General features: G+C 42.2%; 1 protein-coding gene across 1 annotated transcript; it reads left to right on the top strand.

The window, feature by feature from the left end:
- Positions 1-15,409: 15,409 nt before the first annotated feature.
- LOC104957397 (protein FAM172A-like) lies at positions 15,410-65,300 on the top strand. Its single transcript, XM_010785025.1, has 4 exons — positions 15,410-15,430; positions 15,977-16,093; positions 22,693-22,777; positions 62,945-65,300. Exons 1-4 carry the CDS (start codon positions 15,410-15,412, stop codon positions 63,103-63,105), a joined length of 384 nt encoding a protein of 127 aa, XP_010783327.1. The 3' UTR covers positions 63,106-65,300.
- Positions 65,301-72,089: the final 6,789 nt, after the last annotated feature.

The raw sequence follows: 72,089 nt of genomic DNA, 5'->3' as shown, positions 1-72,089 counted from the left end.
CCACTCATACCTGAATTGCGGCAATATTGAATAGCCCTCCTTCCTTCCTGTTTATTCTCACCCTCTGCTTCAACCCTGCTTGAATCAGAATGCTTTAGAGAAAACTCTCGTCTCACCATGCTGTCTTTCACTTTGTTTCTTTCCCCCTCCTCTTGCCTGTTTCCACTCTTTTACCAACACTGTCTGCCTTTTAGCTGCTCGGACAATCTTCCCTCCCTCCAGCTACCCGCTTGGTCAGCGAGGATGCTGTCTTGATTTGCTCAGGCTTTCCTTACTCTACCATATTTTATTCAAAAATCAATGGTAATAATATAATAACATATAATAATAATATAATATTTTAAACATAATCTATATGCATCTGGTACAGTATGCTTATATAAGATGTGCACAATAGAGATTGAATAATTTGTTTGCATATTCTTAAATATACAGAGGCAGTAATGAAAGGAAACTGACCCTTTTCAGACTTTCACCAATTTAACTCAGAACTGTCTTTCTATTTACCAAATCAGCGATCATTACATGAAGGCTTATGTGTTTGCGTTTTATTTGTGAATATGGGCCATTGCGTATTTATCCAGCATGGCGTCTGTGGCGGCGCTAGGCTCAGACTCCCATGATGCACCTCCTCTCTTTGTCTGCGGTGTGAGAGCAGCGTGCGGCTTTGTCTGCCTCTCTCGTTCCTCTCGGCTCGTTGCCTCAGAGGCAAGGTCTCGCTCCTTTCCCTCTCCTCTACTTCACAGCGCTCTCACTCTTTCTTTCACTCTTTAAAACCCATTGTCGTTCGCTGATGTCTTTACCCTTCTTTCTTAATTCGGAACGAAACTCCACTTCACTCATTCTTCCTTTGCCACTTGCCCTTATGTTCTAAAATATGATCGCCCCTCCCTGATTATTTGGTCGAACCCGCACCCCTCTGAGTCTCTTTGGTCAACGTCCTTCTCTCTTGCCACTTATGTGTAAACTTACCTTTTCTCAGTTTCTGGCTTTTTCTCTCGTGCAGTCGTACGGGGTCTTACACCTGTTCTTTGTTCTTCCTCTTAGCTTCCGATAAACAACACACTTTTTCCCCTTCCCTCTCTTAACCTCAACTTCCCATCAGCTTTCTTCATTTTATGATGTCTTACTCCGTTCCTTGACTTGAGACTGACTTCCCTTCTGTGTCTAATTCACATTCTTTCTTAAATTCTGCTTTTTTTTTAATAACGTCTCTGTTCAAGACCCAATTTTCTCCATTTTGTTCTCCTTCTCACAGTCTCCATTCAATGTTGGTCACTGAGGTGCTGTTTATTTATTTTTTGTAAATCTGCTGAACAGTAATCTTAATCTGAATTTTTAATACATTACAATTTAAATATGAAATTATTTATAAGAATGCTGCAGATTCAAGAGGCTTACAATCCTTTAACAAGTATCCTCATTTGGTCTCTTTTATTAAGAAGCTGTCACATGTTGTCCTTTTTTCCTAATATCATCTTGCTCTAACTTGCCCTTTATTCCTGATCTCTCGTATTCGATGTTCCCACTGTGGTAAATCCATGATTTCACCTGCTGTGTCTGGGTGTGTCAGCCGGTTACGACCTAGGTCACCTTCACCAGAGAGGGAATAGGAGCGGCTGACGTGAGGTTTGAATGTGGGGAAGATGACATGTTGACAGCTCAAATGAATCGCTCGTCACATGTCATTTTTTATCCTTCCCTCCGCTTGTTAATTCTTCTATAAGAATACATACAATATACAAAATGAATCTTAAGGACATACGGGGCTGCAATCATCAATGCAACAATTCAATTCAACACTTTCAGTTCAGCTTCTCTGTGTTTTTCTACACTGTGAATGGTCTCATTCTTCGGTGGATGTAGGAAGAATAAGTCTTAGGAATTGAAAGGAAAGTGTCGCTCCTGAATAGCTGTGAGGAACAGCGAGGCGGATCCTGGTGCAAATGTCAGTGAACTCAGTGACTTCAGGGTTGAAGTTTAAATCCTCTGCTTCTGTCTCCCTTTCCCATTTTTCCTAAAACTCTGGATCTCCATCCATGCCCGCCTCCTTCACTCTCTGCTCTCTGGTTTTCAATGCTTTTTAAAGTTCATTGAATGCAGTGGTGGGATTCCAAACACTTATCACCACGGTCACAGCATTCTTTTAGTGTGTGTTATAAAGAATTTCTCAGTGTCAATGCATCACCTGTAGACTGAGCCGTTTATTTCCTGCACATATCTCCAGTGTTAAAATGGAAAAACATAGCTGAGGAAAAACAGGCAATTCCACAGTCACTTCCCATTTCCTGCACTTTAGGCTTGAAATACCCCATATTGGCCATTCAGCTGATCTATACCCAACGATATAGCCTCCGATACTTATGGAAAGCTGAATTTGAATCCTTTATGGCAATTTCTTTCCATGGGTGTGTTTTAGTTATGTACCTGCAGTAAAACCTATTTAATTTTTTTAGCCTGGAAAGCTGACAGTGAAAAGAGATGAACTGTTTTATGTGCCATTTTAAGGCTTTATGTGCTGTGAAATACGATGGGGGTTATGAAAGAGCAGAAGGGAGGGAGAGAGAGGAAGGGAGAAGGAGAGCGAGCAAGAGACTCCTGGTGTGGAGCAGCCTTTGATGTGCTAGCTGGCTTGGAGCTGAATGTGGAACTCACTGAAGGGAAGGCCTTGTTTCATGGTGGGAATACGAAGCTGTCCGAGTAAAAGAAACAAAGAAAACACATATGAACAAATACTTTTTTTTGATGCGTTCATGTTTGTGTATACATTTCTATCTTTAAGCATGAGTGTGCATTTTACTCCAACGGCAAGTTTGTGGTTCATGTTAAGATCTTTTAGCAGGCCGCATTGGGTGGCTCGGTAATTCGCTGTGTGTGTGTGTGTGTGTGTGTGTATGTGGGTGTGTGAGCATCTAACAGGCCTCATGGGTCAACCTGTCACCACAAGGATAGCTAAGCAGTTGGTTGGCCAGCGGGAAATCAATGTGAAAGGTGATGAGGCTATTGTGTGTGTGTGTGTGTGTGTGTGTGTGTGTGTGTGTGTGTGTGTGTGTGTGTGTGTGTGTGTGTGTGTGTCTCATATATATTCTCCCTTCCTATTAGATGGCTTCACACCCGACGATTCCTCTGGACTCCACTGACATCGGCTTTCATGCATGGCCTGCCTGCCTCTCTCCCTCTCCGCCTCTCACTTTCTCGCTCTCTCGGCCTCGAACATTAGAAACATCTTGGTCGTGTCAAGACATCTTTTAGCCCCCCCCCCACCCTCACTCCACCACCAGCCAGCTCACATGTACAATACACCCCCTACTCCCATACCCGCCCCTTAACTTCCATCCCTTCTTCCTCCCATGCTCCCTTCACCCCTCTCCTTCCTTGCCCCAGTGTCTCCCCTCTACCACCTTGCTCACCCACTCCCACCCTGTGCCTTCCACATGTGATGCCACTTCTCCAATGAACCCAGCTTCTTAACCCCCACCCCTACCTCTCTCTCTTTTTTCTGGACCCCCTCCTGTATCTGTTTTTGTGGCTATGCCTGGGTAGTTGATTTGGTCTGATTTCTCTTTGATGAAAACACTAGGGGGCACTGCCTGTCCTTTGTTACCCCTTACTTTCCCTTAGCAGGCATTGAAGTGTGTATTTTTGTGTGCATGTGTTCTGAGTGTGTTGGTCTTCCCGTGCATGTGCTCCTGTTTGTTTGTATTTTGTTAAAAAGCAGTCCCTTGTCTGTAATGGATGACACAGATCTGCATGCAGATAGACAGGCAGGCAGCAGGTCTCTGGTGGTTCTTACCCTCCTGTCCCCACTTCCACTCCCTGTTTCTGTACGGTGAACCCAGGGGTGTAGGTTAATGAAAAGGGCTCGGACCACAGAGAGGAGCGACAGTCATCTCCCAGACACCTCTGCTCACCTCCAGCCCTCTGAGACCCTTTCTCCATGACAGGCCTCCTCTCCCTTCCTCTCTCCCCACGCTGGCCCTCCTTCCCCTGGGTCACACTGCGTTGTCTGGCTGCCCGTTGCCCGCAAAACACAGTTCACCCAGCGTGGCATAGACAAAGGAAGATAAACTAAGAGAGAGCTTGTTGCATTTCTTGAGTGGCTGAGAGTTTCTGTGTCGTATAAAAGGATAGGGATAGAGACAGGGGACATTTGATCCAGACACCTGAATGGAAAGGGGGAGACAGAGAGGATGCAGACCTTTTGTCTTTACTCTACTGGCTGACCACCTTCATGTTGTCACGTCAGAGCTATTTTATGTGCATCTTTTCTATAAACAAAATCTATACGATACAATTAGTGGTCATTCTCACTTCCCTCATGTATCCTTAAGTTTGCTAATTAACCTGATTATTTCTGAAGGAAACTTTGAAATATTGATTTGTTTTTTGGTGGTAAGCAGACAGCTGATGAGGGGTGTTTGATAGCGCTAATTGGCAGCTCCCGTCCATGCAGTGTGTGGTTGGTGGTGGGTTGGGGCTGGGCGAAGTGAAGCGCTGCTATTGTTTAGAGGTGTCAAATCCAACACAGAACAAAGAGGATGGGAGAAATGTGCTGTGCTCGCCTATCAGTGTGCTGAAAGCAGCTAAAGTACACACACGCACGCACACAAATATGTACTATATATATATGTATGAATGCACATGTGTTCGTCCATCTACACACATACACACGCACATCAGCACATTACCTGGAGTCACACCCCGCCAGCGTTAACTCACACTGACATGCACACACTCATACACACAGAAACACCCACCAGCGCACTCATGCACACTCATAGACAAACAGCCTGAAAATGACAAGATAATCACCACATTCAAACTTACCTTCAGCTCTGGGTAAATGCCTTTCTCTGAGATAAACTAATAAATATACTGTTTTCTTTTCAAATGTTCTCCACTGAAGGCCCTAATTACCATACGCTGACAAAGACCTGACAGAGGTGTTAGTTAAAAAGGTAATTTGACTACAAGTAGGAGTTTGGGTTGGGAAAAGGGTCAGTGTGCTTTACCCCCCCCAACACCCCCCCATCCGCCTCTCTCTTTAATGGTTTATTCACGCTTTTCGAGGACTTTTTGCATGATTGACTGACAAGGTCTTTTTCCGAAATAGCATCTTCAGTAATGAGAAATAATTGACTCCCTAATCAAAAAAAGGGTTCATGGAATCCACAAACCCAACTGTAATCTTCTGTGGCATTTCCAGCAGAATTGACAGTCCTCATAGCTTCAGGCTCTATACCACTTTGATTTAATTGCTTTTTTTTTTTTTTTACCAGATTAATAATATACTTTATACTGAATGTTGTGTGTGTGTCCTGTATGTGCTTGTGTGTTTGTGTGTGATATTTCCTCAACCTCCTCTCAGGCTTTGTTTTTAATCAATAATATCACTTGAAAAGCACTTCAGCTGTGTAATTTTTTTTTGTAGACTTTTTACATTGAATTCATTAAGGGATTCGCTTTGGTAATTTCATTATTTACTCAAAAGTATATTGATGTGGTTGTTGTACACATTATTTTTAATAAACTACAGAATGAAATGTTGCAAAGAATAACAAAAGTACATTATTACTTGAGGGTGCCGTCATGTTTTATTATTATTTGATAAAATATATTGTCTACTTTAAAAACGGCTTGACAAAGATAATAATAATAATAATGATTATTTCTTATTATAACAATTATTATTATTATTAGTTAACTAGCATTACAGTTAGTCATTCTATTTACCTATTTTAATATCAGTGTGCCGTGCTTAATTAATCCAAACATTATTTTATAACTTTTCGATTTTTTTTATCCTGGAATAAAAACCCAAAGTTTCTTGAAATAGTTTAAAGATATGAAATAAGATCTTTTTTTATCCAAAGCTATAAAGAAAAATGTGTTTTTAACTTTTTTTTGTGGTGTATAAAAACAATCTGAACTGGAACTGTTTTATTTCCGTCTGTTAAAATGGCTAATTAATTTGATTTTTTTTCTTATATCCTACATAAGTATTTTTCTAATAATGTTGTCGTATGTCCTGAATAATTTAGACAATATAATAATTTAAGTAAGTGTGCCTTGAGAACGGAAAAGTTTTTACAAGATGGGAAAAATTAACTTGTAGCTTCCTCCAGCCTGTCCGATATGTAATATGGCCTCAGCCGCTTCTCCCTCTAATTTGGTTCTGACTCATCCTTTCTCTCGTTAAAAAGCTGTTTTAAATCATGGCTAGTGGCAATGAGAAGTTAATTTCAGATTGTTATATTTCCATTAATTTCAGTTGGCCTTCTATAGTTTCCCCTCCCTCAGACTCTCCTTTCTTTCAGTACAGGGGGATCGCAGGGCCTGTTTTCTTTTTTTTCTTCTCCTTGTTCCTGGGACTCTTTCTTCTCTCTTGCCCCACAGCACAGGAGACGAGCAAATATGAAGGAGTAGAGTTGATAGCTGAAAAGAGGAACGCTCTTTTTCACTTTCATTAGCACTGTCTTTTACCCCTCCTCCCCTTTCTTTTTTTCCCCCAATTTTCTTTTCTATGTCCATGAGCGGCTTCTTAACCAGAGATGGGTGGAGTGGCCCTGGAAGTTTAAACAAAACACCTCCCCTGAGAATCCAACTCCTTCAGCCCTAAAGGGACACACCCACACAACAAAAACACACACACACTCGCACACACCTGATTTGCCAGTACTGTGCAGAGTAGCAGGCGCCTCCAGATTTGTTGTTTTCGTTTAATTTTCCTTCTCTTCTCCTCCCTCATTCACAGCTAAGGTGAAAAAAAGTCCACTGAGATTTTTGGTAGATTCTGCTATTAGCAGGCTCCACCTTTTCAAAACACTTACAGTAGCTGGACTTCATGTGTTGATTTGTGCAGCCCGAAAGTTAATTGTCAGCAACAGTGATGTACTTAAAAAAACAACAACTAATGGGCATGTCTTGATAATAACAAGAAAAGTGAAAAAAGTCACACAATAGTTCAAATTTAGCTCTACTTCACCTCCTCACAAATTTAGAAGAACCGAGTGAAAATTCCACATCATAGCTTGTTGAAATGTTCTCACTGCACCCCAATTTAGAAATGTTGGCTTGGATACCAACTGTGCGCTCAGTTAGTACAAGGAATCAGTGTGTATCAGCCCCTAAGGCTGTGTGTGTCTTTGTGTGTGCGTCTCAGAAATGGACAGCAGTACCCGATGGATATTTAACACATTAGCTTTGGCAGAGCTGAGAGTGGTGTGAAAACACACTGATTTCCTAAGTGGCAATCATATCAGCCTCGCCTTTAGAGAGGCAGCAGAGAGCAAACATCTGTGTGTGTGTGTGTGTGTGTGTGTGTGTGTGTGTGTGTGTGTGTGTGTGTGTGTGTGTGTGTGTGTGTGTGTGTGTGTGTGTGTGTTTTTATTATTTGTGGGTATGAAACACAAGAATAAACTGAGCTTTTATTATTGCTTTACTTTGGCTATAACTCATAATATTTTTTTAACTTTTATTTAGTTCAATATGTTCTCTTTCGTCTTGTGTTTTTTGATAACAATTTATTTTCACGTTTGACTTTATTGTACTACAGTTTTATTTGATGTTTTAAATTGTTCCAACTCTCTTTCTACCTGTGTCTTTTCTTTCTGCATCGCCCTCTTCCTCTCCTAGCTCAGGGTTTCATTGTTTGCGGCATCAGCCTGCTCTGCATGTGTGTGTCTCTCTTCGCCTGTCAGGAGTAAGCTGTCTCCTCCCTGCTAGGGTTCAGGAACCACTTGGTTCTCCCCGCTGTCAGTATCACCCTGAGCTACGACACAAAGGTCTCAGCCTCCTCCTCCACCCACCCTAGTTAGGCCCACTCGCTCACTCCCTCCCTCCGTCAGTCCCGTTCTCCCTTGCCCTATCCATCCTCGTCTCCAGCCGAGAGTCACCCATCCGAAACTATGTTAAAACAGGGTCATCCCCCTGCGTGCACTTAAAGGCTGTCCCTTTAACCTGCTCTGAAATACTTACGGCTATTATTATAGCTTATAAATCATTAAGAAAGTTTAATTATACGAACATTTCATGGTGGAAATGTGCAAGCTGACACATGGGAAGGGGAATTTAATGGGCCAGCAAGTCCCAGCACCGTGAGGGAAAATATTGAGGTTAGGTTTCTATTTTACAGCATTGCCGGAGGGTTGGGAGACAGGAAGAAAGATAGGAGCACTTTCAGAGTGAGAGAAAAGGCAAAAGGAGAGGATGAGGCCTAGCCTGTATCCAATGCGCACAAGTAACTTTCTCTCTACACTCTGTAGACCAAAGCTGTTAATATGGCCAGTTGATTTGGGAATGATGAAGACATTGCCCAGCGTACCTTGTGCTGGTTTTCTTAACTAAGATGTATTCTAATTAACACAAGACTTTAATTAGTCGCCATGCCGTAATTTCACTTCGTTAAGGAATGCTGCCTAATTAGAAATTAACATTTGGAGAATTTCTGTAATTGCTATCGCCAAACATTAGATTAACATCCCTAACTGCTAATGTTACAAAACTTCTGGTGTCCACTTTCTTAATTGTGTCAATATCATTTCAATGTGAACATTATAGGGGTATTAATACGGCTTGAGCAACTTAAGCAACAGTTACCAGTCTTTTCAGTGTAACAGAAATGTAAATTGATCAAACTGTTGGGAGTTAATATCATTAACACATTCTGCAGATGCTAATTAGAAATTAATTGAATTCTGTTGTGATAACTGTAAAATATAAAATGTTGTTTTACATATGAGCATCTGCTTTCACTATTTGGTCTTTGGATCTGAATGAAATGTCTTGACAGAGTTCTGTCATGTGCAAACCAATAGGAATAGGGACTATTTTATTATGACACATCACCAGCGGGAAGTAACAATTGATGTGTTCTGACCCTGTGTATAATTGTGGAGAGAGATTTGTTTAGCTACATAGATAACTTTGAATAAATAAAGAGCATTTTTTAAATAAAAATGTTGATTCATGATTGCACATTGTCGCATGCCCAAACCAAAACCCTCTCTCAGAAAAACACTCACTCAATTTTGTCTTGAGTTAACTAAATCCATTGTGTAGCTTTGCACAAGGCAGGTATTGTTTTTGAGCAGTCCCTTACCCACAACCCTGTTTGTCCCTCCCTCCCTCCCTCCCTGCCCTCTCTTTCTCCTCCATTCTCCCTTCCCGTCTTCCTCTTGTTTTCCATGCGGGCACAAGCGGGGCGCAGCACCCGCAGCCGGCAGGTTTCCTGGCACGCCGCTCCTCATCCTCTGCCTTTTGTTTCCACTAGTGGACAACCATTCTCCACTTCTGCTGTGTCAGTAAATATTTATTGGCCTTCCTTTTCCTCACCGCCCCCACTTGTTGGTGTGTATCTGTCTGCTGTATATATATATGTGTGTGTGTGTGTGTGTGTGTGTGTGTGTGTGTGTGTGTGTGTGTGTGTGTGGATATACACACAGAATTCTCTGCAACACTTACAGAGACATACACCACCTCCCACAAGCCTGCGTCCTGTGCTGTCACTCACACAATTCGGCAATGCCCCCTCCTCACCCTTTCAAAATCTCACCCTGTCTCTCCGCCCATCATCCTCCCTTTCTTTCTCACTGTCTCATCTTCCCTCCATCGTGCATGTGGCAAACAGTCGTGACAGGAAAGAGGAAAGAGAGGAGGAAGTTATTGCAGTTTTCTCCTGCTCTTTCCCTCTCGCTCTACACCCTCACCGTGACCAGAGTTCATGAGCTGGAGAGTCAGAGGGGGAAAAACCCTGTAAATGCATGTGACCTCAGTGAGCAGAACCTCGCTACACTCCCACAACACTGATAGATGCACACACACAAACACACTCCCTCTTGCTCCCTAAGGCCCTGTGGCCTCGTGCTAGAGAGGGCTTCCTTCCTGCGGTTAAGACAAAGGAAGCTGGGGACCGACAGGGGACCTGGGACCGCTGCTTCAAAGCCACAGGAAGCGCTGGTGTTGTCTCTTCCTGTGGAGGGTGTCGGAGCGTGGGGGGGCAGCTGCCTGTGTTTTCACAGCCAGGGACGAACAAGGATGAGTGTGTTTTGTGTGTGTGTCCGTGTGTCACAGGCAGTGTAGGTAGAGTGGCTGAACACGATGCACTCCCACTCCTTTCCCCCCTCTCTGACCTGAGATCAATTGCCAGCAACATACAGCCATACACAGACAATGTAGAATCAGAGAGACAGCACACTAGGATCATCAACTCAACCACTGTTTATCCATAAGTCTATTGTCCTCATTGATTTATGATGGAAGAAAATCACTGCCAGAGCATCAGCCAGCCTCTATGTTTGTTTTTTCCAACCCTTGCCACTGCTGACTCTACACATGCTCCCAATGTGTACATGTCTGTGTGTGTTTGTGCTCCTGTTCCAATGTTGGCGTGTAGGGATTTATGGGGGTGTATGTGTTAGTGTGTCCGCGCCATGTGTTCTCCAACCTTCCGGTGTGCACCCGCATACATGTTTGTTTGTTTTTTCTGTGTTCGCCCTGGCTTCTACGATGCTGTCCTCTTACTCTCTGGCAGCAACAGGACAGTTAATCAATCAAATATTTAAGCAGTGCTTCAGTGCTCTGTGGGTAGTCCTAGATTATCTGTGGCCGTTGGCAGTGCATGGCGCAGCCACATTATAAGCCTCGTCTCTGACTGGCATCGTCGCGGGGCGCTTCTCGCTCTCTGTCTCCTCCTTCCCCTTGGCCTCTGCTCAGTCTTCGCTCACTCCCAGTAACGCTGAAAATGTTTTCCTCTGTTTCAATCTCACTCATTTTTTGTCATTCTCTCTGTAGCCCTTGCTTTTCCTTTTCTTGTTTGCTGTTCTCTATTTGCACTTTCTCTCTTTGTATAATTGTGGCTTTTCACATTGACTATCTGACTGTAAGCAAGGCCCCTTAAAGAGCTCTCATCTTTTATGTCTGTTTCTCTCGCTCTGTATTCTTTCTAGGGATAAGTCTGCCTCTCTCCCCACGGGGATCTCCATTGTGGATTACCATTCAGTTTTCTCCCAATTATCTAGTGGCTTTCGCTGCCTTTGACACATAATTATCTAAGGCCTAAATAATTGTTTTTATTATTGCCGGTGTTTAGATGTAGCATCAGCGGAGCAGTCCCGACCAAGGGAGCGTCACAGGGAGAGGAGAGAAATTAGGTATTTATCTCGACCGGAGATTAGCTTAGCATGCTGTTAAATGATGTCTCGTTGCTGATTCCAACTCCTCGTCCAGATAAATAAACATGATTAATATGTCCCCCTTCCCTCCTTCATGCGCACACCCCACATGTACGTACACAGACACTAACCAATCACATATCACATACATGATAAATACGATTATGCACAACAAAAACTCTAGCAATTAGCTGGCTTTGTGGCAGGAATCAGCTTAAAGGGCTAAACACTGTACTTTGCTGAGGGCCATGTGAGAGGTCAGGGGTTAGAGAAAAGTCTCTGTGCATGTGTTTGAGTGGGTCCAAATGCGTGGGGGATGGCTATGCCATAGAGCCTGTGAAAAGCTGGATTAAGTAGAAATGTGCCAACGAGGGGGTCAGAAAGCTGTGATGTTTGAAGGTCCCTATAGCAACCAGACCCTATGCAGAGAAGTCAGAAGAGAAAATAGTGTATGAGGAAGAATCAGAGATGAGGGCGGGGGGGAAAGTGAGAGGGATTTCAAAGTTCATCCAGAGTTTGAATGTAAATTGGGTGGGTGTGAACTCAAGGCTGCGTCATCAGTTGTGACTCAGCTTTGTTATCGTGGTTCAGGGGAATGTGAACGTGATGTGTATTGCGATCAAACTACATTTAAATCACAGTTTGAGATAGTGTTTCGAAAAAGCGTGTCAAAAATAGGATGAGAAATGTATTTTAGACCTTTTGTAGCGCACTAAATCATGAAGCGAAAAAGGCATTGATAGTTTAACTGAATCAGAATGAGTCAGCAATGATGCAAAACATAATGAAGTACATCAGACAAGTGATTCAACATTTCATCAAGGTGCTCTATTAAGTAAGGAAACCTATCTTCTACCTTAGGACTCTGGTTTGGACCCTGATGGGACGCACCGTTTCCACTTAAGCTTCTGCTTATGTCTTAAGTACAGTGAAAGCCCACTCGTGTCAGTTATGCTGTTGTGTAGCCGACCCTGTGGTCTGATCTCCCCTTGAAGAGGGTCAAGGGAAAAGAGTATTTTCCTCTTGGGGAGCATTCATAAATATCCTTGTTGTGCTCATCTTGCCTGTCTATCGCTCACCTGCTTTTTCTCTATTCTCCCTTCATTGTACAGTACTGTTCAAATCCATTCAAATGTCCCTTCTTACAAACCTTTTTCTTGAAATGAAAAAAATGGTATACGCAAGCCTCCTTGTCCAACCCCCACCTGAACTTTACTCTGCACATCCAGCTGCTTTAGCGTTAAAGGGAAGGCCAGCGGAGAGGCGGCAAATGTCTCAACATCTGTGTGCTGGTTTTAGCTCAACAAGTATTTCCACATGTTTCTCTTCACATCTCCCTGTCCAATACAAGACTGATCACAACAGCTGGCCTGTTTCCTTGTTAAAGCTACGGTCTGCGGTTACATAGTGGATTAGCACATTAACATTTTGGATAAAGATAGCTAACACTAATTCAAAGGATAACATGGTGTAAAAATAATAACAGGATGAGTCATATGATGAGACTGCTGACCACTTGGGAGCATAGGGCCAACTGGTTTGTTAGTCAGCCATGAGAATCAACCACCCTGCAGAGGACACAGACATGCTTAGATTTAGCTTTCAACGTGCAGCTTACCACAGTTGTCATTGTGGCTTGTAAAACATGGGAACCAGTGGTGTCAAAATCATTGTGGTCTTAGGCCACACTGCATAGAGCACTCTTTCCTAAAGTCATTATTTGTCAACCTTATTACCCCAACTGTTACCACAGGCTAACATATGTGTGTAAGCATTGCGGCAACAAGAGCTGTCAGAACAAGTGATTGATATAGCCAGTGCGGGGAGGAGGAGTTCTTTGGTCTTTAATCTTCAGTTAGAGGCATCATCATGAAAACACACTCTGTTTGGTGAGAGTTGCTGATTTATATTCCCCCCTCATTTCAGCAAATATACAACACTGTGAGAGTATCTTTAAATGGCAAATCAAAGAGAAAGGTGGTTTAGAAGTGCAAAGGAAAACTAGTTTTAGCTTTAAAATACATCCACAAATGCTGGATCCAATCAATTTGAGTGCAGCAGTTTTAGGATTTTTAAAGGTCTTGATATCCCATTTTGAAAAAACTCCACCATTTCTCCAGTCACTTGTATGCTTGATGTTAAATTAAGATAATATTATTGCACTGTCCAAACATATCCAACTCCACACAACCCAGCTTCTCTCCGTTCTTACTAGCTGTGCGTCTTTCTTTGTACACACTTTAATGTTTGTATAACCGCTGTCCGTCATTCACTTGTGTCTCCTCCAACTTCCGCCTCTGGTGAGCATTGCTCTCATATCTGCTTACATCCATTCTTACTATTTTGTGCAACCAGACATTCACGAACATGACACACACGCACGCAAACAAAGGCTCCTACATTCTTTAGACATTTTATATGTTTTACAGGTTTGCAGAGGTTTAAATGCTTAGAGTTCCTAGCGGGTTTTCAATTCTACAAGATGCTAGTGGTGAGCAAAAAGTGACCCACTGTGAATTTGGACAACAGAATTTTGGATTACTGGAACTACAACACTCTTATACACACACAGTTCACCTTGGCATAAGTGAACAGATTTATTATAGCTCAGTTAGACTCTTGATATTCAGTGAACCGTACACATAAAAACTAGATCTTCCTTCAAAAGTAAAACTAAATCCGACTCAGATGTTTTAAAGGGCATAAAATAGTAGCAAGTAGAGACCTATTTATTATTTCCTCTTGGAAAGTTGAAATGTTCAGTTTTTCTGCTGAGACTTTGGCAATGTTTTTGACTGGTTTGAATTCATGTGCTTAGCTTTTTCCATGGGCAGTCAGTCCACTGTCTCCTGTTTCCTGGCCTCTGCAAGTAGCCCCTATACTCAGGGACTAGCTCGTTTGGCTAGCGCCAGAAAACAGGACCTTGACTGACACCTCCAGTTTTAAAAGGTTGACTTTGCTAGCCCCACGGGCCCAGTTCTGCCAGAGGAAAGCTTTTCAACCAAGCGTGGATGAGGAGTGAGTACTGTGTGTGTGTGTGTGTGTGTGTGTGTGTGTGTGTGTGTGTGTGTGTGTGTGTGTGTGTGTGTGTGTGTGTGTGTGTGTGTGTGTGTGTGTGTGTGTGTGTGTGTGTGTGTGTGTGTGTGTGTGTGTGTGTGTGTGTGTGTGTGTGTGTGTGTGTGTGTGTGTGTGTGTGTGTGTGTGTGTGTGTGTGTGTGTGTGTGTGTGTGTGTGTGTGTGTGTGTGTGTGTGTGTGTGTGTGTGTGTGTGTGTGTGTGTGTGTGTGTGTGTGTGTGTGTGTGTGTGTGTGTGTGTGTGTGTGTGTGTGTGTGTGTGTGTGGTTGTATGATTTTGTGTGAGCAAGCATATGTGTCTGTGAATACATGTGTGGCGTCTGTCTTCTTTTGTTGTCGATCTCTACAGTTTTCCACTTTTTTATGCTTGTCTCTGTCTGCTCTATCCTCCAGCCCAGTAAAGCAGTCTCGTGGAAGCCTTATCAGCTGTATGATGTATGAGTCCTTAGTACCCTAATAGATTCAATTTATCTCTATACACTCCCACTTTAATTTGTCTGGGCAAGGGAGGATATATTCAAATGCCCACCATCATTGTGATGTACAGCCAATGTACATCCAATCTAGCTGGCTGTAGATGGCCATTGTCTGTGAATGTGTGTTTGACTGGTAATGTCTCCAGCCATGGCCCATTGTGAGTATCAAACTTCGATTTATAATAGCAACAGCTTAAACCCTCTATGCCTTCCAAAAACCTTAGCTTTGTACACTAGCCTCAACCCTATTTTGTTTTATTACACTTGGGCTTTGAGGCCAATATGTATCCTATTCTTACATGAAGGCACCCATTTAGCCCTGATATTCCTATCACTTTCTTAGCTTTAACATTATCTTTATCTCCCACTGACTTGCTTGTTTTATTTTCAGGCACTGAACCATAAGCACAATGTTAAGCCCAACAGCAGTCCAGTCGTCCAGAACAAACACACATTTGTCCTTCCTTTAAATGGCATTGAAAGTGATATGTATGGCTTTTGTGCCATGTGTAGATGACCAGGGAATCACCAAACTCAGTCCACAGATTATGCCCGTACCCAGTCCACTAGTATATTTCCCAGCTGCAATAAATGTAAACGATTGTTAACCTATTGTTGCAAGTCCTGTCCTCTTTTCTACCTGTTTTATCTTAAAGCAAAGCCGAGTGAAACTGCTCGTTCCCAAGGCATGCGTACAGTGCTCCTTGGGGTGAGACCAGCGGTGGGGGAAGTCTATTGTAGTGCGGTAACAAGTCCTTTGCGTGACATTTTCCTTGGCGTTGACATTCAGAGGGGAATAGGGAAGACGGGCCTGCAGAAGCCACATTCTCTGTGACATGTGAAGGGAAAGGGTATTAAGAATGGGGACAGAGGTATCTGAACGTGCACGGGGAAGGACATTTGCACAGAACGTGACAAGGACACTATGGCGGAGCAGCTCTTTCATATTTCACTTCATAACATTATGCTATACACCAGGTTGTATCTGTACTCCCTGTCCACTGGGCCAGTGCTATCTTAGTCCAGGGAGTAGGCTGACAGTGTATGTTCGACAGGGAATGTTATTAGGTGAGTATCTACTGACACAATAGGTGCGGCATATATTACTATTATAGAGGTTATCATACCTCTTAAAGTATACAGTTTCTTTGTTGTTCAAATGTTGTCTGAAACAAAACATGTCCTCCTGAACAGTGACTGTCATAAACATTCTGCAAAGATGACTAACACATTTTAAATGTGGTTTTTGTGGCAGATGAATCAGAGGGAAACCGAGTTGAAGGAAAAGGTGTGTGCTGTGGCTCTGACTGACTCGGCTCACAATATCTGGCTGCAGGAGACCAGCAAAGGCACGCAGGACTGGATGCAGCAGGTGAAATGACCACACGTGCAAATACACAAACACAGACTGAAGGCAAACAAAGACACTGCAAACTGTATAGGGATCTATTCCTGAGCTCCCATCTCATCATGTAAATTCACCCAACGGTGAGCGGAGGTCTCTTGGATATTGCTCCTCTCTGATTTCTCCCTGCACCAACCCACTGACCTTCACAAGTACCCCTGACCAACAGCTAGCTTTAGAAGTCATAGAGACCCATTGTTTGCATGTTTTCCCTCGCTGGCTATATATTTATTTTTTAAAACAAGACCCCACTTTTTCTCCCTGGGTGCATGTCAATGAATAACTAAGACGGTCATCTCTCGCTGGTGCGTGTGTATGCGGCCGGGCATGCATATGTGCATGCATGCATGTGTTTATATGTGCTATGTGTGGGTAAGCGTGTGAGATAGAATGCACGTGCACATGTGCATTTGTGTTAGCTTCATTTTAGCACTTGCCCTTTCTGGTGTGACCTCTGCGCCATATGCAGCACCTGGGCTCACTCAGTATGCACATACAGATGAGGACCATCCAAGACCAGAGCTGCTTGAGAGCCAGAGATGCAAATGTCATACACACACACACACACACACACACACACACACACACACACACACACACACACACACACACACACACACACACACACACACACACACTTTATTTGTATAACATCCTCTTTTATATCCCTTGCCTTTTGTTTTTGCTATTTCTGTCATCTCCCATTTCGAAGGACTGTGTGGTTTGTGCGTTGACTGTGTGTGACTTGTTGGTGAATGTGTATGTACTGTAGGATAGTTGGGGATTCAAGGTTGCACTGGCCCCCTTCTCCTTGTCTGGCATTTCCTATTTTTGATTCATCTAAGGGATGTTCGGGACACTGCATAATTGGAACGTTAAGTGATTTTCTATTTGTGATGATTACCCAGAACAATAAATCTGCAATAACCTTCTTTGTCCAGTCGGAGTTAGGGGACAGGAAATGATTCACTCTCTCTTGTATTCATTAACCCACAGCAATTGTTGGCTGACTTAGAGGAGCTCACCTAATTAAAGGGAATTTTGATACCACAAAAACTTGTATACTACATTCTATAGATTTCTTCTGCTTTCAGATTTGGTTTTGTTTGTCCTCTTTTCCCTAAATTCTTAATAATCAGGCTAAACAATACGTTTTAAGGCTCACTTTTCTAAAAGTGCACTCATTACTGTTTGCTAATTCCAAAACAATGTTCATACTCTATGTATTTCTCTTAGGGACCATTAAACTCATTATGTAAATCATTACATAAATTGTATTTAACAACAACACAAAAGTGTGTTTTATCTTATGAACTTGTAACTTGAACTTAATTATCAAAAAGACAACGTGTGATTCATTTTCCTCTTTCAATCTAGAAAGATAGATAGTAAAAAAAGATACTACTGAATAACATTTTCAGTCAAAAATAGTCTAATTATAGTCTAATCATGCTAATTATAAAACAAGACTGAGACAACTATCAATGGTAAATACTGTAGAGCTGTTTAAGGGGAAAATAACTCAAATAAGGCAGTCAATTAAATGTCATCGAGTCCCTGGCTTTTGGGCATGGAACATGCTCCGGGCCAGCTTTAGGATTGAGTTAAATCCATTAATGTGTCACTAGTCATTTACATTAGAAACCAATGCTTTGTATGTGCAGTGGTTCCACCAAAAGGTCATAGTCCCTCTGTGATCCACCCAATATGCAAATGATCTCCGGCTTTCTATCATTGGCTCTGTTTCTGATGTCTAGCTTGGAATGACTACAAGTGCATGCAGTTGTTAGTGCACAGAAAAATCCTAATAATTCTCATTTTTTACATCTTTATATACATCTATATGAATGACCCAAACACAGCTGGATCTTGAGCGTAAACAACACTCGGATTGCTCACTAGAGCACAAGAATACACAGCACACACAGGAAGGGCAGAAGGTGGTGCATATCACAGAGGGGAGCTAGCAGTGAACCCTGCATAATGCCCTGGGTGGTGTATAAATGTGGGTGCCTGTACGAGTGGGGGCATGTGAGGTCGGGGCACCCCAGCAGTGCCTTGCTCTGTTCTCCTCGGACAGAGATAATTCCCTCCCTCCAGGGTTCACGAGGTCACTGGATGGTGGGATAGAGCATCGAGAAGAGGAAAGTAAAAGAGAGGAGATGGGATTTGGAGATCCGCTCCTGCTGGGCCAGGTGATGTAGGCCAAATGGGTCAGACGAGGGGCAACTGACGTCACCGCCGGGAGACAAAACACAGAGTGAAGGTGAGAGAAAGAAAATAAGGCAGGGGTATATAAGGAGAAGAAGAAAGACTCCATGCATTGAGGGAGACAGAAAGAAATAAAGTATGAGAAGCGTTCAATTATTTAGTTCCCGTTGACTGCCGCAGAGAAACCACAGGTTAGAGCTGTGGAAAAGAAAAACAAAAAGACAGGTAGGATATGAATGGAGTGAATACAGATGGAGGAAAGAGATGAAGAGATGTATGTGGAGATAGATGAGTAGCATAGTGAGGAGAAGTAAGTGAGAGAGAGAAATGCGAATGATGGTGTACAGCTGGCAGCCTGTCACAGTCTCCAAGGTGTCTCCTGTCACTGTGCTGGCCTGCTGTCACACTCTAGTGGCCTGCCCAGAGCACACGTACACACACACACACACACACACACACACACACACACACACACACACACACACACACACACACACACACACACATACAAAGTACACTATGGTCATGAATAAACCATCCTAATCCATAGAGATTATACAGCAACTGGAGGTGGGAGAGAGGCAGACACAGAGAGAGAGTGAGCAAGAATTGATACTCGGGACTACTTTCTGAGAAGTTAGGTTGCAGGCTGTCATGTGTGTTATGGTTTAGAAGACTTTTGTACACTTTGGCAAATATTTTTGTTATCTTGGGACTCCGTTTTTTGTGCTTTCAGAAAGAATATGGACATATGGTTTAACCATTAAATGGAGCCACTTGTAGACGATTGCAAAAATGCACACAACCCATTTTTTGTATTTGCATTCAGATATATTGAACAGTTTCCGTACAAATATCAACAAGATACATTTCACATCCCTCCTTAAAAAATTGTTTTATATCCCCTTTTTACATAGTGATAATAATGGCCTGATAAAAATGGCCAACCTGAGTTCATGGTATCTGATATAATGGAGTTTATGAAAGATAGGGAGTACACATCTCTTTTTAAAGGCTGCGTGTGTATTCCTGGTACTCGTACATGTGTAGTGGATATGGACACCTATGAGACACCTATTTGGTCCTTGTGAAGGCTCCATTAGATCACCCTGCCTTCAGCTAAGTGCAGTGTTTTGTGTCCATTACTGTGTGTGTGTGTGTGTGTGTGTGTGTGTGTGTGTGTGTGTGTGTGTGTGTGTGTGTGTGTGTGTGTGTGTGTGTGTGTGGCTTCCACTCTGACTTGCAGAAGACGGCAGGTAGTGGATCTCTCACACACTCACAGACACACTCATACACACACACACGACCACCCATAAACACACATATATACACATAACAAAGAAGGCTAAATATCATCTCTCATTGGTAGAGGGGCACATCTGACACCTGCTTGTCATTACCACCCTCAGAGCATACTTTTAGTTTGATGGTTAGTTTTAGCACTTAGCCTTAGCTTCTTACTGACCACTTTATAAAACCTTTTAGTACTTTGTTCTTGGATAATTTAGGTGAAATAAACTGAACTTTGCAACAATTTGACTTAAAATTATTCACAGGGGTACATGTATGTTTGCATATCCAGCACAATTCCCTAAACACACACAGACTTACACGCAAAGCGCAGCAGAGATGGGGGGATAGTCAAATCTGTTTACATGTTTGTTTCTCTGTCTGTCTTTGGTTCAATGGCGCCATTGATCGCCACCGAGCTGCTTGAAGTGATGATGCTATGCGTCAGAGGCAACCGATGCGATGTGCCATCCTTTTGTCACATTGCCCTTCTCTAATCCAAGCCAGCAGGCCTTGCCTTTATGTGACTGCTGTTATGCCTGCGGTCTCCCTCAGCACTGTGGCTCTCTGCTCTGTGTGTGTGTGTGTGCGCATTTATGCAAGAGTTTGCGTGCACATGTGTGTTGTTGCCTTGACAAATCTATTCAAACCCCGGCCTCCCTGCCTCCATTGGTGGCAATGGTGAAGGTGAAGGGGGAGGGAGGAAGGCCCTTTGAAAGACTCCCCTCCTTCTCTCTCCAGCCGCCTTTAGCCTACTGCTCCACAGCCCAGCTGACATCTTCCTCCAGACAGACTGAATGAATTAAAGGAGATACAATGAGACACTTGATGTAGCAGTCAAGGAGCCCCACTGCTTCTGTGCGGCTCTACACCGCTCTGCCCGGGCTCAGAGTGAGCACATCTAGGGCAAAGCAAAGGATCTAAAAATACACAAAATTCCTCTGTTTACCAAGATGACTTGTCATCTTCTCCCAATACTACCCCCCCAACCTCCTCCCCTTCATTCCCCTTCATCTCTCTGCCGAACTCTCTTCAACTACACTTATGTTATAGTGTAACCCTTATATAACTAGCAATTTTTTTGATAGGGTTGAAGAAAGATAACATAAAGGAAGACTAAAAGGAAATGTCTACTATTAAGTAGACGCATTCAGTTGATTTTAATTGTATTTTTGATTGGATAGGAATGTATCTCACAAGTCAAACTTTATTTTAATAACAGACCTTTTTTTCCCAAATGAATTTAGTTTACTTGTTTGTTTTGGCTAAGTATTTGACTCTATGGGCCAGATGTTTCATCATGATCAACTCTCGAAATGAGTTTCTAAAAAGAAAAGTAAGTAAATAAATCACCATGGCACAAAAGAAAATATGGTACATGTCAAGTAGACAGTTACAGAACCTCAAGCAGACAAAAAGCAACAGTCAAAAGGAGCTCAATAAGGTGTCAAGTATATTTATTGTTCCTGTGTGCCTTTAGGTATTTACAAAGAAATACATCAACATATTTGGGAGTAGGTTGTGTTTGTGAATGCATGTGTGGTTGTGTGGTCATTTGTGTGGAGGGGTGAACTTGAAGGATGACAGTTGAGAAGAAGTGTGATGTGACCCTGAATGTTTTGCATGTATGCAGTGTGTGTGTGTGTGTGTGTGTGTGTGTGTGTGTGTGTGTGTGTGTGTGTGTGTGTGTGTGTGTGTGTGTGTGTGTGTGTGTGTGTGTGTTAATGTGTTTTTTGGAGGAGTTGAGTTGGGAGACGTTTCATAGTTCTTTCTATCCTGTCCCTCCCTTTTTAAGGACCTTGGGAGTCAGGGTTGTTGAGGGCAAAAATGCGTAATCATGTGTGCGTGCTTGTGTGTGTGTGTGTTTGAGTTTGAAAGGTTCACAACGCTACACATCTTCGTGGGAGACCCCCCGTAATGCAATCACTGACCCTCACACACACACACACACACACACACACACACACACACACAAGCAGACACAAGCATGTGCAACACTGTAATGGCTGTCAGGGGGCCAGGGTGAAAGTAAACAAGGGCAGATAAGCAGTGATTCAGAAGGACGCCAGCTGCACATTCTAATCTCTTTACATTTTCTCTTTCTTCTATTGAACTTTTATCTTATCTGGGAACGTCTTCTCCAAGCATTCCTTCTCAGCCTCCCTCTGTCCCTGTCTCCCTTTTCCCTTGTTTTTGTGCTAACCTTACAAGCCACAGCATACCAATCCACACTGCACGGTCAGCAGGGAAAACACACTTTGATATTCTGTCATATGCCGACCCTGAGAACAAAACTCAAAGCATGGTTATAGTGAGTTGTTTTGAAGTGTGGCATTGATGCATCTCATTAATTGTACATTAGATTTAATGCTTATGTGTTTCAAAAAACCTAGTAAGACCAAAAGAGAGTGGCACAAAGACAGGAAGATGAAGACAGCACAAACTGGATAAAGAGGTCTTTCTGACAGTAGAATTGTCTACCACAGGGAGTTTGAGAGGACTAGGGGTGTTTGCAGGGGGTTATGGGTCAGCAAGCTGGGCAGACACCCTCCCCCAGGGCACCCGCTGATGCACCATGGAAGAAGGCCTCAGCTCTCCACCGCAAACAAACAGCGAGCTGTCTGAGCAACATGTCACAGAGCTTTTAATTGCTTGTTCCTGTCTCTCTTTCTGTTTCTCTCCCCCAACACACCTCATTCGCGATTATCATCTCTCCACTTTTCCTCTGCACCTGTCCCCCTTTTTTCTTTGTCTCCCTTGCCTCCCTGTTATCCCACTTTCTTCATTAATGTTTATTTTTTATTTTTAATATTGCTTTCAATTTCAATTAAACTTAATATATTTCCATAAAGTAAAAAAAAACAACAATACATTTGAAGATATATAAAAAAATATTTTTACATCAAACCCATTCATTATTATATTTTAATCTCTAGGCATATATTTGTTTTTGTGTGCACGAGGAATAGCAGAGGAAGCTGGTTGTCATTTTTTATTGTATATAACTCTCCACATGTAGAGTTTCAATTGTCAATCTCACATTTCTTTTTGCCCTCTTCCTACAGCACTGTTGCAACTGGGTATCGAGCCCAGAGCCTGTGGACACCCTGCTGGATCCCATGCTGCGAGACTGCCCCAGGGTCTCTGCAGGTATACAAAAAACTCAGTTTAAACACACTACAAAAGTAATAACATAATTACTAAATGTCTACATACAGCATTATCTAGATCACTTTCATTATCAAAACCCAATAAATGAATCAAGACAGTTAGACAGAACTGGAACTCTAATTGTTGGTCAAAATGTAAAAAGCTTCACATGCAGGCAAAAGGCGCTGTGTCAATGTTAGCTAAGCCATGTGTTTATTCTACAGTCAAACATTAAAACACGTAATCAGTGTTTCATTTTGAGTAATAAAGTTAGTAGCTGTAGTTGTGGATACTGAAAAAATGTTTTATCAGTTTAAATGTATATGATGTTTATAAATCATTACTACAATTCCCTTAAATATAGCCTAAAAAATGTATTGATCTCTATAATTGGTATTTTCCTGGTCCAAGCTTAGAGTAAAATGGATACAATATACCAACTTTGGCCAGTGAAGGTAAACATTATTTTACAGCAAGTTTATAGCAATGCACATTATCATGTGCAGATTATCAGAATGAAGTCCTTGCAGTGTGATGTGTAAGTTGACAGCATTCGGTTTGTGTGCATCTGCGCACAAGCTCTTTGGTGTTGGGTAGTTTGAAGGTCTTAGGCGCTGATTGAAAAGGATCTTAACAGAAAAACTGAAGCATTGGCAGATTATCTTGAAAAATACAAATAGCGGGCGGAAACAGAGGCTGGTCCCAAACACAGTACAGAAATGTGCCGTGTTTATTATTATTGTTTCTATTTTTGTCTTCTTTTTCATTATTTATTCTGTCTCTTATATTCATTAATCCTTTCCTGTGGTGTTTGGCTTCCTGTCTGTGTCCTCTCTGTGGTGGACTGGCCTTGATGATGTCACGGCCATCAAGAGAATGTGTCCTTAATGTAGGATTAGGGATGAAAGCTGTAATCCTCGACATGACCGTTGATAGGAGATGATGATTGCAGTGTTGTTTTAAGAGTGACATACGCACGGCCAGGGCGCCGTAAGGGGGTGAAAAGTTAGGACGATTCTAAGGGCCCGTGACTGACAGGGGCCCAAACTATTTTAGAACATTAAGAAACCAGTAACCAATGGGGTATCTTTTCATGGGGCACAAAATCCCTGGCGGCGCCCCACACACACACACACACACACACACACACACACACACACACACACACACACACACCCCCCCCGTACCATGGTTGAAGCTCTATTTAACACTAGGAAAAAGAGAGCTTTTTTACATCACATTAATGAGTCATAATATCACAAAGTGCTGCCGTTAACACAAAACCCTGGCATGGGATGTTGATCAGACAATGTGTCACATGAGTGAGTTCATCAATTATATTTGGATGCTGGATGTTGTGGAATAAGCAGAAACCTTTAGAGTATATACTAAGAGAAGCAGACTGTGTACTGTGTATGATAATGTTTGTCTTTTCTACTGTGCAATCCTACAGCCTAATTCCCAGTCTACTGCAGGACAGTGACCCTTGACCTACGTGGTATATTTGAAGTGAGATAACTGAGGTGACAAAAATGGCAGCATCCTGTGCCTGAATGCCAAGTACCTGCCAAGAATATTTCAGATGAGGGGAGCTACTTTCTTTATTCACTTTCTAGTTGACATGTACACACTATAAAGACACATTTCCAGGAGCATCTTTACTTCATACGGACCACAATGTTTGTCTCAAGGCCCGGACACACCAATCTGACAACAAAGAACTGACACAGATGGACCCCGACTGTTGCGTCGCCTCGCGTCTCTGCGTCTTGGCCATATGTCGCACTGGAACACACCGCAAAGACTTCAGCCGACGGCCAAGAAGCATGTACGAACTGCGCATGCGTGACTGGCAATAACTCTCCTTACCAGCAGGCGGCGGTAGTGTGTATTCGTCATTCAAAAGAGGCAACAACCGGAAGACAATATAACCAAGAGAAGAAGAACAGACTGCGTGATATAAACAAACAATAAGTAGCGTGTGCGTTCCATTTTCACTCTACAGCGAGAAGCTCATGGGGCTTTCCCGAACCTGTGTCGAGAGCTGGAGTTAAATTAAATCTCAGATTTGCCTTCTTAATAGTGAAGAATGCACCCTCACTTCCGTTTCCCTTCTCATGCACTGATTCGCTAGCTGAACAGCCAATCAGAGTGATTTATTTTGCCGACTGCCTTTGGCCGACTGTAAAAACCTGACGGTGCGGGACACACCAATCTGAGTAGGGCGTGTCGACGCTCATCGTCGGCCTGACGCCCACCAACGCCGATAATCGGCCTGGTGTGTCCGTGCCTTTACAGCAGGGAGCAGAAGATCGTGAAAAAAGTGATAAGTGTAGGAAATCAAGATAACCAAATGGTAAAAGACTGGGAGACCAGGCCAACAAATACAAAATAAAAATGCATATAAAGTCAGACTTAAAGTAAACAAGCTAAAAAGTAACAGTAACAAAAACAAGCTAAAGTAAAAAAGAAGACGTGAAATAGCGCCAAAACCAAGAAACAAGTATCCCTTAAAAAAAAACATGCAAAAGAAGAAAGACAGAACAAAAAGAATGCAAGTAGGAAAAGAGGAAGGGGGGAGCTGGTTTGACTATATACAGTAAAGAGGTGTGGTGCAGCAAATATATGATGTAAATGATCTAATGCTTCATGCTGCATCGCCCCACCCAGAGAGAGAGAGAGAGTCCATGTTCTGACAAGGAGAGCAGGCAGGCTCCCACAGGCCTTCACACAAGCTTTGGGGCCGGCGCCACACACACACACACACACACACACACACACACACACACACACAGAGACACAAAAAGGAGTCATAACAGAAATAATATATAGGCTACCTGTTTGAATGTATTGATTAATGCACGTGTACACCCATACAAAACACCACTTGCCTCCTTGTCTCATCTCACATTTTCTTCATCACTTTGGCAGTCCCGCTTGGTGATTTCATTTTCTTCAAACTCCCTCTGTGACACCATGGTAAATGTATAGGTCATCTTACACATGCTCCACATGGTCGTGAATACATCTCCAACACTGCTATCTCGTCTGGCCCACTAAAACACCATGTTCCACATGGAAATGTGTGGGTGGCTGGCCTTAACATCTACTAGTGAATCAGCTTCTTGAAATGTCATCTAGTCTTTAATACAAAACCCATACTGTATTTCATGTTCAAATGTCAGTTTTTTTATATGGATGTGTCACATCACTTCTCAGGACTGCTGTCGGTCAAAGACAGCAACCTTTGAGCCGAGATACCGCGGTTTACTTTTTTGAAACTGATATATGTAACTGTGGTGTGTCTGACATTGTTCTATCAAAGCCCTCTTTGACACAACGTCCATCTGTATGTGTGCAATATTGACTTGTGCTCTATTGACTTTGGCTACTTTAACCAAGCTGAATAGATCTGGGTCTCTGGCCTGTTAACAGAGCTGCCAACTCCGCTTGTCTCTGGTCTTTTGGTGGCAGCTTCGGATGTCAAAGGTTGTCTCTGTCGCCTTTGTGTCCTTGGCAGCCTGGCAGGTTTGCAGGCAGCAGCCATTGTGGGGAGAGTCACAGCAGAGCCACAGAGGTGACGAGGTTGAGAGAAGGTTGAGGGAAGGCTGTCAGGGCATCGTGGCCCAATACTTCAATCAACTCACATACAGCTCCCAACAGTCACCTCTCTGCACATTGACTGCTGTTGTCTGGGTTGCTATGGTTAGAATGTGTGTGTGACTGTGTAGGTAGGGGTAATCAGGGTTTACCATAACATGTCTTTGCCACACACAACAAACCAGTGAATTCTTCTTGTCATGCACACACACACGCATGCACATATGCAGACACAAACATCACAGTGTGAACCACCGCTCTTGTGTGGAGCCAGACTGAGCCAGGCCTGGGGCGACTCGGATGCTGTGGAGAATGGCATGTGATCAGACACACACATACACAGCAAGATATCTTAAGGCTAAAAGAGTATTGGATGTGTGCTTAAACACGGACACTGGGACTAGTCAGGCAGCATGATGGGAGAACGGGTTGAAGGACGAGTCTTGCCGTTGCTCTTTATCTGTCCTGTGTCTGTTCTTCTCTCTTTCCTTACTCTTGTGCCTCTATACATTTCCCTGTTCCCTTCACTTCTTGCGTTCTGCCTCCCTGTGTGTATCAGGGTTGATAATAATGATTGTGTTTTCCATGCTGGTAGACTCTTGGCAGAAGTAGGTAGAGAAAAGTGGATGAAGAGCTCGTCTGCTATTTCTAATCATCTGTGCAACATTGGTATAAATAAATGGCAGTCTGACTGTGCTGGGAGGACCCAGCGAGGGATGGAGAATAACGCATAGCAGGGGTGTCCACTTTAGTCTCCATTTCCTGTTTTAAACCTGGATCCATTCCCTTCGCATTTGACTGGCTAGCTTCCCTCCCTTTCAGTTTTTTTTCATGTCTTAATCTTTCTTCTTTTCACTCTTATTCTTTTCCCCCAAAGCAAAAGAAATGTGTTCCTCTAAGAAGGTCATTGCTCTGGCGTTTGGCAGTGGCCTGGCACACTCGCAGAATGTTATCAGTTAGGAGCACGCCGAACACAGGCTAAATATGCAGATAAAGTGGAACCAATCTCCTCCTGGAAAAGCTCCTTTTCTGTGTGCATGTGTGTTTGTGGAGGTGTGGAGAAGTTACTACAAAGACAGACAAAGAAGTCCAGGTTGTGGGGTGCTGGTTAAGTGGCGTTGCTGAGGCCTTCCAGAGATGTAATCGTTCCAAAAACTACACCGCCATTTAGATGCCAAGAGAAGGATAAACGTAAGATGGGAGAGAACAGGGTGACAGGAACAAGATGGATGAAAACACAGGAAAACCCCAGTCTTACAGTCATTTTTCTTGTAAGGGCTCCTCTGTTTTGTTGCTTAGTTTATTGACTTTTTCATGGTGAGATGGATGATGGGTTGTTTGATCAGTAAAGATGCTTCAACGGCGGGAAAGCCCCCTTGCTAATAACACACTCACACACATAAGCATGCATATTTGTACACACAACTTCCTCTTGGGTGATTACTCATTGTCCAAGCTGATTATTAATTACAAAGGGAGAGCTCTCTGAAGGTAAACACTGATTAATGGCTAACAAAAGTAAGTTAATGTCTTACCTGTACTTTAATTACCAACCTTGCTCTGTTACAAGCATCCCAACACAAGGCTGTAATTAACCCTAATGGACTTCAGAAAGACACTCACTTTCATTTTCTTTCAGAACATAAATATGCTACTGTTTGTCATGTTTTATGTGCCCAGCTTTCTTTGTTTTTCTACTAGGTTTTCCATAGTTAAAAGTGAGGATTTTGTTGAAAGGATTTCTTGATTTTCGTTTCTTGAATGAAGATAGCAGGGAGTTGGCTAGAGAAGTGATGCAATATTGTTAAAGCAATGAGAAATAATTCCGGTGCAATGACATGCAAGGTCACTCTGCCTTTCTTCTTTACCTAAGGCTCATACTTTTGAGGCTCAGAGTTATTAATGTGCTAAGATATCACAGACACACAAAAGAATGCCTGAGAACAAAAGCTGTTACCTAACACACACACACACACACACACACACACACACACACACACACACACACACACACACACACACACACACACACACACACACACACCCACACACCCACTGATTGTCCTGCTTTTACTATGAATGTGCTCTGTCCTGCTGTTGGTTTGACTTGCCTGTAACCCTCACATCCCTGTTCCACACACCGATGACCGTGACACACATTATAGTGTCTGTACCTCTTCACTACACACACACACACACACACACACACACACACACACACACACACACACACACACACACACACACACACACACACACACACACACATGAACACACTGACTGATTGATGTGTGTGTGACTTAACGCTTGAAGAGGAAACTTAGGCCCAGTCAAATTAACCTCTCCCCCTCTAACCACTGTTTTTTCAGCTTGGTTGGGTGGAAGTCCGCTGCCTTGATGGAAGATCACATGAAAATATGTATGTGTTTGTGTTTTCACAAATGTGTTTTAGTGTTTTCTTAGCCTGAACGGCACACTTTGCAGTAGTGTTGCAGGAAGTAGACAAGAAAACTCTGGTGAACCGGACTCTAACCTCTGACCTGGATTGAGACCGGCTATTGTCTGGGTCACACTTCTGACACACCATATCGTAATGATGTGGAAAATGCTGACACCAAGAACTCTTGACATCTGTCAGAAATTAGTAAAAGTGCTGATTTGTAAGATGTGTTTTTATAAAAGGAGGGACAACACATATAGAATGAAGTATATCTACATGAGGCAAAAACATAAACTTTTTTTTAAAACCAAGCTAAGCTAAAATCTGGTTCATGATATATAATAGTTGTTGTCAATTATCTGTTTTGTCTTCTTCTTGACATGTATGCCAGAGCACCCAATGCTGGGAACATGAATGGCCATACACATTGTCCCTGTTATAGAGAAGCACCTGTGAAATAGAACTATGCAATATATTTTACTCTAAACTGCCTTGGCTCGAGTGGTATACCTTGGCACATGATCAAGAGTGTGAGAGTGTTGACTACACTTATTTTTTGTTCTTATTAGAATTACGTTTAGAGACAACAGTTCAGCATACATGAAGAATGAAATTGAAGCTTAAGAGGCAAACTTCTTCTTGAAGAGAAAATGGGTTTCAATACCATTTATATTTTACTTTGTAAAGTTTATTTATAAAGCACTTTTCACAGACAAAGTCACAAAGTGCTTGACAAAACAATAAGACATCAACATAGGAGGCGTACAATGATCAATGAACACACGGGCCACATGTTAAGAAGTCATAAAGGCACCAGAACATAATTAAGACAGGCCTCAAGTGTGCTTATACTTCTGATTAGCTGGATTTATTAAATGAATCAGGCCATAACATAAATGATGGGTTTTCTCTGCATCTTAGAAGATTTTCGATATGTTTACTGGTTTTCTTTTTGGATTTCGTTGTGGGCTGCTGCCGTAAGGACTAAGACTTGAGATATACACCTGGGCGCCAGAGGAGTTTTCCAACAACCACAGAGAGGAACATTGCAATGTAACCCTACATTAAGAACTTTTGCAGGGACCACCATCTTTAAAAAAAGGAAACCTTAAAGTCTTGGACGCAACACTGATCCAAGTGCATTGACAGTTCACATTATTGTTACATGGTGACAGGCCAATCTGTTTCGATATGTAGGTAGCCGTTGCTCAGGGACGTTTGCTTTGAACCAAAGACTTGACCACTTTGATCCAATTCTCAGATTCAAATCTGGAGCACTGTCCGTGTTTATTGATCTATTCCTACGCTTTGCTTTCTGTCGGACATGAATCTTCACTCGGATCAGAATCAAAGATATGCTGACATAGTCAATAGACAAGCCTCTGCTACAGGCCCAAGACAAGGGTGTTGCCTTTTTGTTTGCCTTAACTGACAAATGGGAGGAAATGAAGTAGATCAATATTTCTAGCTAATAATTGAACAAGCTTGTCTAAGTTAAACACTATATAATTCTTCAGCAGTGATGTAAGGTTAATGTTTGTTGACTCTAGCATTAGCTTATCTGTTCAGCTCCTTTTAGTTATGTGACAATATCACACTATTGATTTGAAAAACGACATTTATATTAGTAGCAGCAGTTACAATAATAGTATACATGTTTTTTATGTGTGTCATTATTTTCAGTATTTGTGGTTAAATATATAGATTGAACACTATTTCAGACTTTCAATTTATATATTGGGACAGTAATAAATATATAATCCAAAGCAATTAGAACAAACCTGAATAGTGTGATTTTTAGTTCATCACATTTACTAACTCAATTTACATCTAGGTAAATGAAGTAGAGCAAAACAAACTGCTAGTCTGAAGAATCCTAAAGGCTTTTGCAGGAAATAGTCACATCATCTTTTGTGTGTTTTTATTATGTGTTCAACCCATTTGTTTCTACACACCACATTCAAGTTATCTATTAAAAATTAGTTCCATTAGAAAATATTAAAGCATGGACATAAAAAAGCCTTAATGCTGTTGGCTTTAAGATGCTTTTATTATGAGGCATCGATATTCTATAAGTATATATGTTTATGTCACTATTGTATATATGAAGGATGCTGTGCTGACAGGATGTGAAGTGTTTTTTATAATCACATCTCACATGCAGGCGATTGTGATTATGCTAACTAGAAGCGTGTCTGGAAAGCTCAGTCTGTGGTCTTCAGTTCACCCCTGCACTAGGTAAAATCTATCCAGGAGGCATTGTATCCTCTCCTTCTTTCTTGTTCTCTACCCATCATCCTGAGGAAAAGAAGAAAGGCGAGAGACGAAAAGGGAAAGAGCCTGGCATGCATAAATGGAAGTTCAACAAGGTTCAATGAAACACTTATACAATTTGCTGCAATATACTGCGGTTTTATAATCTCATTATCATCTTAGTGCCAGATTTGCCCATGAGGGCCGTTCCGTATTCACTCTTATTAGCTCCTCAGATTTGTCCATTTGTCCTTCTGCTACTCGCCTCGCAGCCAATCACTATGACTGTATCGCTAATAAATACCCCCCTCCTTTTTGTTGAATCTCCTTTTTTTCATGCCATACCTCCGACTGCTTTATTTATGCCTATTTTTCCTTTTATTTGCTAAGGGGCAAACACTAAGCATTGTATTCAGTAGCCCGCATAGCTGTATATATATTTCTTTCTATAGAAGTGGCTTCCATGTAAACATATCTGTATTTACAGCATAAAGTATGTTATTAATTATATTGGATATATTTTTATTTAAATCCATCCAAATGGGTGAAAGGACATTTTTCACCCACATAAAATTGAAAGGATCAGAGCTCGAGGAATGGCATCACTACAGTTGCACAAGGGGCTGTATTTTTTTACTCTGTTAATGTAAGGCCAGGTACTTTTTCCCTGTATACACAGGGTCAGATGGGGGAGCTAACGTACAGGGTACAGTAGAGCAGGTCACAGGCTGTTTTAAATCCCCAAGCCTCTGAGCTGCTCTGTGTAGTGTCCATCCCTGGTCACTCAGAGGGCATCCCCAGATTAGTGCTTCACAGACATGGATCTCATTTGCCCATATGGCCTCTTCTCATTGACTCGATATAGGCTCTAATCCTCCCAGCCTTTACCCCTGACCTCGACATGTGGCGAACCACTTAGAAAAAATAACACACAGACTGTGAATTTACCACGTTTGACGGTTATAGGATTGAGTGTAAAAATGAATATCAAAAATATTGATCATCAGTTGAAATTTGGGATTCTGCAGTGGTTACCTGCTCAAAATGGTGTTGTCAAAAAGCAGGAAATACCTTCAAAACATGCTTGATTCTTGTTCCTGTAGACCCGTCTTAGGTGCATTCCCTATTGTGGAATTAATCCAATAAGCCCCAGTGGGGAACGACAAATCCTAACCACTACTAGCATTATAACTCTTAGCAATCACCTTCATCCCATAGTCTCCCAGTATTACTGAGCCCTCATTAACAAGGTATAAGTTGCCACCCAACCAGTGTCACAGGGATGCTTTCCATGTTGCAACACCACCCCATATTGGAATTGACCTTGTTTGTGAGAGGATGAGAGGATAACCAAGCCAAGTAGGAAAACCTCACGCAACACATTTGCTTCTCTTTGCTTCGCATTGCTGATTAATTCACAGTTAATTTCAATTATTGATGTATGCATAACTTCAGAAATATATAATCCTATTTCAGTGCTGACATTGTAAATTTCTTGGCATTAAATGTAGTATTCACAGCTTCTTCTACCAGGTGAACTAAGTTGATGGGATAAAGTAGATTAGAGCAGGGAGAGGTTAATCTATTGAGTAATTATATAAAGGTGTCAGAATAAGTCCTTATAAATTCAAGCTGCCGAAGAAAGAAGCTAATTGAATGCTCCACAGCGTTTTTATTTAAGATTAAGAGACTAGAAGTCATGACAAGGAGGGCAAACTCAGAAATACTGATGGGTGTTTACATCCCAATTATAAAATATATTAACACATGTTGACTTTTAGAATGATTGTGCCCTTCAAACGTGATGATTGTATGTTGAACAGATTGGTATTAACAGAAGTGTGTATTAAGTGAAATTGACTCAGTGAACTCACGTTTGAAATGTTTGTTAACAGCAGAATATAGTAAGTTAGTGTCTAGTCTCTGGCCTCATCACTCCCTGCAGATATATTTCTATAAAATGGAGAATGATTGATTAACTATCCCCCCATGAACCTACAGGTGGATGCCAGGGTGGTGGTGAGGCTAAACAGCCGCCATATTACAGAAACATGGCATTACTATTATTCTAGTTCAAGTTCACTGTCCGAACTAGCTTGCAGGCTTTCGCTCCATTTAGTATCAAGTTTTATCTTGATTATTATTATACCGAATTTCTAATGTGCTCTGGTAGGCTTTTTATAAATGTATTTTCTAAGCTGAGATCACGTTATATGGTTTAGCTGTTGATTAACACACACACACACACACACACACACACACACACACACACACACACACACACACACACACACACACACACACAGAACACCCAGCTACTGAATTGAATAACTAATGCTGAGATCCAACATCTGCTAACGCTGTCAATTTAATATGTCATTGTGTACACATTGTAAGTGGGGGAGAGAAAATCGCTCAGATATTCCTTTCTTGAATTTAAACCCACCACTCCTGTTCGGCCAAACCTTTTTGATACATTGTGGCAGTACTTTCACCCCATCTCTTGCGCACAATTAGGTTATAATTAAATGCACTTTTAATATGATTGCTATTAAATAAATAAAAAAACAACAAACAAGGAATCTGTGAGAACGTTTGGAATGCAGATAATTGCCAAGGAGATTATTAGAAAATGAAAGGAAAAATACCCTTGAAAGTCCTTGAATCATAATAAGCCTCAAATCATAATGTTTATTTCTTTATTATTTTTTTTACTGAGGAAAGAAATACACACCTTATTTATATAATTATGTAAACAAAAGTGATGGTAGATTCCACGATCAGCCGGGTTTTGAGTATGCAGTATTGACCTTGGATCCTTCCTCATGCTCCATGTTGACAGATAAAAACTTTATTAACCAGCCATCTCTAGGACAGGAGACAAACCATGTGTGAAAACGATGTTTGCTAGTATTAGAGAAATGTGGCAATTAGAGGATGATTATTTTTTCTCTGCTGTGATAGCACCAAGGAGAAGAAAGGGGTAATAAACACAAGTTGTTTGTGGCATAGGAAGCTGCAATTATAAAGTGTTTGGGAAGTTGTTGTGCTTATTGTGCCTGAGAGTAATGAGATAGCCTGGCTGATCCCTCACTGATGCTATAGCTCCTAATCCCCAACCCTCTTTCCTGCTTCTCTTGTTTACCCGCCAACATCCTCTGACCATCGCTGGCCTGTCACTGCTCTGGGCAGCACTAGGTGACCTTTGACTTGCGAGTTAGCTAACTTCTCACCTCCAAAAATGGTCTGGCGCTGTTGAAGCAACAGACCAACAATTGTGTCATAAAGTGCAAGGTAGTTTGTTTTCCTCTGTGTGCAACTTAGAGGGTTTGTCTTACCACCAAACCAATCGCTCTGTAAACATTGTAAACACAAGTCTCACTTTTTAAACTGTTTTCTTCATGTGAGTGACAACTGACAGTTCATCCCCTTTGGAATATTCTTACATGAGGAGCATATTCTGCCTATATCACGAGTTAGTGGATTCAAACTTGTGTCCACTATAATTGTCATATCATTTCTGTTTATATCTTTTGAGTCACCTTTTGACCATCCCTCAACACTGACATTTGGGTTAATTCCTCTAAGGCCCACTTACTATGCCAACTTTGAAAAGTCATGTTGAGAGATGTGGTTTTGTAATCTCAGTCTTTATACTTGCGTAAATATGTGTGCCTGCAATCCTGCCTTTACCTACACTTGTGTGTATATCCTCAAGAAGAAGAATGCTGTGTGTACAGGCGCGTTATCTGGGTGACCTAGAGACACACTGGTTATCACCTCTGTGAGCCTCTCAGGGCTAAACTACAAAGCCAGTGGAAAAACACCACTCCTGCCCCCCCCCCCTGCCAATGCATCTGTGTGCTGGTCAGTCAGTATGTCCCCCTACTGCAAGGCTCACCTCCTATCTAATCAACATAGACAGGCCACTTGTCCGCATACACACACATACAAACTAAATGCATGCTCACAGATTCAAACGCACACGGACATGCTCAGAGATAGCCCTACACATGTAGACACACTTAGTGATACACCCACGAAAGCGAATGCACACACACATATACACCCACTTACTGATAATCACAGACAAACCCACATTGATTTGGGCCTGCTTAGGCTTCCCAGATATGACTAGACGGCCCACAGGGCACAGAAGAGGGTCTAAGGCTAAGTGCTTGACATGCAGATCAGGGAGTGGAGGGCGCCACAAGGTTGGACCTCTATGCCTAAGGGCTTATTAGAAATAAATTGGACCTTCTTACTCTGAGGGAAAGTCACCCTTCCCCACCCTTGAGCTGAGGTCACCTGACCACGGTGTGGCTCTGTCCTTGTTCATACTCTTAGAGCATCTTCAGCTATAGAGGAGACAGTCTGAGATGCAAAAGGGTGGGGTCAGTATTCGGAGGTGCTTATTCCAAATCCATCTTTGGCGCCATTTTAATCCCCTTTTGTTTGGCTTATGAAATGCTTTTTTTCTTTCAGAGCGCATGCCAGCCGACCTTCTGATGTTACATAGTGCAGCTACCCTTTGCCCCCAACCCTGCCCTCTGAACAACATGTGGCCTGATAACAAAACCCTAAACAAAAGAGGTAGATTGCCAGAGCAGAAGAAAGGTGGGGGCTCGCACTTTTTGTCTGCAACACTTCATGAACGCTAAGCAAGGTTGGCACCGACTGTTGGAGCGGAGTCGAGGAGAATCGTGGGGAAGTGAATTGCGTTTGGCACCAGGCGGCTATCAGGCAGTAATTAGTATAGCTAACATCCCAGATGAAGGAGTCAAGTCTAGGTCAGGGTACAAAACTTCAAGGGTCTTAGCGAGTAAGGGTTGGAGGCCAAGCCATGCCCCCTCCCCTCCCTGAATTGAAGCTTATGCAGTGCCTGCTCAGATTTGCTGAAATCTGTATTGACCTCTGACCTTAAGGTGTTGCAGCCAGTCACATGTCAGGCTGGCTCCTGTGGACCACGCTGGATGTATTCATATTAGATTGGCTCAGTAATTCCGACTCAAGGCCTGCCCAACCGGACCCAACTCAGAGATTTAGTCTTACACACGATGAGGTTTTTGACATAGATGTTACCTCACAGCTTAAACCCATGCGTGGCATTCCTGCCCTGCTCTGGCCCCAGGATCAACCTTTTTGAACCAATCCAACAGTTAAAATAAATGCATGTATGGATAGATTAGATATAAATTGTTTGTTATGTACTACAATTCTTTAAATCACAATATAATCTCTTTGATATGTGGCAAGCTTGGTGTTTATGTTCTGCATAGCATATGTGTGTGTGTATGGATGGGTGTGAGGGTCAATGTGCATTAATTCCTGGTTCCTTAAAATATCTATAATCCTCTAATGCAACCCTAATCTCTTTTAATACATTGAATATTAGTTGACAAATCATATGATAATAAAGTGATATGAAAATGTTGCTTTCGAATGATCAAGGATTTAACCCAAGGCTCTAATCGTAGCTGACACTCAGTTCTTGTTATTTGACCATGTCATGAGGTTTATGTTGGATGTTGACCTGTAACCTTCACACAGCAGGAGCTAAAAACTTGCCAACCTTCCACTAACAACACATAAACACAGCCTTTAGTTAATCTCAAAATGAAACCTAATATATACATTTTATAAATTCTACTCAGGGATTTATCTGTTCTTATGTATCAAAGACTTAACTCTGAATAACTTTTGTTTCGAAGGAGTTAAGATAAAAAACGGTTCTACTGCAACAAGGTTTGAACCTTGTGAACTTTGGTGCATTTCATTTATCCTGAGTGCTATTTGTGTTGCTTTTCATCTCTTGAATTCTGGCCTAGTTTCTGTATCTTGTTTTTAGAAAACATGAGCTAAGCTGTGGTGCGCAAAACAGACAGCCATTAGATCGCTGCACTGTAGGCCTGACCTCTGACCAGCTAAGCCCAAGCCCCATCCCCCTGGTAAACCTCTCACTCAAGCCCCCCCGACTGCCCGCTCCATGCCCTGCCCTATCCCTGTCCCTTCTTGGAAATGATATTATGAGGTTTGGATCATCCTCCTTGTCTTCCTCCATACTGTAATCCTATTTGCTCCGTCATGTGTTGGTGTTCACAGATGGTGAGTGTGTGTATATGTAATGTGTGCATGCGTATGTGGAGGCGGTATGACACCCAGCACACTCACAGCTGTTTGGACTAGCTCACTGGCCCCATTGTCTCTCCCACACATCACAGAGAGGGTGGTCCCGCACAAACACACACACAAGGCCATAACAACCCAATCCCCTTGAGGGGGGTTGAACTGAAAATGAGTTTGATATTTTGGGTAACATCCCTATAGAGTTCTAAAGCTCACCCCTCCGTCCTTCACTATCCCTTGCTTCAGTGATTTTCCTCTGTCTCTGCACTGGCTGTAATGAACATGTTAAGCTCAACGACTGAATGAGTGCAAAAAGGGGAAGGGGGATATCGTGTGGGGGAGTTGGGGGCAGGTGGAGGGGGGTTAGTTGGGCGGGAGGCAGTGAGTTACCACTCATTGTTGAGTCTCGGGCAAAAAGAGAGAGAGAAAGCGCAGCGGGGGGAGAGGTCCTTGGCAGCGCTCCAACACTTGGCGTCTCGGCGTCCACATTTAGTTCCAACTGAGTGCCCACAGTGGGCATGGCCGCACTGCCTTCTCTGTGACCTCTCGACCGAGGACCACTGCTTTCCTGTTTCCACCACCCCTTTTGATTTATCCCTTTCTTCTCCCTCTCACTCCCCTCCTACTCCTTTGTATTCTGAAAATGGCTTCATAACAGCCAAAACAGAGATGTTTCGAAATTGATTTGTCAAAGCAATGGGATAGGTTTCTGATCATACAACCAGTGGGACACTTTTGAGGCTTTGTGTTTTTTTTTTTAATACAGTGCAACCTATCAATCCCCTCTTGATCAAAACCAATTACATTTCTGAAGTTCAAAAAAAACTACAGGTGGGATTTGTCTCGTTAATTTGTTGCCGTCTAGTATCTGAAAAATTGCGTTCAACAAAAGGAAAGATTTGTTTGTGCTTTCATGTGAGTGGTAATTGGGATTTTCCTTTTAAGATATTGTTAGATGCCATTTGTAAACTAAATGTTTTAAATAGATAATCAATGAGGATATACGTTAGTAAGTATGTAAAAAGGCAGATCACAGACACAAATCCTTATGTCTGTAGTCCATTTTATTTTGAAAATCCAACACTTTATATTTTTAATTCAAGGTTGCAAAACATTAATGAGCAATAATAAATCTTGGTTTTGCTCTTTAAAATTATTCAACAGGATTTAATTATTGCAGGAAACATGGTTTGATTGTCCAACGCAGCACAAGTTCTGGGCAGGGAAGTTTTGAACAGGTTAGGGAAGAGGCTATCCGTTTATGAAGAGCTACGATCACAGGCCTTGAAGTGGAAGATCAGAGGTCACAGGGTTTCTCTTCTTGTTTAACCTTTTTTCCCCATACACTTGAGGACTTTCTCTCAAGGTGGTGCCCTTGACACTGGCTAAGAGAATGTTACTGTTGTAGCAATAACACTGTCAAGTGTTGTACGTCTGTTGGGAAGGAAAGGACTTCCAGTGACAAACTCATACTCTTTAAGAAAAACGTCTGTCCTTTTCCTGATGCCTTTACTGCTATCCATCTCCATCCTTTCCATCTTTCTTAGGCATGTATCCAAGTCTATCCTTTGTCTAACAACAACCTTATCTTTACTTTTCATTATTTCTCAGAACCTTTTTAATTTTCCAATCTCAGATACATTTATTTGAGATGTTTATATTATGTAATTTCAGACTTCAAACTAAAATATAATGTAAAGTTTTACATAATTTCTGCAAGTGCTGCAACATAATTTTTTTGTGTAATTTTAAATATAAGGTTTTAAGGCATTTTCTCTTGGACAACTGATTGATTTACTACATGTATTTCTGGAAACATTGTCATTTGTTCAAATGATACCAAAGCAATGACTGAACTTTTGATTTAGGTCATTTCCCTGTATATTTTTTTAAATGTCATTTGAGACAAAATAGGTTGTGGATCACTTTAAATAATAGAATCCTTAATACAAATGCTTACTTTTTGGTGGTAATGTGGTCCTTGCATTTTTTCTTGTTCAAACAAAATCCATAATTTTGATTTCAAAAAGTGTGTTTCTGATTCAGGATCTGGCCTGTTGTGGTGCTGCACATACATTGGAGAAGGTGGGCACCGGGCCAAACCCGGAAGAGTCGATAGCTGTTATACGGGCAAATGCTTGCGGACAAGCAGATTTTGGGAGCCTTAATTAATTGCACCTGTATTGATCTCTATGGGAAATGCTGGTATGATACAAGAATAATTTAAAAAGAAAAAAGAAAATAACACTTTGCTGTTGTGGATTGAGGAGGTGGAGGTGAGGTTTTGCAGAGGGGGGTTTCGGGACGTGGTTTGTGGCCGACTTTGTCAGGATGCAGATAGCGGGATCAAGATTGCGTATTGACGAGATAGGGAGCCGGGTGACTGAGCCACAGAAGCTTGAAATAAACTGTCGGAGGCACACGGCCAGTCATTACAGTGAAGCCGCCTGGCCCTGCTCAACCTTGAGCCAGTCGATAAGCTATTATAACCATGCAAATTGTGGCCAAATCAGAGACCTGACATATTGGTATTATATTCCTGTGCAGCCACTGGGTTATGCATCATTATTGGGAGCAAGCAACAATATGCATTATGCTCTTTTGTTGTTTAGTGTGTAGACTCATAAGGGGACAACGCTGCCACTTACAAAAGGACAATAATGTTGTGCAATTGTGTTGTGTAGAAGGCAAAATTGAACACCCCAATACATTTGTACATGCCAATCTCTTCTCCCATTTTTTATTTTTTTTATTTTTTTATCAGATGTCTTTCTTTATCTGACTTCACCCCCCCTCGTTGTCTCTGTTTCTCCTCTTTTAGTGGGGCGGCAGCCTGCCAGGTAATTTACTCTCAGTGACAGTGTGTTGCATTCAGCGGGCCAGAGTTTGGATGATGTAATTTGGGCTAAAGGCTGTGTAAACACTGCTGTGACCTTGGTTTTAGATTTGTCAATAGGGCTGGGTTGTAAAACAGAGAAGAGGATTGTGTGGGATTGAGAACAATGCTCCCTGCCTATGATAGCTGGAAGTCTCTGACTGACTGATGTGATAACCTTAGATACCTCTGTCTTACATCTGACCCAAGTTACACTTCTTTCTTTCTGCTCTCTTTCTCTCTCTTGTCAAAGCTCTCCACTCACCTCAGCTCCACTCCTTTCTCTTTGATGTTGGTGTACCTGCTTTCTGTTGAACACTCATTATTCCTTTTTTTCTCTTGTTCTTTCTACACTTCTCTTTCCTCCTTTTGACCCCGTTCTTTCTTTTTTGATAGTAGTGTCCCTGCCCTTCTCCCTGCCGCTTGTCCACTGTCTGCCCTCATCTTCTCTTCTGCCATGGTGCTTTGCTCTTTTTCTGCTGTCATCTGTCCTACGCTGCTCTTCATGAGCTCCAGAGGTCAACACAAGTAAACACTGGCCGACAGCCCAGACAACACAGAGCTATTGATCTGGTTTGGTTGGAGAGGTGATGGGTATCCTGGTGGGTCTCCTAGAGGGTTGTGACCTCCAGGTCTAGACTACGTACTGGGTCCTTCAGTCAGGGGAGGTAAGGAAAAAATAAGTCGGTCAATTTTATCAACTAAGAACGCCTTAGGGTTAGCAGGGCTGCAGATGTACAGCTTCAATGTTTGGCTCAGGACATGGTCAAATATGTGTTTAACAAATGCATTTTAAATCAAACAAATACAGATTTACAGCAGTTCGAGTTTAATATTATCTTTGGATAGGTATAATTATATATCATTATTCAGTTATTACAGCTAAAACAGTTGCACATATTTATTTTTGATTGAGCCACCTTTTGCCTTTGTGTACAATATAACTATTGTATATTACTTCATTTAATTTTGAGCAGCATTTTTTGATATTGCACAGCTGCTAGGTATTTTCTTCATGATGTTTTTGTTTCAATTACCAAAGGCTATCCTCAGTGAGGGCAAAATTATTTGTCTTTGTTCGATATCAAAATCTTTAGGGTTAAGCTAACGGTGGGCTAATGAGATGCATTATTGATTTGCTCGGAGGCTTTAAAGACCTATTTTGTTAGTGGTGTGTTAGTCCAGAGTTAAAGGTAGGTCTGGTGGATCAGTGCGTTAGAAAGATTTCATTGTGTTTGTGTTGTTCAAGTTTTCGTTTCCCCACTTCAATCACCTGTCTACTCAATGTTATGAGCAGCAGGGGCTAGTGGTACAATGGTTACTTTCAGTGTAAAAAAAACATTGAAGTAACATTTTTAGGTCATTGTAACAAGGTCTTGCATAATGCATTGTTGTATGGGACCACGGCATTTGAGTTATAAGGGCCACTCGGTGTCCATTGGGCATAGAAGCATATTCAACAGCTTCAGGGCGGTGCAGCTTATATTTGAGAATACACACATTTGTTCCACCAAGTTCTGCATGCAATGGCTCGCAGATGGGCAGTGATTAATCAGAGAGGTAACTGTGAAGTAGTTTGCAATTAGACTGGAAAGCTCTGAGGCATGCTAATTGAATCAGAAAATTAGCGACAGCTCTGTACTGAGCTGTAATAGGCTAGCTTCAGCTTGCAGCAGGTGCTAGCCCACTCAGCTGTGGAACAAGGTATTTAAGTCACATTAGCAGCAGTAAAAATATTCCTTGATATGGAACAGTTAGATTTTCTGCTCATTTTCACCGCCCATATCACCAGGATAGCCAAACAGCAAGCAAGTTAGCTCAACCAGCTTTCAGCACAAACATACTGCTGTGACAAAATGTTGAATGGCTACGGAATTAATAGAGGAAACATAAAGACATTCATACACAATTTGACATGAAATGAGCTTGATAGTGATCACATATAAAAGGCATAATGCATTCTTGCAACCAAGCAGTGATAATGTAGAAATCTATTTTATTTTCACACTCTGTTTGTTAACGTTGCTATGCTTTTTCAGCACTCTCAATTATTTCCCTTCCTCCTATCACACAGAAGCTGCTCTTCTTCCTTCTCCTCACCTGCTCTTCCCTCATCTGCTAACACTCCCTCTTCCTCCTCCCTCTACCCTCCCCAGGGCTCCTGTTTGCTGACATCTCTCTCTGACACAACATGAGAAAGTGGTGAGAAATTAAAAATTGATCACTTTTGAGCATGGGGTTGCCGTCTCTTCTGCTCTTTGGCGATGAGAGGGAAAGAGAGTTGGAGAGAGGGAGTTGCTTTTGTGGGAAGGCTCTGCAAGCGCAAAAGTTCTTTCAGGGTTTCTGTAGAGTCAGAGTTAAAAAAGAGGGTTAGGGAGCGGTGAAGTGAGGCAGAGAGGGATGTGCAAAGGAGGAGAGAGTGATGTAGAGGTAGAGAATTCCCCAGGCAGGCAGTGTTGTGCCTCGTAGTTTTAGCTTTAAAGCATGCTGCGTGCCACACATACAGTAGGAGCAGAGGCCGTGTGTGTGTGTGTGTGTGTGTGTGTGTGTGTGTGTGTGTGTGTGTGTGTGTGTGTGTGTGTGTGTGTGTGTGTGTGTGTGTGTGTGTGTGTGTGTGTGTGTGTGTGTGTGTGTGCATCCTCTTTTCTGCCTGTTGAGCCCCCCACTCCTCCTCAGCATTCCGATCCTGCCCTGGCTCTGATATCTCCATCAGACACGCCTGCCTGCAAACACACAGGCTCACTTCCACACACTAAGATTCACCCACAAGCACAACATGAATATGCATGCTTAGATAAATACACAATCACTAAAACATGCTTACATACAAGCCAATGCACATGCTGCTGTGTGCAAGTTTATAAACACAAGTTGTTGCTTACATCTCTCCATCACAAACACACTCACAGACACATACACATAAAGCTTTGACACATTTCCAGCTGTGTTTGATCATGCTCATAAGGGCGGTTGTGCCTTCAGTATTGATTTGTGTGTTTTTCCTGTGTTCACATGTTGTGGTGTCTATGCTTATCCTGAAATTAGAGTGGATGGAATGAGGTCTTAGGTTGATGAGAAGCCATCCGCTGTAAACCAATGTCATGCATTGATTTTCCTGGTAATGAGTTTCCATAATGTAGACGCGCACAGATGCATTGAAACATACACATAATGTTCATCCACACATTGTCACAAGCACTGCTCTCTTCATGGACACATACATTAAAAAAGGGAATGAGAACATGTGTCTAAATCTATGTTGAGGTTATAAAAATATAATGTCTTGTCATTTTTCCGCATTTCATCTAATCTAATAATCATAACTTGAGAATTGTCAGTACATTTTATAGTTTTTATCTGGTATTGTGGAATGAGAAAGCATATTTTCAATCATTGTGATGGTTTTTGTTCATACCATGTCTCTAAAAGTGGCCGTTGCTAAGAGGCTGATGAAAAAGCCTATGTGTAGCCCAGCTATGGCATCTGCTTTGAAATATTGTTAATATTTGCTGAAGTGGTGCAAGTGCTTTTTTTGCAAATCGTTCCCTGGCACACATCTGAACTCTGTACTGTTCACCCCTCCCAAATTAGTCAGGAGAGCCCTGCCTTCCTAAAGACTTCTTCTTTATCCTCCTCCCTCTTCCCCTGCTTCTTATTCTCCCCTGCTGAGAGGATAAAGGCACACCCACTCTTAGTCAACTGTAGGGCATTTACACTGAGGTAACAGTAAGGTTAGCTTGATCAGCTTTTAGTTTGGAAACTCTGGCACCTGCAGTGAAATAGGCCCTTAGGCACTTTGGCTTACTACACTGAAACTTTTACTTTCAATGTTTACCTCAACTACCCGGTCATTCTGCATGTGACTGTGCAATCCTTCTTTTTCATCAATTATACAACAGAAAGGAGTGTCTCATCATATGGTTTGTCCAAATGGATTCATTTTTGCTCCTCTCTTTGATGCTTTGAAGATAATTTCCCTATGGCATAGGTCATATGGTTCTTTAGGAATCTAATCAAATCGCAATATTCCAGCAATATTCTTCATACATTATAGAATGAAGAGGAATTCCTCCGAGCATGTCCCCTCCTTGTACAGCTGCAATTTAGTCAGCTCCGCTCCCGGCAGCATATTCCAACACCAGCTTGTTAAACAATTTCAAATCTCTACGCCAACTCTAGCCTATTCATACAGTTACCCCCCCCCTAAGCCCTCCCTCCATCCTTCCATCCCTCCCTCTGTCCCTCCTCTGATCCCATTTCACAGTGGAACCATCAGGAGCTTATCCCAATCTCAGCCTTGGCCGGGGGCCCAAAGCAGTGCATGGCCCGCCTGAACTCAGCTGTGAACTCTCAACCTTTCCCACTGCGCCCTTCCCTCACTACTTTGCTGGCTCCCCCTTTACCCAGACTCCATCTCTGCCTATTTTAGGAGGATTTTGGATGGGGGCCTTGAAATGCAGTGGATGCTCTTATGCACAGTTTACAGGGCATGTCTAAACACACTCAGGGTGTCGAGTAGAGCTCAACAATAACATAAACTGTCTGCTATTATCCAGACAGCAGCCAGCACACCAACCAGCCACCCGCCTAGGCAGCCAGTCAAAGTGATGCACGCTGTCATTGAAGCAACTATGATGGTAGTCACCTACATGAGCCACCCAGCCATCATGAATGTTACACAGCTGGGCCAACTAGGGTAGATCTGAACATGTATCCCCCAAGCAGAAAAAGCGATTGGGTTCATTTCAATATTTCACTTCGTTTTTAAAACCACTATGTCAACTGGCACTGACTGGTGGCTAATGATGGAAGCCATAGCCTGAAACTTTAAGTCTCAGTTTTAGTCATCACAGACACAAACCAGCAGCTTAAGACTCAACAAGATCTGCTTTCCATGTTGCTCTTGGCTTACGTTCTCCTAACAACCCTTTCCAGCCAGTGTATTTCCTCTGAGTTAGGAGTTACAATAATGAGATTGGGGTTTTAAACCACTGAGCTCAATCCATGGTAATGTGTGCTACTGGTTATGCTATTCTGGCCTTAATGCCCTGCTTATTCTTTTGCTATTTTTTGCTGACCTTAAGGGGCCATGAGAGGTTCAGGGTAAAGCTGTTGGTCAGGGAATGTACACTGAAAGGGAGTGAAAGTGTATATTTCTTCTCTCTATAAAACCAGAACTTGGTGCTTAATATTTCAAATGTTATGAGCTTAGATGTTTTAAGAGGATTTCATTTGCTAAATAAATATTTGTTCACAACAACTGAAATGTGCATATAGTATGTTGGCCATGTACAGTGTATTTACTTTTTCATAGAGATAAATGGTAGAGCTTGATCTATGAATGTATTTCAGATTGTTCATTTAATGATGAAATGTCAGATGTTGAGTAGATTTTTTTCTGTGGAGTTATTCTGGTACATTGATGATGGCCATGGTGCTGTGTCCTCAATAGGCAGTCCTGGTGATGTCGGGCATGCTGTGCACTGTGCACAGGTAATGCATGCCTGACCCTGTCTGGGAGCAGCGTGCAGCCAAGGTGCTGACAGGACTGAGGTGCTTCATGGCTGTTAACCCCTACCTTTGCCCGTGTCTCTGAATGTCAACCCAGCACAGGGAGTTTGAGCTAGGGGTGTCATCATATCAGCTCTCAACTGTGTTCACAGAGAAATGTAAGAGGAGGGGTCTGCAAGAACTGGCAAGGGTTTATGACACTCTGTTGGCTACTCATATTTTGCTCTGGAGAGATTTGACGGTGTGTGTGATCCCAGTGACAGACATCCCCTTTATGAGAGGAACAACGCACTTTAGATGACCCTGTTGGATGGCGATGGCCCTTTTAACTGCAGCGAACTGATGCAATCCGCTGTAAATATATTAAACCAAGCTGCAGAGAAGGAAGCTGCTCACCCATCCTCTCTACCTCTTTCTCCATCTCTTAACCTTTTTTGATTTTACTCAGGTTATCTCTTCCTCCCTCTCCCTCTGTTTTTTCCTCGTTGTCTGTTTCATTGCGTTTGTTGCATTCTTGTTTTTTTCTCTCATCCACTTTCTGGTTTCCACCCCGTTTCTTTACCTCTATCTGAAAGTGCTACATGCCGGCACTTCTTGGTATCTAAGCCTCACTGACTAAAAACTCTGAGCGGATCTAGTTGAACCCTCTTTTCTTTGCGAAACTGCCTGCTGACCATCTTTATCACCAACCCAACCTCGTCTACCACCACCCCGGCTGGTCAAAGGTCTCAGCCCAAACCTGTCTGCAGTTCGCAGGGAGTGCCAAAGGTGAGATGAGTGACGTGGCACTCTGGCTGACCCTTGGCAGCTTGGCAGGGCTGCCTCCCTAATGAGATTAGCTGGGTAATGCCGACTCTGTGTCTCTTTCTCCTGCCGCCCGGCCCGGCCCACCCTGGGGCTCTTTATTTAGCCAGCAGCAGGACAGGGTGTGCCAGCATTCGCAGGTCGAGGGCAGGACAGGACCCACAAGCCCACTGCCCTCCCTTGTCCTTTCCCCCTGCCCCATCTATCTGGACTGCCCAGCCTGGGTTTGTAGCTTCACCATTATGCTGTTGCATTGTTTTTGTGTCTCTTGTTTTGGCTGTGTGTCAAATTCCCTAAATATATCTCTGCCTGTCTGACTATGTCTCTTTGACTAAGCGTATCTCCCTCATTTTGTGTCTGTCTGCGTCTCTGCCAGTTTGTCCCTCTCCATCATTCTTTGCTCTCTCATCATTGTTCATTTCGGCACACAGGTAAAAGTGCCCTTTAATGGCTGGACCGAACAATACCAGGCTATGATCAAACAACGCCCTGATCCATTGAAACACTCACGCACACACTCTGCCCTGAGCCAGGCGACCGAGCAAGAAAACCCTGGAACCTCGGCTCCCATGCGTGTGACTGGCTTTGATGATTGCTCATAGCAGCGGAAAGTGCAAAGCTGCTCACTGTACCGCCCTGCGAAGACACACAGACTTAAACAGTATTACCAAAGCTGTAACCACCAGCCTTCAACTTTTTAGGTTGCCAGACAACTAGTTATTGCACACAAATATAACATTCGCAGCAATCTTCATTTAGAACACAATGCTATATTTACTTTCTCTAAATTACTGTTACCCTGTTTGGCTCTTCGGCCTCTTTTGTTTCTTTTTGTTTAGGTGTCTCTGAGAGATGGTATTTAGTACCCTTATTAGCAGTGAGTGAGTTTAAGTGCCAATTAAACGCCCACAACTTTGTCACCGTGACAGAGTGTTTTTATGAGAGGGTCCTCGACAGACAGGGGGCCTCCCGTGGCACAGGTGTGCCCCTCTCAGCTCTAGGGTCACTTTCATCCTGGAGTGTGTGACAGCTCCTGTGTGTCTGACAGCGCTGTGCAGCCCAGGTGTCCAGGTGTTCTTACTTTCTGAATGTGTGTGTGTGTGTCTGTGTGTGTGCACGTGCATTAACACCTGCTTGTCTATGGCCCTGGGACACAGACGGGTTCAAGTTCCACCCAAACAAACATGCTGTACCAATCTTTCATTAGACATGTGCGTGCATGTGTGCATGAATATGTGTGTGTGAATGTATGTTTGTCTGCATATGCCTAGCAACAGTGTGTGTATTCAACATACTAATACTGTATGCCCTCTGCGCTCATCATTTACACTGAGGGATTGTGTTACCTAGACGTGTCAAAATCTGCTTTTGTGCCGACAGACAGTCAGCTTGCTCTTCACCTTGTGATTGCTCTTGATCACACTGGCTTCAGATTCTGACATTTTGTGTCCCAGCTCATCTCCGGCCATGTGAGAACACCTTGGACAAATGTGTCATCCTAAGCCAAAAGCAATATTTAGAGAGGCGAATTAGCTTTAACCCGAATCCCATTCGTTGTGTTCCAGTTTAACACCTCTCTCTTCCACATAGACATGCCAGAATGCACACTGAAAAGACCTTACTCTCTCGCCTTCAGTCTCTGTATCTATCACTTTAGCACAGACAAGTCACAAAATGCACGCTGAAAAGAACAGAGATACACATGCTCATGTGCACGCACAAGCACATACAACGGTCCCCCGCCCCCATATCACATTGCTGATATGAACCTTTAGAAAAGAGAAAATAAATCTTGTTGAATGAAATGAAATTGTGAGGTGGATTTAGAGGCCTCCGTGTTAATCTCCAAAGAGCACTGCAAACATAATAGCCATGCAGTTAGATGTACAAGAAACTTCATTAACCAGAGACCTTGTCCATAGATGGCAGGTCAAGGGAATCTCACCCACATAGCACCTCGTTTTTTCTAGTCAGGGTATTGCTCTGCATTTCTACAAACGAAAGATTTTCCTCAACCTTTAAAACCCTGTTTACATCTTTATAAATCCCTTCAGTCCATACAGTATTTATCTGTATATGTATGTATTGGCATCATTATGTGAGTAGCTTATCCAAGCTGTGTTCCCATCTGCGGCTTTCACTTTTGAGTTCCAAATTTCCAAATTATGACATGCTTGCTGACTTGGAGATATGGGTAATAAGGGCCTTAGACACACACACACACACACACACACACACACACACACACACACACACACACACACACACACACACACACACACACACACAAAGAAAGGTTTTCTATTTCTTACAATACATACAGTATATGCATATCATTAACACGAGAATTTCAAAAAGGGAAATTCTGTTTAGCTGGAGTTTAAGAAGTCATGCTTATATGCATCTCAGTTATTTCCTCTGAACTTCAATGCACTGCAGAATTGTGTAGTGTGCCATCAAATCAAGTTTTATTTACATAGCACATTTTTAAACTATTTTTGGTCGCGCCAAAGTGCTGTACATATAATAAAAAAAATACCCTAAAGTAAAGACACTTTACAGCAAATAGAACAGCACAGTTTGTGAAGAATATCAGTATGAGAAAACGACACCCTCTGTCCTTAGACCCTCACATCGTTCAAGGAAAGACTTCCGGGGAAAAACCCACAGTTTAAAGGGAAAAATGGGAGATGTATAATGGTTTGCCTCATTTCCTGTTAGTGGTTCTATTTGGGAGGAATTGTTGGCTGCTAATTTTCTTTATCTCAGATGCAACATTTTAGACTCACTTCCTAACACTCCCTGTGATATGAATACAAGCAAGACCCATCAGTTTGTTGGAGAGTTTCTGTGAATAGGAGCCTTTGTGCTGCACATATGAACATTAGCAGTGCATGTCATATTTCTTGAGTGTGCGGTCAAGTTATCCTTTGACACCGGAGTGGGACAGCCAGTAGCCATATGGTGGGGATCCCTGGAAGGTTGAATGGCCACTTGGACCGCAGCACATATACAGACACATCCCTGTAGACTGAAGGCTGATGCTTAATTCAGTGTGCCCAAAGAAAAAGGCCTTGTTGAGTCTTGAGACAGCCAAATGTAATATTTAAAGGTGCCTTAAAAGACTAACAGGGGGATTATAGAACAGACAATGCATTCCTTCCATTGCAGATCTCTAATAAATGTGAATTTGAATTTAAAATCTCTTCATCATTTTGTTACGCGAATCATGTAGAGTTTGCTCTTCTGAACTAGACTCTATCCGCTGCGAAACATACAGAAGATCAGAAAAGTAAAAATGAGTAATTCTGAGTGTGATTGTTGGTGGTGCTAAAGAGTGAGAAAGTGTCAGAGGGATAGAGTCAGATAAACAGATTAATAAAGTAAGAGAGGGAGAAGAGGATAAAGCAGAAAGAGACAGCAGAAAAAATAAGGGCATGAACATCTTGAAAAGGAACTAGAGAAAAGAGCAGCCAGAGAGGAAGACAGGGAGAGATCCCTCTGGATGGGGAGATTGTAACATCACACTGAAGGATCCCTTATGGGACAGCCGCAGACGGAGCACACTCCCTGCTGCATGCAGGAAGACGAAGCTTTGCCAGCGTGGAAAACATACAAGAGAAGAACTAGAGACGATGGAGCAGAGAAAAACGCAGTTCCCCCCAGAGACGAGGAGGGAATTCTCTGCTAGCACAAACACTATGTAGGCAGATAGCTGAGAAAGAAGAGGGGAGGAGATGGCAGAGAATAAGTAACAAGAGGGTTGCTGGAGGAAGGGAGAAGGGAGCAGAATGATGCATAGTCGAAATGGTGGGAAAAAGAGGACCAGGGTTCACAGAAGAAAAAAAAGCGGTAATACTGAAGTCAGGTGAATGTATTTGTAACATGAAGGTTTAACATAGTTTATATCAGTAACATTAGTTAACTGAAGGCTATCTTTGTACAATTAAAATCAAAATGAACATGATCTATGCTAAGTAACTCGTCAAAATGGCTAATGGCACTATTTACTAATGAAAATCAAATGAAAACATGTCTATCCTCAGCTGGCACTTGCACCACCCTGCAATCACAAACTGTTTAAACCCATTAAGCCTTTATTATAGGGTGTAACCCTTGACAACAGCTTTGTGTATCAGGATCCCAAACGTTACCCAGAATGCTAACCCCCCCCACACACACACACACACACACACACACACACACACACACACACACACACACACACACACACACACACACACACACACACACACACACACACACACACACACACACACACAAACACACACAAACACCCACACCCACCCAAGTATGATGTTCAATACGATATCTATATATATCCGTAATGTATGTGGGTGCTCTGCAGGGTGAGTGTTGAGGGGGCAGATGAAAAGTGCCATTAAACCAGAGTAACCTAAGTGGTGTATTAGTGCAACTCTGTCAGCGCTATGGGGTCATCAGAGAGGCTCTGATCATAGGTCAGAGTGTGCTGCTGTGAAATGGGACATTACCGCTCACCAATACAGCAATAAATACAGAAAGAAAATTTAACTGCTGTAAAATATGAGGCAGCCCCCTCTTTTCGCAGCATATAGGATGTGCATGACTGTGGGTGTGTGCACACGCACGCAAGAACGCATGTGCTTTAGTGTGTGTGTCTAGGGCTGCGGTTTTGCTTGAGGGAGGGAAGAGAATGGGGTTAGGGAGGGGTTTAATATGCTACTTTAGCCCTCGGGGGCTGTACAGTTGAAAGTCAGTGCATGAGGCGTGCAGAATCACACCAGCCTGCTTTACAGAGGGACTGGGGGTGGTGGTGGATTGGACGGGAGGGGGGACTGCTATAAAAAGTGAAATCATATCACTTAGCAGCTGAGTGCAGATAAAGCTGTGTTTGAACTGGGAGGCATAAATTATACATTGTAAACAGAGCGTTGGGAGAGTACGGCTCGTTTAAATTATGACAGAGGGTAGTTTTTCTCCTCTCCTTTCTTCCTTCCTGCACTTGTGATTTTGCTGCTCAAACTCACAGTTTCCGTCCCCTGTCTCTCATTCTCCTGATCCTTCTGTCATTTTATTCCTCGTGCCTTTCTCTTTCACTTTTCTCCATCACCTGCCTCAGAAAGCAGACACCTCCACATAAACATACACCCAATCACATGCTATAATTGTTTACTCTTTGAAGGCCGGAAAGGAACCATTTTGGCCTAATGTGTCTTTTATCACTTTTTTATGTTTTAATTTGCTATTTGGTTATGGCTTTTCCATTGTTGAAATCGAATGACTCCTCCTCTCGCCGCCCTTTCTCTTATCCACAGTGTTATTGAGAACTAGAGTTCCACACACACCATGGATGGAGGACAAAACTGGATGAGAGGGCTGGCAGGGTACATGATTTGATCAATGTCCCCCTCCTGCATAGTTCAAGTTGGGTTGCTGTGTTGTTTTTTTAAAGGTGCCTCCGTCCCTCCTGACAAGTGCGAGGTTATTGATCAGTTTATTCTATTTGCCGTTGACCGCTCGGCATCGTCTCTGTGCTCACAAGTCAATAGTGGAGGATTGAGTGGGTGAGTGCCTCCCATGACCTCCCCTCCCTCAATCTCTGACTCGTCTCGTCCACCCAACTACACACATACACACACAAACATAAAAAGCGCACACATAATGCACACAATGAATGACTCTCTGCCCGTTGTACCCACACCTCTGATCCCAGCTACAATTTTGATTAGTCTTGAAGGGCTGCAAGGTCAGGGCAGCACTGTGTGTGTATCTGGTGTTCGCTGATGCTGTCAGATAAAGGTCTTAAGCTCGGTTGGGGTGCTCTGTTTTTTTCTGTTTGTCTGTGTACACGTGTGTCCGTGACACAGAGGCTGTCAATTGTGACTACTCCAGAGGTGATCGTGGCCTCTCCTAAAACAGGGATCACTACCTTTTGTGTGCGTTTTTGCACAGGTTTGTTCTTGTAAAGACTTGGAAAGTCATCCAGGGCAAGGACATTTGGGCCGTGTTCAGCCCACAATAATAATTGTTTAACGTGATTACTACAGGTACAAGTGCACATTTGTTTAAAATGTATCCAGGAAGGCCAAAATAAAATGTATTGGATACAAACACAATGCAAATCTATTTTATGGTCCTTGGCTTTTCAACTTAAGGATATCAAAATTGAAACAATGGGTTCGGGTGTCAAATAGTAGAATAAGTGTTTACAGAAGAAAATACCTGGAATATGCGTTTGCAGATATTTGGATGTGCAACATTGCCAGATGTTTTTGTCAGATGATCCTGCTGGAGTTAAATACGAAAGCTTCAATATTTAAAGCAGTGCTATTATCAGTCTTAGTCTTAATGCATCTTGCAGTTCTAGTGCATATATGCGCAAGTGTCAATGCCTTTATAATCTTGCTTAACCGGGAAAATTGTAAATGTCCTTTTATTTTGGGTTCAAATTAGCATAACTCAGTTTCTGTCTCTGCTTATCAGCGCTGCTTCATTTTAAGACCTTAGTTCATTTATGGAGACCAGACTGGGGGTTTCAACCCTTTTGTTTCTCCATGGTGCGAGAGGAGATAATTATTGTCTTTCTGACTCTCACATTTCAATGAAAAATGCATACAGGGATTGGAAGCAGCTTATCAAAAGGTTAACTCTTCCCCACAGTTTACTGTGCCTACAAAGGGGAGCATTTCCAACAACAGTGGCAGCGTCGGGGCCACTTTGTGTTTTCCTGCTGTTTTGTTTGGGTGTTTTCAACATTGTCGTGACCCACCGCTGGCCCGAAGCTTTGTTTTCCTGAAGTTAACTTTCAATCAAGAGACAAGCCAACTGATGTTTGTGTTGTGCTCTGTGCATCATTTCTTAAGCAGCCGTCAGAGCAGATTCACAGCCACATGATTCTAACGGGAATATATTTATAAACATACATTGTAAATATATTTTGTATAATCATCTTTCTACTTATAATGAAACACTTACACAACGTTACATGCAAACTAGTTTATCAGTCATCTCTGTCAACAATCACTAAATCGTTGAATACCTCTTTTTTTTTCTGGCCAGCCTATACCATGTGCTGTGCTCAGTATGCACGTCATTGGGCTTGATAGCTCTTTAGATCATCTCATTGAAATTCAAAAATCTTATGCCCATTTCACCTTCACGTACACTGTATTCCCACATACACTACTGTCACTCATTTATACACACGCATGCACACACAGAGAGTTAACACACACTCACACTTGAGGCCTTATGTGGAAGGAGCTCTGCCTGGGAAAGTGATAGCAAGAGAAAAGAAGCTCTGGAGAGTGAGTTATCTCTTTAGATGTCATTGAGGGGCGCCTCTTTTCTCTCCCTCTCCTTCCCTCTATCATTTTCCTCTTTCTTCCACTCTCTCTGTCTCCCTCTCTCTTGTTCCCACTTGCTCTCTCAAATCTTGCTCGCCTCCAGTGGTATTCAGACAGTCCAAGGACAAAGTAGAGATATGCTGGGAGCAATGGACTGTCCGTCAGTGTTTGTGTGTGTGTGTGTGTGTGTGTGTGCGAGTGTGTGTGAAAGAGAGAGGGGTTGATGTTAAGTCTTTGAAGCTGTTCTCCCCTTGTCCAGACAGATCGGAGTCTCGTCCCTCTCCGTTTAACCCCCTGATGCTAAATCACACACTCGTACACATATAAAACACACTTCCCGGCTGCAGAGGACACACATAACATCATAATGCACAGCTTTCCAATGCTGAGGTCTCACCCTTGTGTTAAAGGACTGTTACGTTGACTTCATTTGATATTTATTGACTTTTCAAGGTGATGGTAACGATATTAAATGGTTCATTTCCATAAAGAAGTACAATATATGTGCTGTTTTATAAATGATTATTAACAAGTGTAAGTCTTGTGTTTACAGCGGCCTCTATATTATTATGTCATGTAGTATATCAATGTGGCCTTGGCTTTTCTGACTTAACTAGACTGAAGAAGATGGCCCCAGGATCTGTGACCCTGTATGAAGCGCACACACAAACACATACACACACAATAACTCACACACACAAAACCAACCAGATGCCTGACCTACCTCATGCCACACGCACACATGAAATCCATCCCGGAGACAGACTTCTCGCTGTGTGTGTGACGCGCCTGCTGCGCTCTCTCAGACAAACAGGGGAAATCCTCCTTGTCTTGCCTTGTCCATCACAGGCCATCTCGCCGTCCCAGCGCACGTGGGCTCCTTCTAACCCTCCCCCAGCCAGTCTCAAACCCAAGAGATTTAACCAACACACATGTATACACACATATCCACATACACAGGCCCCTTGGCTCCAGCCAGGTTCCCCTGACGCAGGGACACACGCAAGCAGGAAGTTTGAGGAGAGGTTTGTGTCAATTTGCTTCTCTTAGAACACTTCAGGTCTGACCCTCTCTTGACCGGGCAGCTTCCTCCTCCTCCATGCTCCGTAAACAACCACATCCCAACGACTGAAGGCGTGCCGGCTCGCCAAGTGTAATAACATCACTCATGTTTTCATGTGAGACAGGACATCTACGTGAGTAAGGGAAGCTTCCTCACGTAGATATGTGTGTGTGTTATGGTCGTGTAGCAGAAAGAACCTTGTGTGTGTGTTTCCTTCTGGGTTTTCTCTGATTGCGGGATGGCAGACCTTCATCATGGAGGAAACTATGTTAACCTGTCACCTTAGCAGTCTTCTCCTCCCACTATTTATCCATTGTGTGTCCTTAAAACACACATGTGCACGCCCATGCACATTTGTGCACACACTCACAGACACGCACACACACGCACAGCAAAAGAGGGGTTGTCCACTGATCTTGTTGAGTGTGTGTCAACTCCATTAGCACATTCTCAGATAGGACCAGAGCCCTCTTATCTGAGGCGACCCATTAATTACACTTTGTTCCCTTAAGTGATCTATTTCAGACCTGCCCCGCCCTCAACACCCACTCTCTGCTATCTCCACCCCTGGCCTGTTCCTCCCCCACCTGACCTCCTCTCCTCCACTCCTCTCCTCTCTTCCTCCTTTCATCCCTCCAACACGCACACACTTTCTCCTCCTCTGTGTGTGTTACAATGCATGGGATCATCATGTGAAAAGTAGCTCTGCACATGCCATGCAGATCTATTATTATATGCCAAAAAGTTAATTTGAGCCTCTTACAGAGCACCTAGATTTAGATGTCATTGCAGCAGAATCCAAAACTGTGTGGAAACCCTGCAGTCTATTTCACACCATGTTCAACAAGACAGTATAGCTTGTTTGTATGTTTTTGTCTACTATGATCATTGTAAAAAATGTCAATAATTTGCATCCAATGCGTGGCTCTCAGCTAGCATGTTGTGCGAAACAAACTTTGGGTCAAACACATTTACACTTACAGTTTCTGTTTTTTAAAGCTGCTATAATGGCAATATCGAATTTCCAACTTTTTTTTTTTTTTTTTATGGATTGTGTTTTTTGTTTAAAGCAATATAATGTAGCTCCTTCCTAAGACACATTTGTACCTTGGGGACAATACTATTGATCTATCTATCTATGACTATGTTGCTTTACGGTTATCAAATCTGCTTCATGCTTTTTATAAGTGGCAATAAGCCCTGGCATTGTGAAGACCATGCAACATTAGTTCTCATTGTAAGCATGATAGCACCAAGTGTAGTTATGTATAAACAGGGGTGACATTTAAGGAAGATTTCAATTAATTAAACATTCCCTCACCATGCTGCTAGTTTATAATGCCTTTAGATACTTTGCAGTTATACCTTGTTTTGCACAAAGCGTGGGCCAATGGTGTTAGTGGCTTTGCTTTATTCTTCTATAGAGCTCATACAACCTGGTTAGTAAAGGAGGGCTGTATGTAAGGTGTGTGTGATCACTATGGCCTTGTGTGGATACGGGTTCTCACACTCAAAGCTATCTATTCTGTGACCATTGATTCTGAATGTGGACTGTGTTTCTTACAGGTGCATGGGGGCCTCTCTCACACCTCGCCTCGTCTTCCACCTCTTTGTGGTGGAAGTGTGTGGTTCTGTGTGTGTTTTTGCTTTTTTTCTATGCCAAGTATTGTCCTGAAGGTGCAGGAGTGTGTGTATGTGTGTGTCGTGTGAATGCGTGCGAGTTTGTGTGTGTTCGAGACCTCATTGTGTTGAAGTGGAGCAGAGGTTGTGTGTTTATGTGAGCGAGGAGAGAGTGTAGTATGGTGAAGTGGTGTGTGTGTGTGTGTGTGTGTGTGTGTGTGTGTGTGTGTGTGTGTGTGTGTGTGTGTGTGTGTGTGTGTGTGTGTGTGTGTGTGTGTGTGTGTTGTGTGTGTGTGTGTGTGTGTGTGTGTGTGTGTGTGTGTGTGTGTGTGTGCATTAACATGTGTGCATGCTCTGTCTTTGGTAAGGTTGCCTGTCCTGACCCTTGCCCAGGCGTCATGATGTGTGTGTGTCGGTGTGTCTGTGTGCCCTTGTGCTTATGTGAGTGCATGTATATGCATGCATGCAGTGCCTTCACTAATGGACAGTCTTTGTGGGGGCCTCTCTTTTCAGCCATGCTGCTTTTGAGACACATTGTGCCCGGGCATAGAAACAGAAGCTCTCCATTGCCCCTCAATAGGCCAAAAACAAAACCATGTCAGGCGAGCTAGCAGCCCCTGAGTGTTTGCCATTTAAGTCCTGACCAATGGTGGTGCAGATGGAACAAAGGGCCTCGACAGGCAAGGAGGCCTACACTGTTTACAGTGCTAATGTCTGGGTGGCACTCCCAACAAGGCCCCTCCACACACATACATGCACACTCAGTCACTCAATCTCTCTCGTTCAATGTGCCTCTCTTCCACATACTTCCACTGAATCAACAGGTACATGTGCAGAACTTGAGAAAGAGAACATAGATATGTGAATTGTTTCTAAGGAAAGTGATAGCAGAATTGTTGCTTTGAACACATTGCATTGTTTTCAAAAATGTGAAGATTTTTGTTTCATTGTTTTTTAATGTTGTTTTTTTTTCAACTAATTAAAAAGTAACCGGTTTTGCTGTAGGCAAATTCTTAGCACTTGTTTTCACATGTTGTATACTATACATACATGCTCACTTGAATATTAAATTTTTATATTTATATGTGATTGTAAATAAATCATAATTTTATTTCATTTATTTCAATATCAGAAGTAAATAGAAAGAAAAGGTCTTTATCCTGTTTCAAAGTGTGTCATCCTGTTTTAGTAGAGGCAAGTAAAATAACTGACATTGAAAGGTGCTGTCAGAGGGGAGGGCATGTTTGGGCTTTCGATTTTTACTGAGGAGGAGTGGGGAGAGTATGACACTGGTATCAAATAGCTTGCGCTGTCCTTGGACCAGGGTTATCTTGTAAATACCGCGCTCCAAGTCTATAAAAGCGAGGGTTCTTTATGACGGCCAAGGCCACTCATTCATGTTAAAATAAAAAAGCACTCAGTGCAGTCTGGGTATGGAGGCGGCGAGAGGGGAGGGATAGATGAAGGGAACTGAATGAGAAAGAAGTAGAAAGTACATTGCCACACTGTCTTTTGTGTGAAGTCCTTGTTGTCAAAGTTTTACTCTTCCTGGAATTATTATATGGAATATAAAATAGCTAACGTTGGATGATGATTTCAACAAGTTAATGTGATGTTCTCCTCTCTCTGGGCTTTCTCTCAATTTTGTTTCTCCATATCTCTCCTCTGTTTGTATTCTAAGTAAATAGAGTCCCCTCAGCGGCCCCTGTAGCTAGTGATTCAGGTTCCTCATCTCTGGATGTGTAATGAGTTCTGCCTTGTTTTTGTCTAACAACAACACACAATAATAACCAAAGTAATTAAAAGCAGTACGAGTGAGATGGGGGGAGGAAGCAGACCCCGCTTACCGATGAGCATTAAAAATGAATTGCGTTCAAGCAGGAGTGGTATTACTGGCTGGATGAAACAAGCTCTGTTTTAGTGTTTTTTCTGTTTAATTGTGTTCTTTTGTGATGCCCCTGTAGACGTGTGCAGGCTTAGTACCATGTTAATTTTATTAAAAATGAAGACACATGGAGTAGCGTAGCAGAAACAAATCCTACATTACACTGTCTGTTGGTTTGACGTAGATGTCTTCGCCTTGAGTGGATATTAAGGGGTTGTGCTGGAGGGGGGGGGGTTAGATTTAATTAGCTTTTTGAGTGAGGAAAACATCTCCATGTTTCGTTAGAGAGGACGGTGTTACTCTGGCAGTGTGACTACTCGGCTGTCACCTGCCTGGGCACTCTTTGACCTCGTCTCCAGTGGCAACATTCGACAGACAGCCACGTGGGACAATATGACATTCTTGACCTTTACGCATGTCTTGAAGCAACATCACAACATGCATAACTGACTGTATGCACACAGTATCTGCACACAACTGTGCTCGCACATAACACAGAAGATCATCTAATATCAGAGAGCGTCAGGGGCGGAAATCCGATCGTCTGACAACCAGGATACAGATAGCGATTCTCCACCGCTGATCCATGCAACAGATAGTTTCCACAAACAGCACCCGGCTAAGGTTACAGCAAGGCGAGGCCCACACCCCACGCATTGCTCTGCCTTCGCATCGAGACAAAAGCTTAGGTTACGGCTGATAGGAAATCGATAAGAAAATACACTGTTAGTGTTTGATTTTTGATGAAAACTTTGACAAGAGGAAATGAGAAAATGTTTGCTTCTGCATGCAATAATACCATGTGCGTCAGTCCTATTAGTTATTCTGTTTGTGTTTATTTCGCTTCCTGATGATATCATTGTTCATCTCTTTTTTTTAATTGAAGCTTATTAAATGTTTAACCCAAATGTCAGTATATTTGATTAAGCACTCATAATTGTTTAAGGAAATTCAATTCACACAAAGAAAAGTATCATCACTTTACATTTCCCTTGCTTCAAAGTCCTCTTAATAATTTGACTGTGTATTTATGTTATAAATAAAGTAAAGAGATATGGCCCCTTCACATCAATGTAATTAGGAATCACAAAAAAAGTTTGATTCAAATAAAATAGGCCATTTGTACACAAGCAATTAACTGGTGCGGCTTTAAATAATGTAGCCCAGATGGAACCTAATTATAGTCGGCATGCTTTGATTCTGGCTTTCTGTCGGAGTATCACTCGGGGCGTCACTTTGGCTTTTCAGTCACCTAGCGTTTGTTTTGAAATTTGTGACAATCAGAGCCGATTACCATTTGTAACAGCATGCAGCGTTTGGTGCGGAGGGAAGAAAGCATGGCCCATAGCTATGGAGGAGTTTCCTTGTTTCCCTTATTACAGCTCAAAACTCTCCTCCTCTGTTCCCTTACCTCACTGCACACAAATGATAACAACTGTGTGTGTGTTGGGGGGAGCGTGTTGAATTGTTTGGTGTTTTGGGGGATGTTACAGTGCATACGTGTGTGTGTGTGTGTGTGTGTGTGTGTGTGTGTGTGTGTGTGTGTGTGTGTGTGTGTGTGTGTGTGTGTGTGTATGTGTGTTGCTTCACCTCAACGTTTTAGCTGTCATCATTCCACTTGCGGAAATAATCTCTGTTAAGCTTGCCAATGCCTAATGCTAATTACAAACGCATTGTGAAAGTAAAGAGAATTATTTTGTGTGCTTCCCATGACAATAGCCGATGTTATGCAGTGCACAGTAACATCATTATTGCGTTTAAAATAAATGGGGGCATAATTGCATTTTCAATAAACTTTATTAAATTAATGCAATTACAATGATCTTGTAAACAATTAACACATGGAACTTAATTGATTTACAGTTAATGCAAGAAAGCACACATCAATAAACAGTATTTCTTATTTTCAGAGTTTGATCCGTTTAATACATGATAAACATTGTAATTCAACTAATTAAAATGGAACCTGCTCTTTTTTCCGTTAGAACTTGGTTTGACAATACATTAAATCAATTCCTTTAAAAAGAAAAAAAGAAAGTAAAAACTGCTTATGGGTTGGAAAACTTTTTCCGTAAGCGTCTAAAATGGAGGACAAAGGTCTGTAGCACTCATTGGCTGTTTATGGGTTCACTCACACACAAGATACAGCCAGATGACACCTCATCGATCCCCACATCTTTTAAAGATATTACTATGATTTGTGGCATAGCTGAGGTAATTCTCTCTCCCTTTCCCCACCCTCTCTTTCTCTCCCTCTGTGTCTTTAGTGGCTAGTGAAGCCTGGTCATTGGGGTTCCTCCTCTAAATCAGCCGTCACATCTCAGCTTTGACAACATCCATTAGGTTCGACACACTTTGGCTATTAAAGGAAGAGCGGACGTAAGCTGTTAAAGGCCTATTTAAGCCAGTGTGAGAGTGGGTTTATGCCTCAATGTGTGTGAGTGTTGTTGGGTGGGGGCTCCATCATATAGAGGGGTGGAGCTTAACTCCAGAGTCATTGGAGGGGCACAGGCTCATCTGCATATTGGCACAGAGACGCCCCCCTGGTGACCCCGGACTGCGATGGGATAGGATGGAGAGGCTGGCGGCGTTCCGGGGGAGTTCACCACCAGTTCAGGGTGAATGAGAGAGCGCTGCGGCATTGATCGTTTCTGCGGGAGAAAAAAAAAAGGACAAAACAGAAGTTAAAACACTAGTGAGGGAAAGACCGATGAGACCGGGGAAATGGAGGAGGAGGAGGCGGAAAAAGATCGCAGTACCTCAAATTGGATATAAATGATAGATTAGAGGTGTGAGAGGGCTGTGTCTTTGTTTTCCAGGGATGGGTGTTATGTTGAGCCCTACACAGGTAGCAGAGTCACTGAGAGTGCGGGGTTATTGACTTCCATGATTGCCAGGCCAGTAAATTTGACCCAAGGCACTGACTGCAGCCTGCTTGCTATATAGCGTGCGGCACAGTCCCTTATCTCAGAGTGATCGAGAACCCCCTTACATACTAGTACACACAAATTACACACTCACACAAACAGAACACACCAACTAAACCCAGGTACACACTAAGACCCAACACTTACCCCCAGTCCAACAATCGTACACACACACACACACACACACACACACACACACACACGTGCACGCGCATGCACGCCATCTCCATTAATGCGCCCAGGCAGGGGTCAATCTAATAAACATGGGGTCAGTGCAGTGGTCATCAGAGGCCTGTCTATAGTGAGAGAGCCTTTAAGGTGCTTCCTAATTGTATCCCTGCGGCCTTCTAGTCTAGCTTTTTATAGCCGATCGCATGTACACAGGAGTATGGAGGAGAAAGGCACTGAAGAGAGGAGCTGAAGTTAAGTGGTATTTTTAATCTACTACTGATTTGACTCTTCCACAAGGGTTGTGGTTTTCAACCCTTTTCTGCTGGGACCAGTTGTTTTCCTGCAACCCTAACTGATTTCAGATACTAAGCTTATCCTGGTTTTTAATCCTCCCGAGGAAATTGTAGGGACACATTTTAATGTTCTTATCTTACAAACAAATGCAAGTCCCTGCGACAAAAATAGTTAAGTGTGCAAATAAGGATTCAAAACTCATTACTTCAGGGCTTGTATTCACTCATCCTTTCTCTGTAAACACATGTACATATTTGTTAGATCCATCTATCAAGGGATGAAACTCTTAATATCATCTTGCGGCAACCCTATTCTCCCTCTGGGAAACAAGAGGGCACCTTAATATGGCTTCTCCAGTCCAGTTACAGTTAAGTTGCTAAGCAGCTAAGCTGCTAGCCAGCGGCGGCGGCAGAAACAGGCCATTATCTCTTAGCGCTCATGCTGAATGGTTAGCGAGTAGGAGACGAGGCGTGCAACAGCTGCAGCCACGATCTGTCCTCATCATGGACGCTCCGATGCAGAGCCGAGGTGTTTATGTAGCAGGACTAGCTGGCATAGAAGAAACACAGAAACTGCCATTTAGTTTGCAAGCTAACTAACTAAAATGTTGGCAAGCGATAACCTAACCCCCGAGGCGGGCAGCAACCAGAGGCGCTTGGACCAGATTTCAGGCTCCAGTGACCCCAACTTGGGAACTGGCTAACCTGGAGGAGGTCAGAGGGAAACCCAGCACTGCTGCCCCAATGCCCCCCCCACCCACCCACCCACCACTGCCAGAGCACTTGATATGCTTGCTTGTTACCTTCTCCAACTTCTGTCTTGCCTATCCTCAATCAGCCCTAAGAATGAATGACTGCCGCTTCACTGGTTTCGCTTAGTGCCCCTATTGTGCATAACTCTTGTTTGGTTGGAAGGTCTGAGATGGAAAGAGGGAGGTGCAGTGGCGTTGATTATCAGGTATCCACTTGGATAACATACAAAGGCTGTCCCATTGGACTAATAGGTCATAGGCTGTCAAGGCTCTCATGCATTGGGCCTTGATGCAGTACATTGTGGGATTGGTGGCCTTACAAGACTAAGAAATATCATCTGTAACTGCTTAATTTCACTTTTTGTGTTTCCATAGGTGTAAGCTAAATTGATTGATTAATGTCAGAATAGTTACCATACACTTTCCCCAGCTTCACAGTAAGCAAATATGTTGTGAACCATGCTAATGTATGTCTTTATGTGTGTCTTTTACTTGTAGGCACAGAGCGGCATGAGCTGACCTCCTGGATGAGTTTCGACTCCATCTTCAGGTTCTTCAATAAAAGCCTAGAGACGAAAGAGGATGAGGAGGCGGAGGAGACCTCCAACACTGTTACCACACGTAGCAGCTCCCTTAAATACAAACACCAAGATTTGTAGAGGATAGACAAAAATGACTTGGAACGAGAGGAGATGGAGTTTTTGTGGCAATGGATCAGAGAGGGGGAATGCAGAAAGGGAGGCTAAGGTTCCAGATCCTCTGATATTCCTTCCTTCCCCTCTCCGTCTGTAACCTCCAATCTTTTTCTCCTCACCCTTCTCCTTGAGTGTCATTCCTCCCTTCCAGCCCTCCCTGGCTGTGCAAACACATAGCCTTGTTGTTGTAAGAGACAAGAGTACAGGGTCACCATGTATACATCACAATAACGTTTTGCATTACTTCTAGATGAGCGCAACTGTCAAAGCAATATGGGCATGAGTGTTAGCGCTTCCCGTGGGCTGTGGCCTGGCTGCGGGTACGGGCCATGGCAGCAGAGATTAAGGCTGACAGGTGCTGTGCACAATGCACTGTGGTGCACCTCTAATTGTCCTGACATCAGCCTGAACTGAGCTAATGCCCCGCCTGCCCTCCAGTCTGCACTGCTCAGTCTCTCCCTCCTCCCCCCCCTGGTCCTAAAGCCTGGGCTACTTACCCTGACATCAGCTCATGCTATAAGGTATATTATCAAGCTGATCAGTGGACATCTTCTTTTTTGAAATCCCTTGCCCGCCACAAATGGTTTTTTTTCAAAGAGTGAACACATACTCTTTACTGGGGACCATTTATTTTGTTTTAACAAAGGGTTTTTGTGTTTTTACTTTTTTTAATCCTCCTCTGCACATGCAGTCAGATTTTAAAACAATTATTCTTCCTTTTAGCTTAGTGTCAATTTAGTTAGAACCTGTGCCATATATGTTGGGGATTGCACCGCTATAATAAGAGATCTTTTTTAAATGTTTCAACTTTGAGCTAAATTTAAATGCAATGTCTCATACACACATCCCCACTATTCCATTTTTTTATATTGAGCCAATACTTCAGCTGTGAGTGTTTACTTTAGAATTTCTCTAGGATTGATTTGCGAAGCTGTGGAGAGTGCGTTTCTATGTGTTTATTATAAATATGTCCTTTTTTTTCAATTTGATATCCTTGAAATTGATGTCTCCGGATGATTGGATGTGATGAAACAAATAAAACAAACACATCTGTGCTGAATATGAAAAATTCAGGACACTGAGCATATTTAAAATTACTTAAAGTCAAGCATCAAAATGGGTTTGCGGGATATCTCATTTTAACAGGAGCCAGAAGTCAGCTCAAAACTCTCATAAAGCCTCAATATATCACCTTACATGTGTCAGGAAATCCAAGATTTCAATATTATTCTAAGCCTGAATGATATTTCCTTAGATGTTGGAGAAATGTAACATATCTTTTTTTTACCCCTTTTTCCTCCCACCAAAGTACTCTTCTTGTGTACTTAAAAGTGACAAAGTCAGCTCCCTGCTCAGCGGCATAATCTGACTAAATGACACAAACATAATAAAAAAAGATCCACAAGGGTGTGCTTTATAAACCACTCAAGGCTTAATGGAATACATTTCTAATGTGTCATGACATTAGTTACAACTCAAACTGGTACTAAATCTTATGATACCCCTAGACATCTTTCTCAAATATATATATTCCATTCTTTACTTCGAATAGTTCCCATTGTTTAACTTTTACACTGTGAAATCCTACCCCTCCTGTGTGTATGGTTTAAGGCTTTTGTAGATTATCTTCCTGCTGTAATGAGACAACTGTGGCTGATGGTTGCAGGCCTAATTTTCTTTTAATGTGATTCAGATCTCTCCAGGTTTCAGCAAAGAAGTTGGTTTATTATTTGATTTGATGAGTTTCGTTTCAAGATACCATTGTTCATCTTTTCTGCTTTTCAGCTACAATCAGTTCATTTTCACTCCATAATTTGTATATTGTTGCCTTAGGAATAAACAAGACTCTGTTCACTGTTTTTAATAATATCGAGCAAGCCATATGTGAATGGAACTAAAGATGTAAGAGCAGCCTAAATCCAAAGTACAGTGTGCAAATAAAGGGGGACTAATTTTGACAATTGCTCTTGAAGACTTGTTTTGCAGGTGTTGTGTTGGTTTAAGAATCCTGCATTTTTTTTTGTATCGCAAAAGTCTTTGGATTTTGACCACAAGTGTCCTGCCCGATCTTTGTCTCGTTCTGTTTGTTACTATTTTAGTTTTAAAAGTCTTTAATCATTATTTTAAAGTTGATTTCATTTTTTAATTAAGCTATTAAAGCTCGGAAAAGCAAATAAAAGTAACTTTTGCATCCTACTGTTTATATTTTGTCCACACGTTTTTTTATGACTTTATTATTGATTTGTATTTCGTGCTGCTCTTTATTCCCTCTTGTTTTTCTTGCAGGAGTAGATTACTGATGCCGTTGCAGAACACTGCACGTTAGGAATGTGCTGAAAAAATAAATCAGCAGTGCTAGAAAGTCAGGTACGATTTCATCGAAGAAAGACAGAGAGATGCTCCCGAAAGTGTAAAGCAGTGCTGCGGGACGAGAGAGTCGAGCAGCGGGTGAAAAATGACCTGAGAAATCATCTCAAATGAAGGAGAGGCATTTGCTGCCTCGGCCATTAGTATATCCTTTGTCATGTTTCTAAACAATCCAAATAACCAATTTCACTTCATTTCAGTGTTAACTATAGCACTTACTGTTAGGTTAAGCAGTAGATAATAGTTTCACATTTTAAACATGTATAGGTCAGGCTATTTTGAAAAAGCAATATCTTCCAAACGTTTCTCGTCAGCGTGTAGCCTGAATAAGTCACTCAAGTGTGTCAAAAGGAAAACAAACTATAAACAGTAATTCCCCTCTTTTTGGTCATTAATTTTGGCAAAGTGAGCCCCCCTCCAACTCAGCGAGGTTTTACAGCATCATTTGTTTTCACACGGTGAAACCGATCAGGTCATTAAACGCCCCCTCAATAAATCTTTAGAAATCTTTTCCATTAACCCCTGAACAACAAGTGGAACCAGGCGAGTCCCCCTCACACCGTGTCAGGCCGCTGATTAAAGAGAGGCATTCAATCACACACACACACACACACACACAATACTCAACGTTTTGCCTTAAATATGTGTTTAAAACCTTTTTGGTTGAAGACGATCTAATTTATAAATTATGTGATATAGAGAAAGAGTATCTTGAAGCCTATTAAGTGAGAATTTCCGGAGTTGTAATTAAATAACCTGCCTTCTGTCCACAGGAATGATGTAGTAGTGGGCTTCTTTAAATTATGACCTCCAGTCAGTGTTCATCAAAGACACACGACTAATACTAAATCTAAATGAATTAAATATTCGGTCAGGAAGTATGTTATGCCCTAAGACGTGTTAGATAGAAGTTTGGCAAAAGTTTTTGAGTGTCTAGTTCTGCTTCATAGCATTTGACTTAATATAAACTATCCCTTTTATCCCAAATATCCCTGCTTTCAGATTGACCACTCATGCATCACGTTGTCACATGTAGCTGTCTCCCCACTTCCAAAGCCACCGATTATCTCTTCATGTCTGCGGTGCTAGTCTGAGCTCTTCTCGGTGATTCCTAAAAGTCCCCGGGACTCTCCCGAGGAGGGATCCCCTCACGAACCGAGAAACAGTCTGATGCGTCTGTCTTTTTACTCGCTAGAAGTTAGCACAGCGTGTGAATGTATAATATGTATGACTGATTTGATTATATGTCTCACTCTTCCAGCTATTGTGGTGCAGACAGTTACAGGCAGCTCCACACTGAATCATATCTAGAACATAAAATAGCATCAGCTGCGGAGCTTTAGGATGAAATTCTGCCAAATGGGGGGTCTCTGCTGTAATGGCAGATTTTGGGGAGGAGTGGGTGGGTGGGGTAGATCCCTTGACATGAAAAAGTTGGGGGAACCCCTGTGCTGACACAGCCTGATATTTCAATTTTTACTTGAAGAGAGTTGTTGTCACGCTTGCTTGCTCCGGCCCTCTCTGATATGCACGCCATCCCCGCAGAAGATGAACTCTTTCCAAAGGAACCAGGCATTAGGCAAAGTTGGAATGTCACCCCTTTGACAGCCCCCCTCAAACACACACAACACACACTCTCTCTTCTTCAGCACTCCTCCAGCGGATCACTGTCAGATCACTATTTGCATAATTATATGCTCAGCTCAGAAGAGAAAACTAACCCCCAAATGTTACGGGTCAACTAACTGCAACAATCAATGTTTTATCGGGTATACTAAGGGAGAAATATCTTTAACAATCATGGTGGAGGAACTCTCTTTCTCTGCCTCTCGCCCCTTCTCTATCAATTCAATTCAATTACTTTATTGGCATGACTGCTTATCAGAAACAATATTTCCAAAAGCAGTTTAAAAAAATGTAAATTCACCCCCCACCCTTGCTCAAAGAAAGACTATATCTCTCTCTCTCTCTCTCTCTCTCAGTACGTGCGCAAATACTTTTTCATCTATTGACTGAGGGAGAATGTCTGGCTTAAGCTTGGAGGTGCATTCAAGATTGTATCCCTTCTTCCCTTCCCCTATTCTGCCCCTCTTTTCTCTCTCCCGGCTCTATACTGTGTTCTTCCCCAGCAGAAGAGCTCTTTAATAGGGCCTGTGTACCGCAGCACAGAACTCACTGGCCGGTTTCGTTAGACATCATTACATATTCATTGACTTGCAGAGAAACCATTTAATCCAGTGGAAACAACTCCTCTTCAATCGCCTCTCTCCTTCTCTATTCTAATAAGGACTCGCAGACTGAGACGACAATTGGAGCCGCAGACATCACATTTAGGAAAGAGTGTGTATGGGCTTTATTGTGCAGGGCGAGGAAGGTGCAGCACTTGTTTAAAAATGCGCGTCTGGGCACAGGTGTTGCACCAAGTGGGGGTAGGGGGGAGGGTGTTGTGCCTCTTAAGGGGTGCAAGAGTCTCCATAGAAACATGCAAATATATAGTTTAATGAGTGGAATCATTTGATATGCGAGCTATCAACCATCATGTATGCACAATTGTGGTGAAACATCATTACAAATAAAGTATCAGCCATGAAAACGTTTTAGGCAAATCCATGCGCAAAAAGTAACTTGTGTAAACCTGTGAATGATATGAGCTTTCTTTCCTCGGGTGCACACGCAGAAACATAGTGTGTCTTGCCATCCCTCTCCCTCTCACCTGTTTTGGGGCTCTTATGAAAAAGGACGACCATAATGTGTGGAAATATGTAAAGCAAATCGGCTCCCCCAGCAAAAATTGCAATTCCCCAGGTTATTAAGAAGACTAACACTTGTAGAGAGGTGGAAAATGCCTTTAGAGACCCAAATCAGTTTGCGTCCTTGTAAAATAATACGAATATTACATGTGGTTTCTCTATGGTATTTTCTTTTCTCGGCTTTGCTGTCTAATACTTTTAAGCAGCCACTACATCAGCAGCTTTGCCCTAATGTGTGCGTGCTTGAGGATCCTGGCATATAAGACTCCGATTGTGGGACAGCTGTTGGCAGAGCCGTTTTACGGTGTTCAGTCCATTTGGCTTTAATGGCAGCTTTCAGGCGGACCGCATACTCTATCCCCTCACCGCCCCCTCAATTACACCTCCTCTGATACTCTGCTGGCCTAAAGACTCCCGCAGTAAAAGAAACACCCTCTGAAATGCAATACATTTGAAGAATGGGCTCTGACTTTTAAGATTTGGGGCTATACTCTGATGATTTAAGTGGAGCAGTGTTAGGCAAGCAGTGATGAAGGGGGTAGGAAACGAAGTGTACCACCGCTCATTGGCCTAGTTTAACAGGCCACCGACGGCTTGCTGTGGAAAATTGGTAATTTTGTCTTGATGAATGGCATTCCGGATGAATGGGGTGTAGGTGGCCTGTGATCAGGCCCTTTCTAAAGCTTAAAAAACTACTGGATATCGGGAAACTTAACGCCAATAATGTGATTTTTAAGAACTCTGTAATTTTTCGAATTTCATGGCAACATTTTGAAAAGCGCCAGCCTTAATTTAATGTGGGATTCTGTGTTTCCTGTAGAGACTTGGCCAACCAAAACAACTTTTGTTGTGATGCATAATGTCCCCCGGTAGTTTTTCACAATATACACATACAAAGTTAAAGAGAGCATTCATTCAATTCTCACATTACTCAACTGTAAATTACACCCAATTTTATTTGTTACATTATTTTTCTCTTTACAACGACTTGAATGTCAGGTTTTTTACACATTTGATCATTTTAATCCAACGATTAATACAAAAATAGTGTTGATAAACACAGGACCAATCATTTAGCCTAATATAATAATGCACATTCACTTTTTTTATGAGAATCAAAAACCTTAATAATACCAACCTAATACACTACACATAATTATTATCACATATTTTATGTCTTAAAAATCGACATTAGACAATGAATAACCTAAATTAAAATACAACTGTACTTTATAAAAGTATTATGTATTTAACATTTTTAAACGTATTTTAAATTGCTTTTAGTAAAACGAAAAATATATATATACATTTAATGAATACATAACCACCTGGATAATCCGTTATCCTGAAATACGCTTTTTGACAATATCTTAACGGAAATAATTTAGAAAACAACAATAATGCAACCAAAAATATAAAAAGAAAAAGTAAGTTTCTTTAGTTAAGAATATGCAGAAAATAATCTTCAACGAACATACATCTAAAACCACTTTTTATTGTAATTGTATTACTTTTCTCAAAGTTGACGTTTTTCTGAATAAAGTGGACTTTTCATCGGAAAATGGCTCCTAGTTCTTTCTTTAGGAAATAATAGATACAGTCTCCTTATAAACCCTCTTATTAGTACGAACAATAACTCGATAAGTCCAAGGGAATAAAATTAAGGGCACAGTCTTATTTTAAGCAACCGTAATAAATCGAAGAAGGTCGACTGTAAATGAAACAATATTTTCTTGCACTTAAAGCAACGAAATAATTAGGTATTTCCAGAAATCCTTAAATAAAAATCCTCTCTAGATCAATATTGCATTGGAGTTGGTGAGATATCGATTAGTTGGTGGTTAGAGAAAAGGCCTGGAATTACACCGCAAAAAAGGTTCATCAGCCTCATATTTTACGGGGTTTTTTTTAAGTTTAAAAGTGTCAAACCACTCATTGTTTGCAGTTTAAATGTTTACCTTTTTCAGTAAATTGCTTGTTTAAATATTTGGATATCGTTTAAAAATAAGACAAACAACTCTGGGTGCAACATAAAATGAAATGTCAGTTAAAACAACTATTTGTGCAGTGTTCCTCCTGAGCTATAACCCACCATCTTCTCTCTTTTGGATTTAAAATCTCTGTGAAAAAAAGAGTGCAACGCGATATTAAATCACACATTATAGATGAGTTTCATCATGTGGACGCAGCCCTCCGAGGATAAACACGGCAGTGCGTGGGGTAAGAATACAAATCCAAGTTATTATTACTGTGGGAGCGGCCCTTCACTGGCAGCACCCTGCATCCTCATTACATCCAGCCCAAAAAGAGATGAAGGTCTAAATGAAATTATTGCCATCCAATGAACTCAAATTAGCCGGGCCACACCATGACAGACAGCTTGGATGGAGAGAGAGGGGGAGAGGGCTTGGAGGAATATAGGTGGTGGGATTGGCAGGTGTATGTTTTGATGTGCATTTCATGGTTTGCAAGGCCCCTTAAGTGAAGTTGGGTTCATTTTGAATCTCCGTGGTTAAGCGAGTTAATATACTTGTGTTATTAAAGGGCCTGCAGTCACCTTGCAGCCTTCTCTCTGATGCCTAACCCCTCCTTCCTATCCCGCCGGCTTAGACTCTGTTCCCATCTATTTCATTTCTTTATCAGCCATTCAAATATAACGTTTCTTTCTCTCTCTTTCTTGTGCACAATCTCTCCATCCGGTTGAATAGCTTTCTTTCTTGTCGCTCAGGTCCTCATTGTGTTTGCCACCTGAGTCAGCAGGGAGGATGAAAAGAGGAGAGTTTGGCGGAGGAAGGACGGGAGGAAGGGGTAGTTTGACATGCAGGGAGGGAGACAGAGGCGATGATAGGCGAGCAGGGCCCTGTGAGGACTTGAGTGAATTTACCTGCTCCTCCGGTGGCGAGCTGTGCGCGTGTGATAGTGTGTGTGAAGTTAACGACACAGCGGCCAACTCTGCTTTATTGCTGTTTATCCCTGCAGCAAAAGCTGTCAGGCGCTGACAGATTGGCAGCAGCTCTAATCTGTCCTCTCTTCCCTTCTCTCTGAGATCCTCTCTCAACTCATCCACTTCTGATCTTTCTCTAATGCATTGTTACTAATGCAATTTATTCTGTGGAATAAATATATAATGCAACTATAGGTAAAATGCAACTTTTCATTGTTTCTATTCGAACAATATCAAGATAGTTATTCATATGCTCAATTATTTTGTATCCAACGATTTGCAATACATTTTTGAGAATATAGACATTACAAAAAATAAAGAAATAGAGTTGGTTAACATGCTTTCTAAAACAGGTTTTAATGTAGAGCAAAAACTTTTAAATTGCAGGTACAAAGGTACTTTTTTGTCTTTAGAAAGAGCTAGCTAATCTGAATAATATAAATAACGTAGCCAATTAAAATTAATTATTTTCTATGTTCTGAGTCTAAAACAAATTAAATTCAGTTCATGTCAGGTAAGTGAGGTGCACTTGAAAATAAGTTCATAACGACATCGTGTTTGATCTGAAAATTACTAATAACAATTCATTTTTTTGCTTTTTATTGATCAAAAAGTTACATAAAACATGTAATTCTTTGATCTTATCGGGATGAAAAGCACATCGTTTATGCTAATGACCGTGCTAACCTTTTTCCACACCTATATTTAATACAAATATTTGTAGCATTACAATAACAGTTCAATATATTATCGGAAAGGTTATGTTTTTACTTGAACTTTCGACTTTCTATATGTGCATGTCGTTTATTATATACCCAGGTGTATGATGGGTATATTTGTGTCTGCTAAATATGACACACAAACAGATAAAGACTGTCGAATAAATC

Source organism: Notothenia coriiceps, unplaced genomic scaffold (genome assembly GCF_000735185.1).
Source record: "Notothenia coriiceps isolate Sejong01 unplaced genomic scaffold, NC01 NC01_scaffold00026928, whole genome shotgun sequence".
Taxonomy (NCBI): domain Eukaryota; kingdom Metazoa; phylum Chordata; class Actinopteri; order Perciformes; family Nototheniidae; genus Notothenia; species Notothenia coriiceps.
This window is presented reverse-complemented; position numbering and strand designations above follow the sequence as displayed.

Excerpts from the sequence above, each read along its gene's own strand:
- LOC104957397 (XM_010785025.1), top strand. The coding sequence starts at position 15,410 with ATGCGTACAGTGCTCCTTGGG. Across the intron at positions 15,431-15,976 it reads TGCGTACAGTGCTCCTTGGG|ATGAATCAGAGGGAAACCGA; the intron begins GTGAGACCAGCG and ends TTTTTGTGGCAG. Across the intron at positions 16,094-22,692 it reads CGCAGGACTGGATGCAGCAG|CACTGTTGCAACTGGGTATC; the intron begins GTGAAATGACCA and ends CTCTTCCTACAG.